The following is a 61,166-nucleotide window of genomic DNA, read 5'->3' as shown; positions in this document are numbered from 1 at the left end:
ACAGAACCTGTCCTCACTGGGACACTCAGGTGTCCATGGCTTCCATGGTCTTACCAACAGGTGAGACATGGCAGCAATGGAAAATATGGAAAACTCCATCTTTTCCTCAAAAAATGAGTTTAAAGCCCTAAAGCAGACCCAACAAGCCTTGGAAGTTATTTGATCAGTCCCCATCACTGAAGCCTCTCCATCAGTTGCAGAATGGGGTTTTTCCATAGAATCATGGAATCTGCTGAGTTGGATCCACAGGAATCGAGCCCCACTCCCAGTCCTGCACAGGACAGCCCCAAAATCCCACCATGTGCCTGAGAGCATTGTCCAAACGTTTCTTGAGCTCTCTTGCAGGCTTGGAGCTGTGACCACTTCCCTGGGGAGCCTGTTCCAGTACCGAATTTGTGATATTTCTTTTAAGCTTGGGAAACTGCTGGGAAGGACCTGGCACATGGAACAAGCCATGTGGCTCCAGGAGATAAATACACACACAATGAGAGCGAGACCCTGATGGTCTGCCTGAAATTCAGCTAAACTGCAGGAGACCTAAGAGTCTGAAATACTTCCTTCTTTGTTCCAGTGGTCCACAGGGATCTTGCAAACAAGAGCAGGATCAAGCAGTGGTATGATTGTTGCAAGATCCAGATGTTACACAGGAGAAGATTGAGGGGAAATTCAGCTATTTGGAGACACTGATTCCTGAAACAAATATCAGTCGTTGGTGATGGAGCAGGGAAAAATAAGTAACCTTAACAGCTACACCCCTGGAAGCCCTCAAGGTGCAGTAGGGCAACTCTCCTTAAAAACTCTCTGATATTGTTTACGAGTTGGACTTGGATGATCCTTGTGTGTCCCTTCCACTTCAGGATATTCTGTGATTATCCCATTTCACTGCTGCCCTTTGGAAATGCAACCTTTGGATGAGACTTTTCCAGGCTCTATTTAATGCAGCTGGACATCACCAAGAGCCACTCCATGAGTACGAAGGTTCTGTCTGCTCAGACCAGAGCTGCTTCCCACCTGAAAAGTGAAGGCAGCTCATAGTGCTGCCAAATTGTTCCCTAAAAATGATATTTTATTGGAGTTCTTCCCTCTGCTGTGAGCCACAGGAACAGGAGGGAAACCACAGCACTCTGAGATCAGAGGGAGTTCAATTTTGGTGTTACACAGATCACACTTCCTCCAGTTGTTAGATGTGTTCAAGTGGCTTCCAAAATCTACAACCTCAGACTCCCATAGCTAAACAGAGTGATATTTGAAGCAGAAAAGTGAAGAAATCTGGGAATTCTGAAGTTCTGAAACCACCCTGCAACTCAAGGAGTAAACCCACAGTGTCACAGTGTTCTAGAGGGAAACACTTGGGCAAAATTCATGCTGAAGTTTGATGACAAATATAATTTAACAGCTGCTTTTTGGGGAAAGTGGAGGTGAAGCCACCTTCCCTCTTCCAGGTGGTTGGAATAGACGAACATTTGGACAATGGACAGGTTGAGGATGGGGAACTGTGTGCTCCAGAGCTGCACAAGAGTGGGAAGCACAACGGAGCCATCTGCAGAGCTCCCTCTCTTTTGACAAACTAATTTATTCTGAAGTGGGGCCTTTCCTCATCCCTTTCTCAGAGGGATGAGGGGGAAAAATGGGAAGCTAATTGCTGATTCCAGAACAATATGTCTGTATGTCTGCTGGGCTCCAGCCTCTGTCAGGTGGCGGCACAGCTGAGATGCAGCATTTGGGCTTTTTCTCCCCTTATTAACTGGGAAAAACAAACCACCAAAGCCCCGACATGAGATCTTCCTACCCCAAATTCTCGCCTGTTTTTTGGGAAAGGGATAACATCCAGGGCTGTAGACTGCCTGAACAGCAGCACAACAAGGATCTTTGTCCTCAACTCTCAAACTGGGCTGTGGAAGCACCTTGCTGAGGTTGTACCTGTTGGTAAAAGGGGTTGTAAAGCCCTGTGGCTGTGGGGAAGCTGGGCCAGGAATCAGCAGGGATTAAGGGATTGTCCCTCATTGCACCCCTCACCTCCAGGTACTGGAGTGGGATAGGCACACACAGCTGAGCCAGCGCTAAAGGGGAAGAAGGAAAAAGAGGATTTCACTGTTAACACAGGGAAAACAGGGAAAAGCATTTTCTGACTGAGTTTCAGGAGTAAAAACTTTATTTGTCGCACAGGAGAATGGGGAAGAGTCCCAGCATCTCACTGCGGGTCAGGCTGGGAGAAGGGTGTTTGCACTGCACACCCCAGAGCACACTCAGAGCTCTCTGACCTTCAGGAACAACTGTGGTGAGTTTTAAAAAGTCACAGGAAATCAAGAGGAAAAACCCCCCAGCAGTGCTGCAAGGACAGAGAAAGGGAACCTGCAGCTCTGGTGGCCATGCTGGCAGGAGGCTGGCCTCACCTCTTTTTAATCCAAATGGGGAGGCAGTGCATCCCTGGGTACACTAGAGCTTCCTGCACAGCCACAAACTGATGGAAAGCTCCCATTCCACCAGCAGCTTGCAAACAGGCATGGAAGCTTAAGCAACAGCCCTAATCCGAGTAAGCTCACACACTAAGAGCAGCAGTGTGGAGGATCCTGCACTGACTGGTTCCTCGGCCGGGCCTCAGGGAAGGACTTGGCTGCAGGGAAGAGCCCAACACATCTGTGAGGGGGAGGATGGCCAGCCGCACCTTCCCAAACAGCCTTGTGGCCACAGATGGGGATAAACCCATCCTTGGGTCTTTATGTGGCCCCTGTCTGGCTGCAGTGACAGGGCTGGGTTAAAAAGTCTTTAATTCAGCACATCTCAGCTGCATCCCATGGGGATCCTTCCTTTTCTAGTCATCTCCCCCACCAAGAAACATCCCCAAATCCAGCTGTGTGATCCCATCCCTTCTGAGGTATCTGCAGAAAAGGTGCTGGTGCTGTACTGGCTTGCTGTCAAAGAGATGGGTTTTGGTGGTCCTCTCCTTTCCTTCCCCCTTCCAGGGTTAACCCAGTAACTGCAAAAGGCCAAATGAATCCCTGGTGGAGCTCCATGGACTGACTTGGAATTCTATTACACCAAAAAAGCAAATTGGCTGTGAGTGTTCAGGTCTGCAGCAAACCAGCTGTGGTTACACAGGCAGCTTCCTCTGAGATTTCTGTTTAAACATCAGCATTTGCTCATTTTTAGCTGGGTGAAATATTCTCCTTTTTCCATCAGAAGAAGCCAGGAGGGATTCAGGCTGGAGGAGAGGGCTCTGCCAGCACAGAGGTGTCATTCAGGATCTCATTACCTACCTGGAAAAATCCAAATTACTGTATTTGTGTCTCAGAGAATCATCTGCAACTTTTTGGTGCCATTGCTGCTACGAAGGTTTAATTCATCATTTATTTTAATTAATTTTAGTTTTAGAAAAGTTCATGCTGTTTCTATCCGATATTGGCTATGAAGCAGCAGTGCCAAGGAAGTTCAGCAAATGAAAGGGGATTGCTGTGTTCTATTTCTTATTTCACCTCTCATCTTAACATTTTAAAGTGCTTTAGTAAGGAATATATAATAGATGTAATACATGTAATTTATTGATGGAGGGAAAAACAGAGGGACAATGAGAATACCTCAGTGGGGACCAGCACAGTCAGGAAATGAGACTGGATTAAATTAAAGCAGAGAATCACAGGACTAAGAGTTAAGAACGTCCCTGAGTGTTATGGTGGATGGAGGTGAATGTGTGTGCTTCAGTACATTGCAAAATCCGGATTAAAAGCAAGGACTCTGCTTTATGAGCTGGGCCATGGCAGGGAGTGACAAACTCACATGCATAGGAAGGATAAATGTCCTGCCTTGTGTTCCCAAGGTAGCCATTCTTTTATGAAGTGTGATTCACAAAACTAGGGAGGCTGAGGGGATCGCAATGCAAAACACATGTCCCAGAAAGTCAGGATGGGAAAGCAAGTAGCAATTATGGGACCATCTGTGCTGTGGGATGGGCTGCGGCAGAACCAGCACTGGTCCTTTGCCCCTCTGTGGGTTGTTGGGCTGGGGCAAACACTTTCAGCTGTGGTCAGCTTGGAAAAATCAGTGGGAACAAACCCATGGCTGCTTGTAGAACTCCTTGCACAGAATTAATACAGGAAAAACCTAATAAGAAATCCCAAAGGCACCACTCAGCCAATCTGCATTTCCAGAGGAAACAGCTGCATCAGCAGGAAATCATCTCTCTTTTGTGTCCCTCAGGTGGGTGGGAGCTCGTGCCAGCACATGGACATGGGGACAGGGACATTCCTCAGTGGGGGAGACGTGTCTGCTTTTCACACTCCTGCCAGCACAGGGACACAGGGACATTCCTATTTTCCTATGTGAAAAGGAAACGTCACTCCTGGATGCTTTTACCCTTTCCTTGTCCCCAGGCTCCCAAAGATGTCCAGCACCCTGAGGCCCATCCAGAGTCCCATTCAGAGATGTTTTCAGCCCCGAGAGTTGTTTTGCATTCCTTACTTTCAGCAGCTGGAGGCAAGATCAGCACAAGGAGGAACTAATATCTCCATGGGCTTTTTGTGGGACATCACGAAAAGCTCCAAAATCTTCATTAATACAATAACAACATTTCAATGTTGGGGGAAAATACACGCACATATCTGTTAATCCTCTGCCTCATCCCAGGGGTTGGAGGGTGAATTTGGGCTCAAACTCACAGTCTGAAGCTGCTGCATCTCCATCCCTTGTTGGCCATACATCAGGCACCCAATGGGAAGGTTTGGAGTTTCCCTGCGCAAATCTCCCTCTTAGGGACATGGTTTAGTGGTGGCCTTGGCAGTGCTGGGGGAACAGTTGGACTCGATGGTCTTAAGGGTCTTTTCCAACCTAAATTATTCCATGTTTCTATGATAATCCTATTAGCATTAACATGGGCAGTGTGGCTAAATCCCCACATTCTGCACAGAAATGGAATCCCTGAGGGGTTGGCTTAAAATAACAAATACTCAGAAAGGGAGAGATGGGAGCAAAGGAGGGTTTGTCTGGTGATGGTGTCTCCTATGGGAAGTAAATCAGGCAGTGCTCAGGGATTTGGAGATGCTGTGGAGAGTCATCTGGGTTGGGGATGGATCTGGAGGATGTGCAATTGGCTGGAGAAAACACTGTGCCCTGGGTGGGCAGCACCTCCTTAATTTCCTTTCCTACATCTTTCCTCACTCTTGTTTGATAGCAGTGAGAGAGAAAAAGGAAAGGAAAAAAGGAAGGGTCAGCCCACCATTTCCTCGAGACTTTGAAACACAAGATGGGTTTTGAGGGATATGGGATGCACAAGGCTGTCAGGGGACGGATTGTCGAGCAAGTGCTGGAGCTGTGGGGAGAGCACAGAAAAACACTGGTGCGGAGACACCGTAGCAGGGGAAGAACAGCCATGCTCACAAAGCTGGAAAACAGGCAGACCCACCACAGCCATCGATGTTGAGGTCCTGTCCACATGTCCAACGGCAGGATCTTCCCATGAGATGAAGTGAGAGATGACAAGGGTGCAGGACAATGGGGGACCTGCTGCAGAGGAAGATGTGGGTCCCATGGCTGCAGCGGGCCACAGCCCTGGGCTCAGCCACAGGCTTATCCCAATGTCCTGGCTGCTGCAGCCCTTGCAAAAGTAGTCATTAACCCAAATATCCTCATTAGATCCTCACGTGAGGACTTGTAGTCCACCAAAGTATTCCTGCAGTGGGAAGATTTCTGCTCTTTTGAGATACAAAGGTGCCTGGAGTAAAGGGAACTTTAATTCAGGAGACCCTGGATGATAGTGATCACTCTTGGCTTCACATTTAATGAGCAGTTTATTCCTCAGAATGTCCATGAAGTGAATGGTGGCACAGCATTGCTCCTGTCCCAGCTCAGAAACCCCCAACAGGTTCACACTCAGCCTGGAAACCGACCAAACGCAAACAAAGTGGGTTGTTCATACTGTTTGGACAGAGCCTTGGATCAAAACCCATTTATTCTGCTATTACTATTCATTATTCCCTCCAGTGGTACCCTGGATGTTTGAGCTGGGATCTTCTTAATCCCGTAAAGCCCAGCTTCTCGTGCCAGAACGGGGAACAAAGTCATAATTCTCCATTCGCAGCCTCCCAAACTGTTGCCATGGGAATGATGCAATGTTCCCAATTCCTGGGGCTGCTCTCCTGCCAGTTCAGGTAGGAGAAGCCACTTTCCCGAGGGAAGAGTGCCCTGGATTGAGTGCTGTGCTTTGACAATTAGCCAGTGAAGTTACGGATCGCTCCATCAAAGTGACAGCTCCGCACTCACAGGGACCTGGTTTCTGAATTGGAAATGAAGCCTTGGGCAAGCCTGGAAGTACCTGGGGGTACCTGGAAGTGCTGGATCTGTACCTTGGGGTCCTCAGGTACTGATAGTCCCTCTGGGTTTGTCCTATTTACAGCCTTCCCCACTACTGCCATCCCCATCCAGGTCCCATCCCGCTGTCCCCAGCTCCTCACCCCCAGTGACACCCCAAAACAGGCTTCCTGCCCAGGAACCCACCCCCGGGGCTCCTCGCAGCCTCGAGTCTGTGCCAGGGCTTAGGCAGGGTCTGGTGGAGACTTCTGAAGTACAAAAATCCCTGGGGGGTGCTGAGGATGCATTTTGATGTGAGGGGCTTGTGTGGTAAGAACTTCCCAAACTTCACCTGAGAGCAGCAGCCCTGATAAATCCTCCTTAATCCATTACTGTGGTCAGAGATTGCCCCAGCCCTGCCTTATCCCCAAAACCAGGGGGAATCAGGGCACTGGTCTCCTCAGAACGCTGGTATGGGCTCCAGCCAGCCCCCATCCCATAAAAGCACTTTTCAGAGCTCATGGGAGGAAAAGTTGCTAAAAAGTGTCACTTACAGTTAAAAGTTCAGTTTGCCTGTGAGAATCCAGAGCTGTACAATCTTTCAAAGCTAAAATGGGGAACAAGGCAGGTCCTGATAGGAGCCTTGTCCAAACCTGTGGAGATAAAACTGGTTAAAAGTCACCCTCTTTCCCCCCACCTGTTTTCTTTCTATAAACCAAATAAAACTGAAGCCTCATACTCTTGGAAATGACTACTCCCTTCCTCCTATCCTTGAGACTTCAAAGCCTAACCTGAAAATTCCATCAGTGCATGTTTACTCCTATGCCTTGCCCTAAATTTGGGTCTGAGTGGATCATCTCTGTACCAAATCTCATTGTGCTGTTCTCTGTCACATTAGAACCTGCGCAGCCCTGGACTGCCCAGATTGGTGCCTCTTCACCCAGCACTGAGGGTTGGTGGTGTCCAGGCAAGTCCTTCCCTGCTGCACAGAGACTGGATTTGGAGAGCTGACCGGTCCCTCTCTTTAAAACAACACCCTTTATCCAGGCAGATTGAATGCAGGGGACCAAACAGGAGGCTGGTGTGGAGGGAAGCTCCTCAGAGCTGTGCCAAGGCTGGAGCTTGGCTGTGCCTTTGGGAGAGAATTTTCCAGCAAGCCATGCAGCACAGTGAGTCTGTGTCCAGCCCAAACAACCTTGTTTCCTTCCCAAAACGTCACACGAGGTCTAAAGCCTTTCTAAAGTCAGGATATGTCTCATTTGTGGTGGCTTCTTCATCCACACATCCAGTTTCCTCAGCAAAGAGGAGAATTCTCTGTGCAAAAAACCCACACTGGCTTTTTATCACCTGGTTATCTGCCAGGTGCTTCAATAGATCTAAAACCCCCCATACTCCAGAAGCTTCCCAGGCATCAAAGCACAGCCAAGCACTAAATAATCCCCTTGGTCTTCCTCTTAACACTTGGGAAGAGGAGTAGGAGTTGATCTCCTCCTCTGCAGGGTAGGATGTCTGATGGCTCAGAAACTGCTGGATCCTAAAGCTCTTCAGCATCGTCAGCGCCAGATCCAGAGGCACAGAGGTCTCTCAATTCCCTCTAACCTCCCTAGCCAGCCCCCTGCCCTCCCTCCTGCTCCTCTATCCCTCTGACTCAGCTCTGTGCAACGATGGAAACTGGGTTAATAGATGAAAGAGGAATTGCTAAAGCAAATATTTTCTTTCCAAAGCTCTCTTCATTAGCTATAAACACAGGGAACTGCTGCGGATAACCAACGTGTTTTAGAGGGTTGTGGCTCTGTGGTGAAAGCAGGCACTGGGGACACATGGATTTCTGATTTTTTCTTAAAACCAGCATTGCTGTAGCACCTCATCCCTACTTTGTAGCCTAGGGCTGGAGAGGGAACTGTGGCACAGTTCCAGCATGGTTCCTTCTTCCCACAAGCACAGCTGGGATGAAGGATATCATTAAATCCTGATAATCCAAATTTGGTGGACAAAGATGTCTTCAGGCACTTTTCAGGGGACACATACCCTTCAAAACCAAACCCCTGGCCAGAAAAATTTTGTGGAAGCAGCAACAGAGCAACAAAACCCAAGAAGCAATAAGCACAAGATGCTCCCCTCACTTTAACATCCACCTAAGAGCAGTAGTGATGTAAAAATCCCCCCAATCTTTGGGAAAAGGGAACAAAAATGTGATTTGAACACCCGAGGGGCATGAAATCCCCAGGAGCTCTCCTGACGTCTCTTGTCCTGAGCCGGAGCTGGCCCACCAACCCGGCTTTGCCGTGATTATAATCCTTAATTTCTGATTTTGCCACCTGCACTATGTTTCATGAAATTTTAAAGCTAATGCTCTGCCAAACTCAAATGGCAGTGGAGCAGATGTTTAAGTGCAGCCAAGGATGAATAAATTATGGGGCTCGTGGCTGTATGGTGAAGGAGGGAGAGGGTGGATGGCTCCAAATAGGGAGATAATTGATTTAAATGACATTGTCCGTTGGAGTCACCTGGGATCAGCTCTTTGGGCACAGGCAGAAGAGATGCAGCAATTAGATACTGGTCTGAGGACAGCAGTGACTTGCTTCCCTGCAGACTGGGCTCAGCCTCTTCTTTTTCGCTGTTCTGTGGCTTTTCTGCCTCTTTATCCCACCTCAATATCAGGCAGGGAGAGGAAAATGAGGCTGATTTTGCTCTTGGTTGACCTGGAGCAGAAATGAACCTGTTTGTGTTATCCAGGGGCTCTGGGAGGGAAGAGAATATGTTGAGCATTTAAAACACCTTTTAATTTCACAGAGAAAGGCTTAATAATCATTGATTGTTGGACACCAAAGCCAGACCCAGAAGCACCAAACTGCATTTTTTAATCACGAGATGGGTCAGAAATGACGGTGACTCAGGAGCCCACAGGATTTTTGCTCTTCTCTGCTACAGACAACCCTGGTGAACTTGGGCAAGTTGCTTAACCCCTTAGCATGGCCCAGTCCTTCTGGTGGGGAAGGTGCTTATCTGGCAGGGGTAAATACATTCCCTTGGCAAACCCATAGCTTCCTTGGAGGCAAGGATTCTCTGGAATCCCAAGATCTTGCTGATCCATGGGACCTCTCTTCCCAAGGGATGCTGTGGCTGGTTCTGCCCTATGCCTTTCCAAGGACCTGAGTTTTGGGGGCTCAGTGCCACCCTTGCCCTTACGAACCACAGCCCAGGGGTGGGACCTGCCTGAAATTGCAGCATTTTTTGCATTTCACCAAAATCAGCTTTTCTGCAACTCAAACCAACCCTGCTGGAGTGTGCTGGCTTTTCAATCATCTGCCTGTCTGTGGCTCCTGATGCCTTCCTGGCATGATCTCCATGCCAGAGCACAGCCTCCCTCCAGTGCACCCCGACCAGGAAGCTAAGGCAAATCAAGCAAAAAGCAGGAGGCAAAGGATTGCTGCCCCTGCTGAGGATTGCTCTGAGAATGTTCACCTCCGGCTGGACCCGGGACTGGCAGCAGAGGAAGGGGGACCCAAGGTGCTGCCAGCAGCAGTTTTGGGGTGCTCAGAGGTGCTGAGGTTCTGACCTGTGTGGAAAGGACACTGGTCAAAAAGGGCTCGATCCTGCCTATGGCTCCGGGGAGACACTGCCACAGAGAAGATAGAGATGGAGGAGGTTTTCTAAGAACAAAAGCAGCCTGTGGAAGCTGCAGGAAGACTTCCAGTTTTCCAAGACAGGCCGAGTAAGAGTACAGGAGTATGGGTGCTCCTGCGTGCTGTGACGCAGCTGCCGCTGTGGGAGAGAAACCAGTACCAAGTCCCAGGCGGATACTGGCTACTCCCGTGGGGACAGTGATCCAAACAAAGGGAGCAATGTCCCATCTCAGCAGGGATGTGAGAGCCAGGGCTGCCCCCAGAGCGGGAGATGGTCTCCATAAAGATCCAGGAAAGACCTTACCAGTCTCAAGTTCTGCACATCCTCATGGTCCCACGAGGAAGCTCTGCGGAGCCGTGTTGGAAACGCTGGCTCTTGGGAACACCAGCCCCAGGCAAGAACGTTCAGCACTGATGCGACACCAGCTCCTTGGGGAAGCAGGGCCTGGGGGAGCTGCACAGAGGCTCCCAGTGCTGGAAGCTTATGCTTGGGCATACCCAAGCAGAAGAAATCATCCCTGGGGATTTCCTGAGCGTGTCTGGTCAGCAGGGATGGGGCCAGGCCATCCCCTCTGTGCAGCTCCCTATCCTCATGCCAGCAGGAGCACCTAGGCACTAAATCACAGTAGGGACCCTGCTGTGCTGCAGAAATAACCATTTGCTTTTCTCCTCTGCATTGGACAGACCAGGCAGCTACCACTCTTTCCTTTCCTTCTGACCAATGCTGGGCTTGTTATCCCTCCAAAGAAGCTCCAAGCTCTGCAATGAGGCGCAGAGAGGACACAGGCTGTGTATTTCCTAATGCCCCTGGCACAGGTTGGCTCACAGGGGGAACATCAATCCAGTACAGCCCCCTTCACCCTGCAGACACCCAGGGCACGTGGATTATTTCCATCCCGCCAACAGCTGCAGGAAAACACACTCACTCCTGCCTCTCTTATGGGAGGCAGCTGCAGCAGAGGGCTGGAAAATCCCCCTCTGGGCAGTCCCAGCTTTGCCACCAGACAGCCCCACACAGGAGGGGGCTGTGTGTGTGCCAAGCCCCTCAGCTCAGAGAGACACCCTTCAGAAATTCCCTCTTCTCTCTCTGCCCTGGCCCACGTGGGGGATGCTCCATGGATGAGCTGAGCAGGATGATTCAGTGCTCATTGTACAGCCCAAAGAGATCAAGGTGCCTCAGCGCATCTGAGTGATCCAAGTGCCACTCTGATCCTCCTGCTGCAGGGCACATCTATCTGACTGTCATTGTCCCTACCAGTGGGGGCTGTGAGCAGAAACTGCAGGATCAGAGAATTCCAGAATTATTTAGGTTGGAAAAGATGTCCAAGATCGTCCAGTTCAACCGGTGACCAATCCCCACCTTGTCAATCAGACCAGAGCACTGAGTGCCAGGTCCAGTTGTTCCTTGAACACCTACAGGGATGGTGACTCCACCACTTCCATGGGCAGCCCATTGCAATGCTGGACAACTCTTTCCATGAAGAAATTCTTCCTGAAATGTACCTTTCCTCCTGCCTGGGGGCAGCAGTAGCCAATGGCAGGATGTCCTGCAGCAGCGCTACTTCAGTTTTGGGTTTGGTGGGGACATCATCTCCTGCCCATTGTGACAGCTCAGCGCTGGAGCGAGCAGGGTGGTTTGGGTAGAGCTTACGCTCTCAACCTCCTCAACCTCTTTAGAGGTTCAGGATCATCCCCTTTCTCCTGGATGCCTTTGGAATGACAGATCCTCAGGCATACGCACACCTCCGGGTCTGCCCGGAGCTCCACGTGCCAAGGGAGAGCCGGCTGCTGTCCCCCCACCGCCAGCTCCCTCCTCCCGCTGGCACTGGGCCGCCTGCCATTTCCCTTTGGCGAGCACGCTGCTCCAGCCTTTTTTTCCCCATTCAGGCTGACAACTGGGCCTCAGCATCAGCTGCTTGTTGCTCAGCATCAGCCTTTCAGCAAACAGCAGGTGCAAGCGGGGCGACCCTGGGCTGCGCTACAGTAATCCCGCAACCCCCCCGGGCCTCCCTCGCACAATATTGTCCCCTCGGCTCAAGAATGTTTTTGTCTCCCCTTCACAGTTGTGAATTCTTGTATAGATTGAAAAGAAATCTCTTTCTAATCTTCCTGCGGGGCCGTGGCTGGGAGGAGCGGGTGCCTCGCTGCGAGGGGAGCGTGGCCGGCACAGCTGTGCGGGAGGAGCGGGCAGCTGACAGGCAGGACGCAGCGACAGAGCGGCCAGGACGCAGGGATCGCGTCCTCTCTGCCTGCATCCGTGACAGCGGATACGTGTGGCTCCGTGGGCTCTCACTCCAGCCTGGTAAAGAAACCGACTCATCACCCACATGTGGGAACGCGGAGGTGACACAGCAGCAGGTCCGTGCTCCAGCAGCGGCGTTGAACCGCAGCGATTGCTGCCGGGAGCCCCGGGGAGGCTGAAGCAAGCGGGAATACACTGAGATTTTGAGTAACACTTCGTGTTGGGCTGCAAGAGGGAGGCAGGAGCAGGAGGGACGCTCGTGAACAGGGATGGAGCATCACCGCAGGGCTTGGCTTCAGCACATCTCTGTACAGGGAAACCAGGACGCGATGACACTTTCGTTATGTGTCACCCTGTACTGAAATTGCTCAAAGCCCAGCACGGGAGGGAAACATCATCCTTCCCACAGATTACCAAAGCCTCCCTTCCCCTCATGGACCAGCTCCACAGGCAGGAAACCACATCCTCTGTCCCACATACACACCAGCACACATGCTCCCCACTGCCCTGAAAGTGGGGTGAGGGTTCCTGCCCTCCTCTGGGACAGGCAGTGGGACAGAGGGGCTCTCCAGGGAGCTGCTGAGAGGGAGCCAGTGGTCCCACAGCAATGCAGTAGGCTGGGGATCCCATCTGGCAGCCCCGGCAGGACTCAGGACATCTTTTTTGGAGGTAAGCCACCGCACCCAGGTCCCTGTGGGGGATCGGGGAGAGCCACTGCTTTGACTGAGGTGCTGTGCAAACATGAGTTCCTCTCCCACATCCTGCACCTCTCGGTGTGGTTTGACCTCTCTTGACAAGACAAGATTTGCTTTAACCACAGCCCAGCCCCATGACGGGGCTGTGGCTCCCTGGGCGGATGGGCTGTAAGCCCAGCTGGCCCCACAGACCCTCCACAGTTTTACCTCGCAGATTTTAACACCATGTCCCTGGTGTGTTCATAAAGCAAACAGCTCCCTCACGCTGTGGGCAGCCCCACAAACACAGTCTCTGTTTAACCTCAAGCTGTGTCCAAAACTGGAAGGAGCCATGGTCTACTCTGCCCTGAGAAGCATGAGGCAGAATACCAGAGATGACCCAGCCCATCTTCCCCACTGTATCTTCTACTTCCCTTGAGTTTCTGGATCAAACACTGGCAGTGCCCCAGCTCAGTGTGAGCCCAGCTTTTCTACCACAAGGTGATCGAGTCCAACCTGTGCCTGATCCCCACCTTGTCACCCAACCCAGAGCACTGAATGCCATTGCCTAGTTATTCCTCACCTCCAGGGATGGGGACTGCAGCACCTCCCTGGACAGTCCCTTCTAATGCCTGACCACTCTCTCTGTAAAGAAACTCCTCTTTATATCCCATCTGAACCCCCCCCAGTGCAGCTTGAGGCTATGCCGTCTCCTCCTGTCACTAACTGAACCTCATTCCAAATCCCACACAGATGAAATAAGATCTTTGTTACCTTGTACTGGGTTTGCATGGCTGGGTTTTGGTAGCCAGGGGACTACAGGGGTGGCTTCTGTAAGAAGCTGCCAGGAGCTTTTCCCACGTTCAGCAGAGCCCATTCCAGGCAGCTCCAAGATGGATGTGCTGCTGGCCAAGGCTGAGCCGATCAGGAATAGTGGTGACACCTCTGGGATAACATATTTAAGAAGGGAAAAAAGTATATTAGGCAGATGGAATTGGGTCCAGAGAAGAGTAGGGTGAGAATATGTGAGAGGAACAGCCCTGCAGACAGTAAGGTCAGTGGAGGAGGAGGGGCAGGAGCTGCCCCTCAATCTTCAGTCTGTGGTACAGAGCATAGTGGAGCAGGTTGTCTGTCCCTTTGCAGCCCATGGAGGGCCATGGGTGTGCAGAGATCCACCTGCAGCCCGTGGAGGACCCCACACTGGAGCAGGAAGATGCCTGAGAGGAGGCTGTGAGCTCATAAGTAGACCTGTGCAGGGACCTGCAGACCCACGGAGAGAGGAGCCCACACTGGAGCAAGTTTCCTGGAAGCACCTGTGAACCCGTGGGGGATCCACCTTGGAGCAGGCTGTGTCTGAAGGACTGACCCTGTGGAAGAATGACCCACGATGCAGCAGTTTGTGGAGAACTGCTGCCCATGGGATGGACTCACACTGGAGAAGTTCATGGAGAGCTGTCTCCTGTGGGAGGGACCCCACACTGGAGCATGGGAAGGACTCCTCTCCCTGAGCAGTAGCAGAAACAACCTGTGATGAACTGACTGTAACCACCACTTCCGTCTCCCTGTGCTGCTGTGGGGGGAGGAGTTAGAGCAGGGAAGGAGGGAAGGGTGGGGGGAAGATGTTTTTAAGGGGTTTTTGCCTCTCTGCAAAAAACAGGTGCTCTGATTTTGTTAGTAATAAATTCAATTAACAACTCTACTTCGAGTCAGTTTTGCCTGACAGTTCTTGGTGAGGGATCTCTCCCAATCCTTATCTCAACCCATGAACTTTTGTTATATTTTCTTTCCCTGTCCAGCTGTGGACGGCAGTGATAGAGAGGCTTTGGTGGGTGCCTGGCACCCAGCCAGGGTCAATCCACTGCATACCTTAATGAATAACTCCCCCTGCTCTTCATGCCTTCTCTGCTCAGTGGCCAGCCAGCTGCAAACAGGGCAGGGATCTTGAAAAACAGGGAAGATGCAGCACATCCAGCCCTGCCACCAGCCAAAGGCTGTCAGGCCAGGACAATTTCCATCACATATCCACAGCAGACACTGTTCGGATCATATCCAGAGGCATAACCCCCTGTGTTTTCCCTGTTAGCTCTGCTGCTCTCCAGAGAAGGCCCAAGGCACAGCCTGCATGATCTCTGTAAATGAATTTCTTCTAAATGAGAATCATGGGGAAAAACTGTGGTTGGGAAGAGGGAGAGATAGGCAGGGAAAGCAACACCATAGTTGTTGCTGCTGCCAGCTTGGATGCGCTTTGGTGGGTACCAGAGCCTGCACCTCCCCTCTGCTAGGACCCCCCCCCAGGAGCACAGGGCACAGCAAAGGCTTATTTTATTAGTATAGTATAAAGATTAACCCCTATTTCACCAAAAAAGCTCTCCCATCCCTTTCCCAAGGCAGTGAGGATTTATGAATCACTCCCTGCCCCTGTCCCGAGATTTGTTAGATATTGATTCATTTTACCTTCAACTCCAAGATGCTGATCAGCCTGGAAAGTGAAGGCATTATTTATTGTGCGTATTAAAACCAGACCTCTCCAGTGCTGAAGGACAGGTTTAAAAATCTCTAGGTTGCTTCCACCTTAGAAAACCTATTTTTACCAATCTGAATCTCACATCATCCTGTTACGGCTCTGACACTCCCTAGAAAAGTTCCTCTGGCACGAATGGATCGTAAGAGTGATCCAGGAATCATTTCATGGTAAAACATAAAAGTCTGGTCACATAACTAAATTCTTACATCTGTGTACAGCAATGCACTGAGTGTTTCTGGTATGAAGTGCACCTCAAGGTTCACTTCCACAGCATTTTCAGATGCAGCTCAGGGCACCTCTGTCCACCCTCTATCCAGAGATTTAGGCTGAAAATTAAACCCTGGGACACTTCCTGGGTGACAGCCACCCAATGAGGCTGAATAAATACGAAGTTTTGGAGGAAAGTGCTACCACCAGGACTTTAGAAGCTCTTTCTGGCTCTTTGTGACTTTTATAAACTCTCAGTGACCTACCTGGCAATTCAGGAAAGTGACCTGTCTTCAATCTGTGACATTTTAAAATTCTGTGTTAGTCTACTGTCACCTGGTACAGACAGATGTCAACTACAACCAAAAAAATACACACAGTCGAAGGTGAATTTTGTTAAAACTGCTGGGAGCTGCCTACATGGCAACTGTTTAATTAACTGTTCAATCACATTTCCAGCAGCTCGTTTTGATTTGTGATTCGCATTTAAAGGCTGGCAGGATGCTGTGCGATTTCCTTTAAAAAGCTGGATAAGCCCCAATTTGCTGGATACAAGATTCACTGAGATCACTCACAAACACATTGCTCAGCTGACCAGAGGTGGAGTGTGAGGACAGGCTTGGCCAAAACAACAACCTTCAGAGGGAACCAAACCCCAAAGAAAGTCAGCTCTGTCTGCCTGCTTCATTCACGGATGTCACAACACAGCTCGGACGTGTTAACTGTCCCCAGACTGATGGATGGTGACAGCTCTGAGGGAATGACTTGGTGGGAGCAGTCAGTCAGTGCAGCAAGGACTCGGGCCTGCACTCAAATAACTCCAGAAGCAGCCGGAATAGGAAAGGAATTCTGCAAATAGGAAAGGAATTCTGCAAAGAAACACATGGGATTTAAGGAAGTTTTAGGAATCAGCACCTAAAACACTGCTTGTGCACAGATGATTTTGAGCATTCATGATAGCAACCCCATGATGTGCTTGGTGTCAAGTTCCCACAATGGAAGGTATTAACCTTCCATTGGAAGGTAACAGCAGGAAGTTTCACCTTCCAATGGCAATACGCTAAATTCTAACTGTTTAACGGCACTCAGGGCTTTTTAGAAAGAACAAAGTTGTTCCCTCATTGTCCATTTTTGGTGGGTTTGGATTGACTTTCTGTGTGCAGGAGTGGCTGCACACCCCTTGCCAGCTTGCCTGGTGGGGGGATGAACCTCTGCTTTGCAAATCTGAGAACCAACAGCACATGAACAGCATGAATCAGGGTGATCACAAAAGAGAAAGAACACTTCTCCTTCCATGTACCCTCTGATTAATTTTGTCCAAGCCCAGTCCAGCAGCCATCTGCTCCCAGAGCAGGCAGAGGGGATTCCAGAAGTGACGATGCTGGAATGGCAGGCAGGAAGAAGCTCAGTTGTGCATTCCAGCCTCGCGGTCAAGGCCTCGTGGTGGTCACGGTGCTGCCTCTGTACTGGTGGCATTACTTGAAGGTGGCGTTGAAGGCCCTGCCGATGATGAGCCTGCGCACCTCGCTGGTGCCCGCCCCGATCTCATAGAGCTTGGCGTCGCGCAGGAAGCGCCCCATGGGGTAGTCATTGATGTAACCGTTCCCACCTGCCACCCAAAACAAGCCACAGGTCACTCCTTGTCCCCAGTTTCAGGGCTGAGGGTGGGACAGCAGAGGGAAATGCTCTTGCACTGTGCTTGGCTCTGTCCAGCCGTCAGTGACTCACCCAGGCACTGGATCCCATCCAGGGCCACCTGCGTCGCACACTCTGCTGAATACAGGATCACTCCGGCACAGTCCTATGGGACAGTCACAATGGGACAGTGAGGAAAGGTGTCACCTGCCCATCTCCAGTCCCTCTGCTGCCCTCACCCTGCCATCACTCTACAGACACCTGCTAAGAACCCTGAACTACTTGATCACAAAGCACAGGGACAGGGAGCTCAAGCAGTGTCCCTGTCACTATAGAACACTCATGGCAGGTCTGTAAAGGCCACATGAAGACAGAAGAAGGAAAAAAAAGTGCACCAGAGAAGCTGGTGTCTCACAAAGGCCCATCAATCCCTCAGGAGACCACTGTGATTTGCTTTGGGATGCAGAGCTCTGTGCTCCCACTGTTAAACACTCAACATCCTCCTCTAATAGAGGTGTGGTGACAGGTGGAGGTGACAACACCTCTAACAACTGCTACAGCACTTACAACAGCCAGGACATCTGTCTGGGCTGCCAATAAACATCTACTGATGCAGCTAAATTTCTTGCCTTGTAAAAGGAGGCTTGCTTTTAATTTGTGAGTGAAAGAAGGTATTTTGGGTGTGAAAAAAAGACCCTTTGGGCTGTGAGGACTCTAATTGTACAGAGGCTCCCCCCAGGTGAGGCTCTGGGACTGGAGGAATTGCCCCAGGACACACAGCCCAGGTAGGAGTAGAGCTCACCTTGGCATTGAAGTGGCCCTGGTCACAGGCTTTGGCCACGTTGTAGACGTACTGCCGGCACGCCATGAGCCGTGTGTACATATCTGCCATCTTGCCCTGCATGAGCTGCACAGCCCAAAGACAAGGGACGTTAATTAACACAAGTGAGGGGGACCAACTGTTCCCCAAAATATCTCAGAGAAACTAGACACAGGAGGAGACATGGGCCCAGCAGACATGAGGGAGCTGGAGGTTCTGCTCATTCACAGACCCCTAGATATCAGCCACAGTCCCTCACCCGCCAACAGTGACCTCAGGGGAGCAGGCTCAGAAGTCTTTCCACCTTCTAACCACATCATAGAATGCCAGGATTTGTTGAGTTGGAAGGGACCTTAAAGTTCATCCAGTTCCATCTCCTTGGCATGCACAGGAACCTTCCATTAGCCCAGGCTGCTCATTATCACATCATGCAGCCCGAGCATAAACACCAGGTGACCTTCTCCATGCAAAGTCCCCGCCAGGACAAAACTCTCAGTCTTCTCAGTTTTAAAGAGAAAAGAGAACAAAAATTCCCAATTCCTTTTCTGCCTTACCTGGAAGTGGCCAATTTTCTGTCCAAATGCTTCTCTGACATGCAGGTATGGAATTGCATGGTCAAGAACAGCTTGCATGAGCCTAAGAAGAGCAGAGGGAAAAGGGAAACTTGAATATATTGATTTAACTATATATATAAAATATATAATTATTATAATATCTATATTTTATATGTATATATTATATAAGTATATATATTATATATATATAATATATTATATGTAATGATTTAACTGAAATAATGATTTAATTTTGGAAGAGTAACCCAAGGCAAAAAGGTTCTCATAGCTAAAGTGATATCCTGCTGTGTTCCTACAGCTCCACTCAAACAAGGCTAAGAACAAAATCCAAAGGTCCCACATTTCTCCCTAGTGCTCATTTGCGACATTCTTGACATTTGGGAAGGTCTGACTTTTTAATTCAGGGGACTGAGACTTGAAGAGCTTTCTCACAAACATAGCCAGGACACTCTGTGCTGCCTCTTATTCTCCAGAGCCCCCCAACTCAAGGAGTACCAGCCAATACCAAAAAAAAAGCACAGGTAAGAACAAGGAGGGGAAAAAGTCCTCCTCCTGCTTTGTGGAAGTTGGTCTTTCCACATGAGGATTAGCCCAGAGAGATCACTCGGGAGGACTAAAGGACTGTGGGGTGCCAATAATTACTGGGGAGCTTAAGGATTGAATAAATGAAGAACAAACCAGCTTGTGACTCTCTGGATAGTGTGTCTAAGGAATTGGTAACACAAATGAGCTGGTTATTCCCTGAGTAATAATGTAGGGATACACAAGCCAGCAACTGGGGACTGAGGCAGATCTCTGGAAATTTTTATATCAAGACCAATCATTTCTCCAAAGCTTGCTCTGGAGGATCAGTGGACACTGGCAGGCAGACTTGCAAACATTCTTTCTGGCCACTGCTTATTCCATCCCTTGCCCCTCACAGGGGGCTCCACAGAGATGCTTTCAATTTGGAAAACCACTGCGTGAGGAGCTGAGAGCTCAAGGATGAGGCAGAGTACACGTGAGTGAGTGGTGGCTGCCGAGAAGGCCCTGAGCACCTCCAGGAGAGTCCAGTCAAACAGCTGTGCTGGTGCTGGAGTTCTATGCTGGTTTTGACTGGGACACCCAGCAGCCACGGGATCCTTGCACCTTGCTTCCTTCCCACATCTGACCCAGCCTCTCCTCTTCTGCTGCCCCAGTAACCCAGCTCTCCATCTGGGATATATCCTACCAAGAGCTGCATCCCAAGGGATCCCCACCAGGCTTGGTGATCACCAAGCACCCTTCTGGCCCTACAACCTGTAAAAGATGACAAACCCTTACCCCAAGGGGCCCCCAGACAGCACGAGCCTCTCCAGGTCCAATCCACTCATCAGAACGTAGACTCCTTTGCTCAGTGTCCCCAAGACATTTTCAGCTGCAAAGAGAAAAGGAAAAGGGATTTATTTATGTGCAAAACTCAGACAAGCTGCTCTCTGAGGGCCTGTGTTCACTGAGGGGAGGAGCAACCTGGGCTAGCAGAAGGTGTCCCTGCCCAGGGCAGGGGGTGGGACTGGATGAGCTTTAAGGTTCCTTCCAGCCTAAATCATCCTGGGATTCTATGAAAAATGACTGAATAGCCTGAACAATTTCCTGGAAAAAAATGTTTCAGCTTCCAAAGCCAAAGATCAGGAGGAGCATTAATGGCCAGAGTGCCAAGTGCGTTAACATCCAACACTGCAGGGATGTGCTTCTCCATGTCATCATCCTCTTTCCACAAGAACATGATGTTCCCTGTGGATGACTCCCGGGACATGATCAGAGCGCTGGGGCACTGGCCTTTATGATTTCAGGGTGGAGGGATCCAAGACAGTTAGAAATGTCAGATTTCAGCTGAAACTCTTCCACTTTAGCTTTTGAAGGTGTCTATGGGGAGCTGCAAATGTACAATCAGGATTTTTATGATTCTGGATAAGACATCTTCTCCATTTGCTCTAGAAAGGCTGGAATTTTTCTATCAACAAAACTTGCCACTGGAATAACAAACATTGCTATTACAGAGGCCTCTGCTGTACTAACTAATAGGGGAAAGGATGTCCATTTTCAGGCCCTGGCTCCAAAAGAACTCAGAAATGTTACAAAAGCCTGTTGGAAAGTCTCCAGTAAAAAAACCTTCAGGGCAAAGTAGCTCACCTCCATACAAGGATGGGAGCTCTATTGGAAACAAGTTTCTTGGGAAGCCTCAGAAAGGCTTTGGAGAAGCAGTGGTTAAGAACTAGGTCCATGAGGGTGAAAGAGCAGTGACCTGACAAGGGATGTGCTCCCTCTCTGCAATCCAGCAGATTGCACTTTTCCAGTTCCACCAGCTCCCTTGGAGGCTGCCAGAGAGCAGATAAGCATCTGCAAAGCCCTCAGGGTCATGGGCTGAACATGTGTGTAATTAGTGATCCAATTTATCTGATCAAGAAGACAGGAAGCCACCATGATTTGAACGAAACTCACCAGGGATCTTGCAGTCTTCAAAGATCAATTCACAGGTATTAGACCCTCTCATTCCCAGCTTATCCAGCTTCTGGGCTGTCCTGAAACCCGGCATTCCCTGCAAAGTCAAGACAGTAAAAATACCTTTCCTGAAACCCGGCATTCCCTGCAAAGTCAAGACAGTAAAAATACCTTTCATGTCTCAGTTCTGACAGACTAAAGAAAATCATGAGAGATCTGTGAAATTCCCCTGACCACAGGAACATGTGCAGGGTGCAAGGAAGGAGATAAAGTGACCTAGGAACAAGACCAAGTCTAAGTGCAAGTGCAGAGAAAACAAATAGACAGAGAAACATACACATAGGAACCCTGTGCATCCATTTTCTAATGCACATAAAGAGCAAATAAATTATTTGGACAGTTGCCAACACAGGCTCTCCTACAGCAAGGGTTGGAAGCTCAGCCAGTAACTGAACTATTCTAATAATGAAGTTATGTCCATCAGAAGGTTTACTGATCTCAGATTTTATTTTATTCAAGGTTCCTTTCCTGCCTGAAAGGCAGAAAGTAGTTTGTCTTTGAGGAAGAGGCTGGCAGTTATGGAAGGAAAACCAGGTGACTTCCATATGAGGCAGTTAGGGTGAAGGATTCTGCTTTAAAACCCTGTGGGAATGACTAAACCTACCCTCTCCACGATGAAGGCGGTTATGCCTCGGGAGGCTGGGACAGCGTTCATGTCAGTTTTAGCATAGACAATGAGAACATCTGCGTCGGGCCCGTTGGTGATCCAGAATTTGTTCCCATTCAAAACAAAGTAGTCTCCTGGAAGCCAAGAGATGAAATCTGTTAGCTCACGACAGCAACACTGGTATTCTCGCTCCATTTATTCCCTAACAGGCTTCCCAGAATCACTTAGGTTGGAAAAGACCTCCAAGATCGTCGAGTCCAATCTTTGGCCCATCATCACTTTGTGAACCAGACCAGAGCACTGAGTGCCATGTCCAAATGTTCCTTGAACACCTCCAGGGATGGGACCTCCAGCACCTCCCTGGGCAGCACAGGACAGGCTTTACCTTTCTTATCTGCCTTCAGCTTCATGGACACAACATCAGAGCCAGCATTTGGCTCGCTCATGGCTAAGGCTCCAATGTGCTCCCCGCTGATTAGCTAGAAGAAAAGACAAGTATTAGCAAAAGATGAAGACCAGCAGCACTGTTTGTGTTCCCTCTTTAGCCCCCCACCTGTTTTCCTGCACTGAACCTCCACAGTTGCTGTTCTCTGCAAGAATGCAAAGAGAGCTCCTGTTCCGGCACAGCCCAAGCAAGGAGCTCCCTTGTGCTGTGCCGAGGGAACAGAACCAAATCCCAGTGGGATGAGAATAGTGACTCAGCTCTGTCTGAGCTAGACAAGCACAGCCCTGCTTGCACAACACATGAGGAAGCTGCCAAGGAACCATGCAGGCAGCCATATGCCTGTCCCCAGCTCCTGCCTGGGCTTTCTGCTGCCCTTTTACACAAACAGGAGCTGGTGAACACAAAAAGCCAATGAGGGGGTGAAAAGGGATGGGAAAGTTCTCTGCAATGCTCTCATAGCCCAGTCCCCCACCCTCACCCCACAACACCCTCCTCCTGTACCTGCTCACACCAGGCTCTGGCAGAGCCGTTACTTCTGCTTCACTGTTTTTTCATCCTGCCCTTTTCTCCTTGCCTTTTTTTTTCCTCCCTGTGTACTTTTGTCCATCTTCTTCTCCTTTTGATCTATACTTTTTTTTTAAAAGCAGACTCAATGCTTAAGATGTGTTCAACTAATTCAATCCATCAGTGCATTGCTACAGAAGTCCTCATGAGGTGCTCAAATCTAGTTAAGCACTTCTAAGTGCTCTGTCAGGAACCAAAACAAGTCAAGCTGAAGTGACATCTCATTGAAAGGCAGAGAATGAAGCATGAAAATACACCTGAGGAAGGAGGACACTTCAGGGTTACACATTTGCAGGCTGCACAGTGCTTTGAGGAAGTGACACTGTACTTTGCACGTCGTTTACATCAAGTTTTTTGTGCTGATAATTTCACTGATAATCTCAGTAACCGGGTTTCAATGTGCTCATTGTTTTTCCATGCATTGAAAAACTGAAATCTATTTAATGCACTTCTGAGTTACAACATCAATGCCCCAAGTGATGACGATATTTCACATGTAGTTAATTAACAGCCAAACCAAGCATTTGGGCAGTGAGAAATGGAGAATATAAAATAGGAAAGCAGTGACTTTCTTTCAGAGATCTCAAAATGATTTGGGAATTTGGAAGAATATTCTCCAGCATCACCTCAAAGCCTCCCTTAGTAACACAGCTCTAGAGAGCTGGGCCGTGCTGCCTGCAGACAAGCACCTGGGCATAGGATGAGGTCAATATGGATTAATAGGACAAAAATTGACAAGCTAGAGAAGGGCAAGGTTGGCAACGTCAGTATTTCCTAAGGTTTGGTCACTGAAATCTGCTGGTGCTTGAGATGCCAACACACTGTGAAAGACATTCATCCTCACAGCCAGAACCCAAATGCTTTCCAGTGTTGCCCCTCCTCCAGCCACGTACCTTGGGCAGGTACTTTTGCTTCTGGGCCTCGTTGCCATTGCGCACGAGCTGGTTGATGCACAGGTTGGAGTGGGCCCCGTAACTGAGCCCCACGGATGCTGATGCACGGGAGATCTCCTCCATCACCAGCACGTGGTCCAGGTATCCCAGGGCAGATCCACCATATTCCACTGGGAAGAACGGAAAAAGCTCATGTTACCCACTACGTGCACAAGATCCTGCAGCTGGGCTCAGTCTCCAATGAGATCCAAGACACTTTGAATGCCGCTGGATTTGACTGTTGCCGTCCCTGAGCTGGGCACTTGTGGCCCCATCCTCTCTGAATTTCAGTTTTCTCATCTTAAAGTCGCAGGGATATTTTGTCTTCAGCATAAACCATACTTGACTTGTATAACATAGTTTATGTGTAGAACATGCACAAGGACACATCTTGAACATGCTACTGACACTACACAATAACGAGTCCTTCTTATCAACCTTAGTATTATCGCAAAGATTAAATCACCAAGTTGCAACCTCCTTAAGGTGAGAACAAAGGAACACAGGCAAGGTTTGTAAAATCCACATATGTTTGCCCCTAAACAAGTGAGGAATCCTCAAGCTGCTCAAAAATGTGGCACTAAGGACTCTTCTAAGCCCACAAACGTGCAGGACACCAGAAATTTGATGAGTGGCCAATTGAGAAGGGGAGTGATCCATAAATGCAATTCATTAGTGACAAGCATGTAGATTTCAAGAGAGGATGAACTGAGACAGAGCAGCACTGGGAGCCCAGCTAGGCACATGGAGTTGAGCCTAAAACTAATAGTAAAGATTAAAGTCACACAGTAGAACAGGGAAAAAGAAGGCAGGTAAAAAGAGAAGGCTGAGAAATGTGTAACGGCCTTGAGGAGCCAACAGCCTATGTAAATATATACACATATACCTAAAAACACATTTATATACACACAAATACAGTAACCTCCCAACCTAAAAGTCTTGCTCTCCAGGTAGGAAGCAAGTGGTTGTACTGCTAAGAGAAGCACTACAACAGGACATGAATGCCAAGAAGCAGCTAGGGAGATAAACTGGGAGCACTTACTCGTCATCAACGTGGAGGCTGCAAGCAAGAGCAACAAGGGTAAGAGCAAATCTCTATGTGTGCTCAGAGTGACCAAAAGGCACAGCTCCAAGGGGCTGCTGTTCCAAATTCCTCAATTTAACACCACAGCCACTGGCATCACACATAGTCTTTCCTCCCATGTCCCTCATTTCAACTCCTGCCTTTATCTGCAGGGCCCTTTATCCTCTGAAATCTCCTCTCTCTACCGCAAACCTCAGTTTAGGCGTTTACTATCAGTATCCTAAAAGATGGGTTTAACAATTTCTCAGGAATGCAAAGACAAGACATTTTTTTATTAACTCCTATTGAATGGCTGGGTTTGGAGCTTTTGCCTCAAGAAAGGCAAGGTAACTGTGAGCAGCACAAATCCAGGATTGCTTTGCACTGCAAGAGGAACAGGAGAATGATCCTGCCAGACACCTCCTCATATAACACAAACCATGGTGTGGTTTCAAACGATGCTGCCCTTTCAAAGCTACTCTTTGTATATGACATGCCCATATCATCATTACATGGGAATCACATATTTACATTTCTTTACTTTGCACTTTATAAAACAAATGGAAAATTACGAACACCACAGTTCTTTTAGTTTTAGGAAGAAAACAAATAGCACTGTTATTCAAAATATTCCCTTAATAGACTTGATGCGCTGGTGCCCAAACATGCCGTTTAATTGTGTACACCCTCCTAAGATTCCACACGATCTTCATATCCTAAATCCCAGTCTCCACCTCCTCCAACAAAAGCAATTTCAATAAAGAAACATGCAACTCCACAATCCAAAATTAGGTGAAAAATCCTGGGCATAGGAGGGTTTGAGAGGTAAACCTTTGAGAAAATCAAGAAGGACAGGACTTGTGAGGAGATGGCTTATTTATAGTGTGGGAAACTGCTGTAAGCCTCAGGCACAACATCAAAGAAGAAAGAAGGTAAGAGTGAGGAAAAACAGGAGCAGCAGTAAATGGGGAAGAGGAGAGAGAAAGCAAGCAGAAATGCAGAGTCTTTCAGCACTGAAAGCAAGGCAGAGGCATTTTTCTGATGCACTGCTATTCAGCTGGATTCTGCAGAGCCTTTGCACAGCCACATCTAGAAAACAGACTTTTCCATGGGGAAAGAAAGGCCCCATCAACTGCTTTTCTCCACTAAGGGCTTCTCCTCATTACCCTGCCTTGGTGCATTCATCCCAACACTTTTCACTAACCTGCGCAAGGCTGAGTAAGATTTCCCCTGATTTTTTTTGACTGTGGTTGGCTGTGGTCAGCTGTCCATTCGTTATCACAGCATTTCAGGGCATTATTTTAGACCCTTTAACTTCTCCCATTATACATGGATGTTTGGTCTGGGATACTTTTATCTCTAGCTCTCCTCCTTCAAAACTTGCTTCATATTAGAAAGGCACAATGTATGTTTGAGCTCCATATGTTACATCTGGAGAAACCATTTCTGAGCAGTGCCTTTAAACTGTGAAAGACACTTTGTCTAACAAGGACAAAGGATTCAAAGTCAGAAGAATAATAACAGTCCGGAAAGAGTTTTTTAAAACACAAAGATAGGACAAAATGGATGTCACATCACAGACAAGGCCGTTGTGAACTGGAAAGTGAGAGTATAAGTGGTCCCTCTTTTGTCTGAGGAATCACCCATCAGAAGGTAAAATGGGAACAGACTTACCAGGGGCTGTGATCCCCAGAACTCCCAGTTCTCCAAGTTTCTTCCAAAAGTCCTATGAATACAGAACAAGCAATCAACCCAAACTGGCAGTCTGGGCATCAGCATAACAAGTTTCCCCAGGAAGCTCACTGGACACATCTGTTCATCTGCGATATATCACGAGAATGAAGCAAACGCATCAATACCTGTTCCTCCCACAGTGCAGCTCCATCCTTGGAACTGAAAAACCACACAGATTTAAGGACACTAGCTCTGCTACACACGGGAGTAGTTTGTGGAATTCAGTGAAAATTCACATGCCTAAATTTAATTCTGGAAGAATACCTCTTAAGATTTAACTCTTTGCCCATTCTAAGGAAAATTTTTGTGAAATAGTATAAAACTATCCACTACCAAAACATGAAGTGGTGCTATGAGCTGGCACTTTAAAACCCTTCCAGTAAATCAGGAGCTGGCAACTAAAGCCAAGGAAGCCTCCTTGGGGGAGATTAAAAAAATGGGAACGTTATAGCCATGACAAAGTGCAGTAGCAAAGGATGCTGTCACCAGGGAAGCCCACACATGTCCTGGTGGGGCCATCTCCCTACTGCTCCCTTCCTCTGCTATGTGATGCACACATAGGTGAGTGCTCCTCATATGGCCTCTGTGTCCAGCAATAATTATCAGGGAATATCTCCAGAGACTTCAAAAAGTATCATACAATAGCTCTGGATGACATCTGGAATGCCAGGCTAAATTTATATACTTCACTTCAAAGCTGCACATACATCCCTGGAAATGTCAGCATCAGAACTCTGGGAAATCCTGGCAGATGTTTAGAGCTTTTTGAGTCTTGTAGAGCTTATAAAAACCAATAGTCAGATCTCTCATTTCCATCAATCAAAGCACCCTGTGGCACAGCATTTGTTTGGTTTATTAGAAAGGCAAGTTTCAGCTCAACAGTCAAACTCCACATTTCAGCATTTGCACACAGTATTTTCACAGCAAATCTGAGAGGAAATTCGTGTCCAAGAAGGGGATTGAGCCAGAAGTATACAAAGCACATGTTGGAGAAGGAGCCTGAACAGAGCCAGGCAGAAATCCCATAAGAATCCAAACGAGACCATTATCAATCTTTATTATTACTATTATCGCTGGGTTCTGCCCCAGCTTGCTGAAAGTTGGTAACAAAAGATAAAACAGGAAATGCAAAAAACGCTTTCGCTGTGGCTTTTAAATTTGAAAAGTTAATGCACATGTTCCTGTGGTGTGGCCTGGGATTGTCTGGACTAATGCAGAGATCAAAGCCCGGAGAGGCTTTCAGATGAAATACTTGCCCGCATGCCTTTGAATTCATTTTCCTGGTCAATCTGTTGGGCCTTTGGAGCCAAATGCTCTTGGCAGAACTTTGTCATGGTCTGTCTAAGCTGGGAAAAGAGGGGAGGAAAAACACATCCGTTACATCTCAGCAATATATTGTCATCTTCTTCCCCTGGATCTTGCCAACATTCCCTCACCAGGCAACTCCAGCATCCCAAACTCAGAAGCACAAGACCATAAGGAAATCCACGGTTCAGGTTACTGGCTGAAATACCACATAAAAGGGTAACTTTTCTAGTCTTTTAAAAAGGAGCTGATGTACTTTAGTCTCTCTCAGCATTTAACCTTAATCGTACCCTGACATGAGAGAATGTTCCTGAACTCCTGCCTGCACTGGGGCTTCAGGCATGTTTTTGGGCAGTAAACTTTGGAAGCTGATGAACTGAGTTTATAATGTGGTAACCCTATCCAGTAGCTGCTTACAGCACCATTTAATTACAGGCAGATACCTGTAATAAGCAGGGATACTAATTAAAACGAGTTTGTGTGTCAAATTGGAACTACATTATCTACCTTACTACCTCCTACAGTGGGAAAATTTGATAGAGCCAGGAGTGTTCATTGATCCAAGTGTTAAAAAACCCAAAACATTTTTCTAAATTTTAAACTCTGAATACTTACATAAATATATTCTACAGAACTCTATACACATACTAACAAAATGTATACAATGTCTTAAATGTTTTTAACAGGAAGATTTAAAAACGTGGTCTGGATCTTATGGTAGAGTTTAATAATCCCATTTTTTTTCTTTTTGGTTCTTTATTCCCACATATTAATTCTGGTGAAGGAACAGTTTTAGAGACTGAAACCCTGAGCTGTTAAACCAGAACCTGTATAAGGCACAGGAGCAACAAACCAAAATATGCCTACACTCCTCTGTCTTTCTCTGAGCCCCAAAAACTAAGCAACCTCTTTTTAACAACTGAGAAGATAGGTTAAATTTCCACAGTCACACAGACCCTGAGTCCCAGTACAACCAAACAAGCTTTCTCCCCATTGCTGGATTTACAGACTTAAAAAAACCCCAAAAGACATTAGATGTTTTTTCACTGTGACAAAGCTGACTGCATTACACTTCAGCAAAGAGTTTAAAATAAATTAGAAGAAGCTTAAAACCATAATAAAAAAAACCCCAAAACCTTAATCAATTAGAGATTGAGGATGGACTCGGACAGGTAACTGTGATACCCTAAGCCAGTTTATAACAGTTATATTGCTTTTAAGTCACAGCTTCACTAATACTGAAGATTATTTCTGATCTTGGTTTTTTAGCTTTTCCACCGGACAGATAGGAACAACAGGAATATTTTACACCTTCTTTTATACTTGCTGAATATAGAAGTACAAAGAAACATCAGTTCGAGCTGATAAGGCCATAAACATTAACACAAATGTGGCAAGGAATAATTCCGTAGCATGAAAGAAGAACAAGTAAGTTTATTTTGTACATCCATATGCTTGTACCATCAGAATTATCTGGAAAGTGAGGCTGTAGCTCCCGTGTTTCACTGGCAGCAGCCTGTGTGGAGCAGCCCTGGGAAGCCACTGCCCTTCACTCCAAGCCCTGGGGCAGAAGAGAATACATCTGGAATGGTCAGCACTTGGCTACTGCTGCACACAGAACACAGCAAAGCTAAGGATCATAGAATCACAGAACATTCTGAGCCGGAAGGGACCCACAAGGATCATCTGTTGGAAATGATGTAACTTTCCTAACCAATTTTTAATTAGCTGTTTAAAATAATTCTAAGTGTGCCCACTTTTAGTCAGCACTATTTAAGTTCCTTTTTCACAGACATTTATGGATACTTTGATCATTAAATCACCGAAACCTTAAGTTTGCTAAACTAATCCTGACAAGCTCCAATAAACAAAGCCTGAAGGAGTTGAAGATTGGACACCTGGGATCTTAAATTTATGGCCCTTCAAAGACATGGTGGAGTAACCAGAAGACACAGAGGAGACCGAAGCCTGGAAAGTTGGAAACTCCCCATTTGAGAAATGATAAAAGGACTAATGAAAGTGGGCCAGACTAGCATGAAGAAGGAGAAATCAATAACTGATAGAGAATAGAATACTAATTAATAAAGAGAATTATGCAACATAGAACCAATGAACATTCATTTCTTTGTCTGCTAAAAATGTGTAAGTGAAAAAGTTTTGTGTCTTGGGTCGATGTGGAAGCTGGAACTTTGTCAGACACACAAACATCTCTTGGTCAAGAATAAAGGAATGCCTTATTCACTAACACTAAAGACAGTGTCAGTCTTATTTTTCCCAGCATTTTCAGAGGTTTTTGGTAACAAGTCCAACTCCCGGCTCTGCACAGGACACCCCAACAATCTCACCTTGTGCCTGAGAGTGTTGTCCAAATGCTCCTTGAGCTCTGGCAGCCATTGTGACCATTCCCTGGGGAGCTGTTCCAGTGTCCGACCACACTCTGGAGGAAGAGCTTTTTCCCAATATCCAGCCTAAACCTCCCCTAACCCAGTTCTTGCTCTTCCCTGGGTTCCTGTCACTGGTCACCAGAGCAGAGATCAGTGCTGCCCCTGCGTTATCCCTTTAGGAAAAGCCGTAAACTACAATGAGTTCTAAGAATTATCCTAAATCTTTAAATGCCCCATTGGGCAGGAGAACAAGCTGCGAGAGCTGCAACACTTCTTTTGGGACGATGTGACACGACCCCACCGAAGTGTTCCTTTGACGATCACGTTTCTGACGATTACTGCCGATCCAACAGGCCCAACGGGGACGCAGGGGCCGTTCGCTTACGCAGTGCCACGTTCCGTGGCGAAGCCGCGGGAAGGGCCGCGTGGGCCCGGGCGGTCACTCCCGCGGGCCGCGCGTCCGGGGCGCCGCGCCCCCGCCCCGCGCGCGCGGATTGGGCGGCTCGCCCCCGCCGCGGCCAATCGGTGCCCGCCCGCCCCGCCACACCCCCGCGCGGCGCTCAGCCCGCCCCGCCCGGCCGTACCTGGCGCTGCTCGGCGCTCAGCCCGTTCACCGTGTCGTCCACCGCCAGCCCCGCGCCGCCGCGCCGCGGCACCGCCAGCGCCCGCCACCGCCGCGCCCCGGCCCCCGCGCGCCCCAGCACCGCCGCCGCCATGGCCGCTCCCCGCCGCAGGCCTGCGCGCAGGCGCGGCTCGGCCCCGGCACGCCCCGCCCCGCCGCCCGCCTCCCGGCGCGGTCGCGGCTGAGCCCGCGTCCTTGCAGCACCTTTAATGAACTAAACCCACGAACACCAGAGACCGCAACAGAGCGGCGAACGCCCGGCACAAGGCTAACCGGCCGTCGCTGCTGCCTCAGCCCCGCGTCTGTCCCTACCCCGCCGGGGAGCAGTGACTAGCTCGAAATAGGCTTGACAAGGGACGACTGAACTAGGGATGAAACAGCAAAAAAACAGTGCATCCTCGTGCCTCACATGGCCAGGAGCTTCCCCAGCCCTTCAAGTATGGCTTTCCATTCCTTAATTTGAGCTTGGATGTAGGACTGCTTCTCCAGGGCATGCTGCTTCTCCTCTTGTGCTGATTTCCACTTGGCCATTGCTGTCTGTGGAGAAGTCAGTGCACACCATGTTTTACTAACACCAGAGTAAGGAACAGCAAAGCCAAGTCCTAAACCAGCTCCAGCTAAAGCATCAGAGCTCTTCCTCCCAAACTAAGTGAAGTGAGATTTCTTTAACCTTGGTTGCTTGTGGAAAATGTAAATTTATCTATGACCAAAATTTAGGAACTCTCCTATAACAGTTATATTTTAGCTCTTGGGCTTCTTATCAAGAATTATAGAACTGTAACTTAATTACTGTTTTGGTCTGTATATAAGTAATTATTGAAGCCACTTGCACACTTCTAGGTTGCCCCAGAGATTAACCCAAGGTCACTGCTCTGCAACAGTTTCCAAGTTAAATCAAATGCTCTGACTTCAAGAACAACAACCAGGCTGGTGGATCCCTCTATTTAAAAGGGGAGTAACAGTTTCCTTAACGTGTGGGTTTATATTAAAAGAGGAATACTGCAGGTTTTCGTCTGGTTCACGTGGAGAAAGGAGGATTGGGAGGAGCAAAAAAACCACCCTGAGTACCTGGCGCTCACTGCCTGGTTGAGTCAGTCTTACCTCAAGCATCTCCTTCTCTTTTGCAACTGTGTGACAGAATAGCTTCAAATCTTCTATGACCTTCTTAGTTAGCGTCTGAAGAGTCAAAAGGAAAATGACTTTTAATATGATGCAAATAAATGTGAGTCTCAGCTGTTTCAGCATCAGAGAGAAGGGTAGGGGCACACAGACCCCTCCAAAGCCCACTTCAAGCTTTTCTTACTGTTGTCTTTTCCTGGCAAGCGCGCGTCTCTTTTTCCTCCTCTATGTTGCTACCTGTAACTAATTCAGGAGGTGCATTAGTGAACCTCTAATACACAGAGTGCTCTGAGAACAAACAGCTTTTCTACAGCAGGAAATACTAAGTTACTTTATCCAGGCCAGGGCCTACTACAGGAAGCAGCTTTTTCTCTTAAATCACAAAAAAAACCCCCAAACCCTGCAATTCCAGCAGTATTCCCTTACCAAGGAATCATGGTTCAAATTTCTTAGGAATAGTCACAACAGAAGAAAAAAAAATATTCTGGAGAAGGAGTACCAGGATGTAAGGGAAGTGCAAACTCCTTACCAGGACCGATGTTTCTCCTTTCTAAAATCATCATGCAAGTCTCCTGGATCTGCTTGAGCTTCTCAACTTCGTGGACCAGCCTTTCATTCTCCTTCTTCAACTCCCTTAACTGTATGGTGCCCTGCCATTAACACAGCTGCAAGTGAGGCAAGTTTCCAAGGAGATTTTCTTCTCCTTAGTAATACTGACAATAACAACTCCATAAGTGCTGCACTTGGCACAAAGAATCAGACCTTGCCTTCTGTCTCTACCAGCACAGCAAATTAGGCTGTTGCAGGTCCTCGCTCCTTCTTGACAGGATTAATACATTTATCACATCCACACATCATAGCAATTACTAGAAAAATTTGGTCATGGAGGAAATCCTTTTAGGCAACTTTATCTTTTCTTGTGCTCCCTCTCATTTATATAAATAATGCACACACTGAGAAGCATATAAACATTGTGAAGGGTGTTTTACATCTTTAAGCCACAGCATGATTCCCTACACAATTCAGATATTACCAAGAAATTGGATAAGCTGATCAATCTCCCAGGTTGAATGTAATTCTCCAAGAGGATCAATAAGCATGTGGATTAGGGTGATCTGGCTGATAGTGTCAGAAGCTTTGGGAACATTTCATAGGAAGCCTCAGAGGCTCTTAAAAAAATCATCCCACAGATTGAGAACGGGAAAATAAAGTGAGATTTCACAGCTGTAGGTTACCAGGAGGGCCTCCTGTACATGACAGAAGTAGTACTAAGCATGTCCTAGAGTTATCTCTGAGACAGGGAATAATGAAGTGCCAGTTCTGAATCTGATTCCACAAAACCAGATCTGTTTGAAACAGAAGTCCCTGAGCAGTCCCAGCTCTTTCAGCCTTTCCTCCAGTCCCTTAACCATCTCTGTGGCCCTTTCTTGAATTCTGTCCAGTATATCCACCTCTCTTTTGTACCAGGAGCCCAGAACCAGTCAAAATATTCCCAGTTTGGCCTCCCCAGAGCTGAGCAGATGGGAAAACAACTTGCAGAAGAATACAAAGACATTCTGACGAAGACAAGAAAACAAGCAAGACAATCCTTAACATGATGCTGTATGGATCAGAAGATGGAAATTACACAATGATTTATTTATTTTTCTCTCCTATCCTTACCTCTGATCTTGCTAGCTGTTGTTTGAGTGTTTCCACCAATTGGTTCTTGTTTTTCAGCTCTGCTTCTAGTTGGAATCTGCTGAGAGGGCTGTGGAGTCAAAGAGCAAAGACTTAGGGGCAAAATACCAGCATTGCACACCTCCTAATTTCACAAATATGCCCTCTTTTAAGCGTTGGCTTTTGCTTCTGACCAACAGATTTAACTAGCAAACTTGGCAGGAAAGCTGCACATGGGTGAGAGCTTGCCACAAGCCTCCATGGGGGAAGACCACGGCACAAGGACAACTAACAGAGATGGCAGGGACGTACCGTCTCGTCGCTGTCTTCTTTGAAACCAGTTCCACTTTCTTGTCAGACTTAGGCAACCTTAAAAGAGAGATAAAATACAATTACCAGAAGATTACTATGTTCTTGCAGATCACCAAGCCTGTTAGCTTGACGCAATCTGCAAAACGAGCCATCTTTAGGACATCTGCCAAATAAAACCATCAATATTTTGCTTTGATTTACCCTTGGTTTGCAGCCTTGAAGACATTGTCCGCTGGAATGTTTGAGGCAAAGTTAAAACTGGGAACCTTGCTGAACTCTTGCTCTGATGTTTTGCTGACACATTTTCTCTTTGAAGGAAAAGTCATTTGCAATTCTGGGGAAAAAAGACAACTGTGAAAACACCACAGCCTAGAAAAGACTCCCTTTAAGGTCTCTTAAGCCTTTAATTTGAGGTAAAGCAGTTATATCTGGCTAGAATGGAGACTTTAAGGTAGAAGTAACTAAGAGCAGTCGTCAAGTTTCACCCAGGATCAAGGGTCCAGAATAAGCCACAAATAGGTCAGATGTACACAGTGTTAAAATATAATTACCAGGCTAGCACTAATGAGAGTTTGAAATGATAATACACAATAAAGAAGGTCTCGACATCAAGCAGACATCGTGTCACAAGGTTGTTGTTCAATACTGGAAGCAAAACAAACACAGCCCACATGAAACTCTGTTAAGACACCTCCGTATTTTGCCGTGAGTGAATAGCTACTAAAATAACAAAGAAAACTAGCTTTTTATATAGAGTTTATTTCTCTTAAATCACGACTGTTTGAGTATACAAAGCTATGTTCACTCAGTGGCTTTAGGAAGTCGCTTTTTCTCCCTCAAGTTAAGTATTTTTCAAATGACACACCCATGAGCACATTTACACTAGAGCAACATGGAGCTTCCACCGATACAGCCCAGCCCCCACGTTTTTAACGCTAAGCCTGGGTGCCTCACGCTTATAAAATGCTATAAAGTGCTGTAAGCAGAATTAAAAGATTTAGAAAAGTAAAAGACTGTGAATGAAGCATCTTTCACATCAATGGGCCGCTGCCTTCAGTCGGTGGAGGGTACACACACCAGGCTGAGCATTAACCTAAGTCCTAAATAAGGACAAAACAGTGGAATAAAACTTCTAATTAGATTTTGGAACAGCCACCACACAGCCAGGCAGCCATGGAGCTCCCTAACGCCGGCGCCCCCCTGTACCCCTCGGCTGAACCCCGCCAGCCGTGCCCCCTGGGTGTCCCTCCGTGCCTCGCACCCACCTGCGAACGGCTCGGGGCGGTGGAGCCGGGCGTACACGGGGATGCGGGAGAGCCGTCCCTCCATGGCGGCCGCGCTCCCCTCACGAGTTCGAACGGAGCCGCGCCGGGACGGTTGGGCGGCTCCGCGCATGCGCGGGGCGCGGGGGCGGCGCTGCCTGCGGGGGCGCGGGCCGGGGTGACGCGCGCGAGCGAGCGAGGATGGAGCGGCGGCGCGGTGCTCGCGCTCCTCCTCGCTCGCGCCCCGTCTCTTTCGCGCCATTTCTGCCTCGCGCCCCCTCCCTCAGGGAAGGCGTTGGTTGCCATGACGAGGCTCCCACCCTCAGGGAAAGGCGGAGCGCAGTTCTTTCCTTCCTTCACTCCTTCCCACTGCCTCACCCTGTGGTTTGGGCACTCGAGGCCCGAAGATCAAGGGGTTTGTGGCCACCTGTGGGGACATGTACGAGTCAGAGTTGTGAGGGTGCCGGTGCTGCCGCTGGTGTGTGAGGTACTAAAATTGCTCTCTAATGCCGCAAGGTGAAATGAGGTATCTGTATAAAATGTTTCCCGACCTAACAGACATTTTTGCAGTGTTGGCTAACATGGTTTTCATAATGGGTGGGAAATCTCTCCTGAGAGCAACGGGAGCAGTTCCGTGAGGAGGGTGCTGCAGTCCCAGCCTGAGGGAGGCCTTGGCTGCCCAAACACCCACCTGAACATCCACTATGACAATTTCGGTATAAAACAATGAAACTGAAACATGAAAAATCCAAACCCATGAAACTGGCATATTTGACGTATTTCAAACACTGATATTAGCTTTAAAAGTCCATGTCCCTAATGGATATCAGGGAGTTGGTGTCTGTCTCCCACAGCACAGGAACAATTCGTGGGTGTCAGAAGAATAAGTATTTTAAAGATATCTATTTCCCTTTGGAAAATATATTAAGCACTTAAAAGATTAATAACCACAGTGTTCATGGTGAAAATGAAGCATCATACAGATTTTAGAAAAGTTTGTTATAAGCATTTATTGTATGTCAACTTGTAGAGAGAATGTTTTATTTCTCAACAAATAAGGGCAAAGAAATGCTTGTTTTCCTGTTGGTTTCTGGTAGAGGAGGAAAAAACCCTAAAATTCAAGATTCACCAGATACGTGAATTTTAAAAAGTTACATGTTTGCGGGGAATGCCTTGAGTGGAAACATGCTGTGAAGAGGACACAACAAGGCACCTGAGTTGGGGGAGATGAGGACTCTTTCCTCAAGGGGGAAATTCACACTGAAAGTCTTTGGCAGTATTAGAATTCCTTCAGATAAAACAAACTGAAGTTGTTACTGGAAATTGATTTGGGCTGGATTCTGCAGCCTCTCCCATGGTTGGGAAGAGGCTGTGTCAACTCGGAAGTCTTGACAGGACTTCTAATAATATCTTTTTTATAATATTTAAATAATATTTTGATGGGATCTGTGGACCTGGGCTTTGCATAAAGTAGAAAATGAAAAACTTTAATTTTTGTTATTAACAGTACACTTCCCTTGATAGCTAGATTTTCAGTAGTTCAGCTTTGGGGTTTTTTTTTTTTAAATTTTTTTTTGTTGTTTTTTACATGAGCTCTCCTTCTCTGTCGTTAAATACCTGGGGAGCTTCACTTCATTATTTCTCTCAAGAAAACAAAACCTAATCACCTTGTAGGAAATGACAAACCAGGTTTACTTGGTAAGTCCTGTGAACAGATGTGAACATGGCACCAGACAGAAGTCAAAGGGCTTGTAGTCCAACAAGATGGCTCTCAGTCCTCTCGGTGGCATCAGATATGCTGGTTCTGTGAAAACACACGTTTTGTATGGCTGAAATACTAAGAAATAGTCTCAGCTCTAGGAGAGGTGGGAGGAAAAAATTGATATTTACAGCTCTAAGGACATTCAGGCTTCCCCTTCCCCTAGCAGCAGCTTTGCTTTCTGCAAGGTCTCAGCTGTTGTAACCGGAACTTTGTGCACTGGATCGTTTGATCCAAACATCAGGCATGTCTGGCTGGCTGTTAGGTAGCACGACCGGCCCTTCGTTTCCCAATCCAAACCGATTTTTCCATGAAGAGCTGTTCTGCTGTGATGCAGCTGGAGACACATCAAAGACAGTCTCCCTCAGGTCCAGCCGCAGGGTATCTCTCTTCCCGTTCAGGTAACCTCGCTCTGCGTTACCGTAGGAGTCAGACAGCTCTAAGGCATCGGGACAGGAACTGGTTGATTCAGCGAGCTTCAGGCCTTGCTCGAAATCACTGATCGATGTCTCGCTGGAGATGTTGAGCATATCAAAAGAGCTGCCAAGAGAACAAAGGCATCTGTGAATTTTGTAGATGTCAGCAGCAGGGAGAGGGCTGTGGTCTGAGGTATAATCTGACTGCTGCTGGGCAGTGTCACTGGAGCACTGGGATTTATTGAGCTGCCCTTCTTCTTTCATGCCAGTTGGCTGGATGTGGTCCAGCCCAGACCCATCCCATGCCTTCAGACCATACTTTTGACAGCGACAATCTCGGCAGAGTCTCTCCCTGTGAATTTCTGTTTCTGAGGTGCTGTGCTTGTAAGGAGAGGAAGTTTGCAAGGCGGGACACTGGCACAGGCCGACCTGCTGGTCTCCAAGGGTCTCCTGCAGATTCTGTCTCTCTCTTTCCAGGGAGGGGTGCGTTCCCACTCGAGGGCATCTGTTGTCTTCAACTTGTATGTCTTCAGAGAGCACAGAGGGCTGGTTGGACAGCTTGCTTGTGGAAGTGCTGTTGTCAAAGCTGTCGCTGAGTTTCCTGGACAAGGGCTGGAGCTCGTATTGCTCGTTTGCAGTGTTGGACTCCTGGACCTTCCGCAACCGGTTTTGCTTCTCACTGCCCCCACAGGCAAAGTTTCCGTTCGGCCCGGAGTCATCAGAGTAGTCTTTCATGGTATGGGCACAAGGCCAAAGGATCTGCCCGCAGTTCTTCTCCGGGCCGAAGAAGCAGCAGAGTGACTGGAAGAAGAAGCTGGCAAACCCACAGCTGATACAATTGATCATCATGATGAATATCCCCAGCTTCCTGTACGCCAGGACCGTGGCAGGCAACATAATGACCCCTGCAGAGAAGAGAGCAGAAGCTGCCATGGCTGTGGCACAGCTCATCTGCTTCAGGGAAAAGGCCACTCGGCTCAGGCGGTCGGAATGGGGGCACAGGTGATAGGAGATGCAGTAGTTGACGGTGAAGTCAACAGAGAGACCTACTGCAGCTGAAATGAAGAGAGACTCCACTGCATTGAGCTGCCACTCCAAGAGGACCAAAAGGCCAGTGGTTACCAGGACGGTGCCTGCAATGGCAGTAACAGAGAAAATGCTAAGCAGAACGTTCCAGGTCGTGAGCAGCAGCACCACGAAGGAAATGGCTATGGAGAGCCCCATGACCACCATGGTTTCTGTGCTGAGACTGTGCTGGAGGTTGTACAGCTGTAATTTACTGGTAAACCACCCATTCTGAAGCCCCACGGGGGCAGTTTTCATTTCCTCTGTTATCCAGAGGCTGATTTCCTCATAGAATTGTTTGACTTTGCTGTAGTTGAAGCTGTAGTGATAAATAGTTTGAAACTGCAGCACTAAGGCAGTGAGATTTCCCTCCCCATCAAACCTGAGGCCCAGATCGTACGTTTCTGCCCCTTCCCTGCCCTCCTCCAGGAGCATCATTTTGATGCAGTGCAGGAAGACTTCACTTCTGTAAGGGAAGGAGAACTGGTTACAGCAAAGGTTGAAGCTGTGGTCTCGCTGGGAGCACTGGCGACTGTCCATCCACCTGAGGAACTCCTCCATGAAGCACACCGTAGATTTCTGCTCTGCATCAGGGTAATAGAAAGTTTTGTTCTTCACTTTTTGGCAGAATTCGAGGAGCCACTTCTGGGCATCAGGATTTTGGATGGTGAAGGTGGTGTCTATCACTAGGGTGCCATTGCTTTTTGGATTGAAATGGTCCCCGTTATCCACGGGCAGAATGCCCCAGACAATCGTGACAGGCATACGCTGCCCTTCTCCATGCTCCAGCCTCTCAAACATGAACTGGTGGCAGTACTCGGAATCGTACCTCTCAAAGGGGTGGCTCAGCCTGAACACTTGGACCGACGATGTCTCCAGAGTCGGGAGTTTGAGTTTCGGGTTGGAACAGGAAATGTAGGCACCTCCGATGGCTAAGGCAGCAAACCAGCAGATCCAGATGTACCGAAACTTGATGACCCCACAAGGCAGAAGCTTTTCAAAGAGCAGCTTGGAAGTTTCAGACAGTGTGTTCTGGAGAGCCTGGAGGACGTAATGGACGGAGAGAGCGACTCTCTTGTGGCTGCTGTTGTTCCAGTAGGCTTCCGGCTTGTAAACGCAGGTTGTTGCGATGTAGCGCTCATACAGCACGGCCGAAGAGGGCAGCCAGGTCATCATGAAAACCAGATTCACCAGCACCGAGGTGCCCATGTAGACGGCGAAGCAGCGGATAGCTGTGATGTTGCTGATGTAGCTGGCGTAGAAGGCAGCACCCGTCGTGAAGCACGAGGCCAGCATGAGATACGCAAAATGGTGCATGGTTTGACTCACCCACTGAGCAAGCCCGGCAGAAGGGTTCTGGCCCTTGCTGAGGTTCCACAGGTCGAAGAAGACAAAACTGTGGTTGGCACAAATGCCGCTGAGAATGATGACTGCTGTCAGGTTTACGAAAGGGAAATAGGTGAATCTAAAGGCCACCTTGTACAAGAAGTAGGAGATCATCAAAGAACTGACAACAGCGAGGAGGACCATCAAGGTAATAAATACTGAGCGTAAATAAAAAGAAATGCTTAGAAAAATAGCTAATATTGCCAGCACTGGATACTTAGTATCAAGTAAAAGGTAGTGCTGGAATAGTTTCTGTTTAAGGCCCAGGTCCATTCCAGTGATAGACGTGTAGTTATCAAACAGATCCCAGGTTTCAAGGTTGTCTAAGTAGATCCCCATCATAGATGCACCTTTTCTTGTAGGCAGGAAAAGCAAGCTGTATTTGAGAGAGGGCACTTGGTACTCCATTGTCTGGGGACTGAGAAAGTCCCTGTCAACCAAGAAGTGAAGCAGTTGGTAGATGGCATTGAAGCGGGTACATTTTTCTGGGACTTGAGCACACTGAGAGTGTTTCTGTCTGACAGCCTCGGGGCCTATGCAGGATGGTGTGAGGACACCTCGGTGGTAGTCTGGAGCACAGGCACGGAGCAGGGCCAGGGTGTGGGAGATGTCTCCTTGGGTTATCTCCAGGCACGAAGACCTGTTGTACAGGACAGCGATGTAGTTCCCCACGGACCAGCTCGGGCAGCATTCGTTGGCTTCAGTGCGCTGGCACAGGTCTCTAAAATGCACGTGTGAGCGTATCTGAAAAACATGAGAGGGCATCAGGTCAGACCCTCTCTTGCAGCCCCAGTGTTCCTTACTCGCTGCAGTAATTCTCCTGTCCTGTCCTGTCCTGTCCTGTCCTGTCCTGTCCTCTTCTCTCCTTTTCCCCTTTCCTCTTTACCCAAGGTGTACCACTCATCGCCATCCATCCTCCCAGTGACAAATCCCAAACACCAAAGCTATGGAAAGTTGGTAGCCTTTTGCAAAAATTAAACCCTGTCCATTATTATATTTTATAACCACAGATTTGAAAATTTGGCTCCTATGGCAAATGTAGCTCATCCAATTAAACTTCCCACTTGTAAAGCTTGCCACCAATCTCCAAGCTGGTAGCTCCATTTCCATAATTATGTTCTGCTGCCCAAAATCCTCATCAGATTCTGATGGACACATTTAGCTTCTAGACCAGCTCCTGTTCAGTGTCCTTTATTCTTGTTTAATTTGCAGCTGGCAGGTGGGATCATCCCTGTATTGCCAAGTAGGTGAAATGCTTTGGAATCCTCCAGGTAAAACCTGTTGCATAGCTTACATTGTTTTTTGTCTGGCATCCTCTCAGCAAGACATCAAAGATTGCAGCAGACAGAAAAGAGACAGCCTGTACTTGTGTTCTTCCTGCCATCACTGACCTTGTCTTGTTCCATTTGACACATAGACTGAATTGCTTGCAAGTTCCATAAGCTCCCAGCAGTTGTGGACATAAATACCAGCTGGGAATAGCTCTTTTCTGAAATAAAGAAGAAGAAGAAAAAAATCATAAAAGGATTAGGTAATGAAGATGAAGCAGCCAGGCTGTTTGGAGTAGAGTCTCCACAGAAAAAAGAAATATGTATCTCTGTCCATAGGACTGCTCTGGAGGACTCCCTGGAGGGAAGCAGGTCACAAGACAGTGGTGAGCATGTGCTTTGTGTGACCTTACCCCTGCTCCTTGAAACTGGTCAGCAGCATCATGGCATTTTGAAAATCAAATATCAGCTTGCCTTTAGCGACTGCTGGCATCTGGTTCTGCACCCCTGGAACAAGGGAGGAGCTCGAGCTCAGCCAAAAAGCCCCAAGGACCTGCGGGTTTGGTGTGTGACTTGTTTCAGAGGTGGATAGAAGGCAGGGAAGAGAATAAAAATATCTGCATGTTGTTCGTCTTCTTTCTACTTACTAGTGTCCATTTTGGGACAAATTTGGGGGGTGTTGGAGCTTTCTGTTTTTCTCTCCAGATTTTACTGCCATTTACATTTTTCAAGAAGAAAAGAAGGAACAGAGAGGGAGTGGGAGCAGACAAGGGAGAGGGAGCAGACAGCGAGTGGGGCATATGCTGTTTTTCCAGAGTATTCACTTTTGATATGGGTAAATGGTGAAAACATTAGTCCTTTAATGTGTGCTTTCAAGGTATATTTCTAAAGGGAAAACAAGAAGTATGGCAAAGAGTTAAGAAGGAGAAACAACTCTTCAGAATTTCTGAACCAGCCTTTTCTGACCACTGAGGTATGAAGTGCTGGGAGGGCACTGTCAGAGCTCTCACAGGTGGAATTGTACACACTTCTTGCTTAGAGCAAATTCAGAGTATTCCCTGTGTCCTAAACTCTGACAGTTCTGCCAACTGAGTTCTGGGTGTGCAGTATTTACTGCCCCATCGAGATTTCACTCACCTGGGGGACCACAGAAGAATCCATCTGCTCCATAGATGGTTTCCACCATTCTCCGTGTCCTTGCTGCTTGTTCTCCCTGAGCAGCCTTCTGTCCTCTGCCAATGCCAAGGTCATCATAGCTAGCAAGAGGGCAGATTATTGTTAATAATACTGTTAACTATTATTATTAACAAGAGAGCGTCTGGCTGAGAATTACATTCACTGACAAGGCTCTGGTGCCACACACAGCAATAGGCAGCCCAAATCCATTGCAGGCACACAGACTTCAAACTCTCCAATGCCTCAGCTGCTTTTAAGCATAGGATGTATGTTGAAATTCACATAGATATTTTTGAATATTGAATATGTGACTTTACAACCAACATGTTCCTCAAATCCCCCAAACCAAGCTCAAATACCTTTTCTTCTTGGCATAGGGAGAAAGGGAAAGGGTCTTCTTGTAGCCTGTATGGCTCTCGACATTCCTCCACACAATGAGCTTCCTGCCAATGTCAGTGTCCCGTGGCTCAAAACCCTGCACCAAGGAAAAGGGCTTTGTCACAGCTCCACTTCTGCTCAGCTGTCCTTAGGCCTCCTCTGACACATGGAAACTGTATGAGACTATTACTGCATCTTGGAGAGATGCACGAATTGAACTTTCCCTTGAACTACTGCATCCCAGAAATGAGAGAAAAAATATGTCTCCTTCCCTTTTCCCTTTCCCTTTCCCTTCTCATCAACAATGGCTACAATTCTCTCTCCCTGATCACCTAAGAATCTCTCCTCCTTCTCAAGTGTAATAGGCCCTTACAGAAATGGGACTAATTTTCCTTTTTGCAGACAAACTCTAGTGTATTCTTATTTTTTCAAGATTCCTCCATTAACAAGAGGCAGGGATGACTTTAGGGATTGTGGCATTCCACATGGAAAACATTCCATGTGCATAGTGCTCAGAACAGGGCATGCTCTCCACATCAAGAGCCTCATGCACAGACTGTAGGAGCAAAAGCCAGCTCTTCTATCCAGTCTCTGCTGAGCCTAGCTATTCCCTGTGGGCAATCTCAGCCTTCCAGCCTTGGAAGGGGAGCAAAGGGAGCAATCCCAGTTTGTGCTGGCAGTGTCTCCACACCAGAGCGAAGGCACTGGTGGGAGTGCACAGCATGGCTGAGGGATGTGTTCTCCCTGTGTGTCAGGGGCAGCTGTGCAGGACTGGTACATTCTGCTTATCTTGGAGGGATGATATCACTGGTTGGGCATGGATTTACGTTCCTATTGATACATCAACTGTAGGGACTTACCATTAGGGGTTCTGAAAAGTCAGGCAGATTCCCAACCAGCAGCCCAGCCATGGTGCAGATCACTGCTGCCACGGAGCACAGCACCAGCATGGCCAGCGGCCACTCTGTGATCAGCTGGGAGTAACTGCAGGCAACAGGAAGAGAAAAATGCAGCTGGTGAGATGCTTCTGCTCTGAGCACAAAACCTGCTGTAGAGCCAATGAGGTGTGAGTAACAGGAAGGAAAAAATCAGGGTCTCTGGTTTGAGCACTTATTTATTGTGAGGCTTGGAGGCTCTAGTGCAGCTATTAATGAACATAGTACACCTCTAACTGGATGTTTGCAGGCAGCTCTAATTAACTCGGGTAATTACATTTTGCCTCCCTGCATTTTCCAGCTTTTTCAATCAGAAATAATAAAAACCAGACTCTTGTGTCCTCGGGCAAAATGAAGCTTTAAACATTTAAATTCAAAGATTGCATTTAGAAAGAGCCTCTTCATTTCCCTCACATTGAGCTATGTCAGCTGGTGGCTGCAACAGTTTGGGCTGCAGATTTCCAGACTGTGGACCCTGAGAAATCTTCAGGTTATTCTGAAGAGTCCCTGAAGGTAACTGACCAGAGCAAGCCCACTGTCACTGGTCTAAATTCACACGTATTCACTAGAATACATATAATTTTCATGACATTTCACAGAATTTTGATGACATTTCTATACCATCAAAATCCTTCCAGGGAAGCAGCTTACTCTGGCCAAAGTATTATTTGCCAGTTACTTTTGTTCTTAAAGAGCTGGTGTAAAATTTTCTATCCAAGTTCTGTTTTTCCTTTGGAACAAACTGTCTCCCATGTAGGATGATCTATGAAAGTTACTCTCCCACATTTTTTACCAGTGCAGGTTTTACTGTGTCAAGATTTTTGTCTTCCTCAGAAACATCAGTTGAGATATAAGATAGCAGAATGGGTTCCTGCTCTGGTTTGGAAGGTTCTAGGTAGTTCTTTTGTGTTCTGCTGTATTTCTGAAATATAAGAAATTCTTTGTTCAAAAATAGTTGACAAGTATCTGTGAAGGGAAGTGAAATATTTATGAACTTTATTTGAGATGGAATGTTTCTGCTTGCCTGCTCTTTTGCCCCTTTTGCCTGGGACTCCACTGCAGCTATTTCATCATTAGAAACCATCACAAACACTTCAAACACCTTTTCACATAACTTTTGATTTTTTTTTTCTTTTTTTTTTTCAATTTACAACTGCCTTATCAAGTTTGTTTTCATAGACAAAGTCTTTCCTATGAAAATGAACAAAACTGCTCTTTACCTAATTTCTGGAGGATGTTTTGGGTATTTCCATGTCAAATTACCAGAAAAAAAAAAGAACAAAAAAAAAAAAAGGTGCTTACCCAAACCATCCAGAAGTAATAGTTTACAAAAGTCAACTTTAAGTACAAGTAGAAAGCAATCAAATTACTTTAATTTTGATAAATGTATTTAAAATTCTCTGTCTGTTGAAAAGATAAGTTTATTTCCTGGATGAGCTCTTTTTGTTATTGCTCCTCGGATAAAACAAGCTGGATTAATCTTACACACATATGTACACACACACACACACACACACACACAGAGAATTATGTTATATATATATAAAGCTACTGTATAGGTTAGAGCCAGGCACTTGCCCAAGAACAGCTACTGAGACAGTGTTGCTATTCATTAATGCAGGTTAAATTGATCTCACAAGCAAATGGAGAATTTTTCCAAAGAGTGGCAAGCCCCAGGAGCGCTGACCTCGCCTCTGGAGCCGGGCCTGCTGGGATGTCACCAGCAGTAACACTCTGCTTCTCCTAATAGCAGGAGAGGAGAGCACTGATCACAGGGTACAAGGACAGGAAGCTTTTGCTGTTAAACATACCTTTTTGGCATCCTGAAAGCTTTATCATGTCTGCAGACAGAAAGGAAAAAAGATGTGTTAATTTATTATTTTCCTGGGAAGCCCAGTGCTGGGCTGATCCCTGAGCAGGTTAACCCTTGCAGGGCTATAAGCACCAAGGTGAGCCAGTGCTGACACAGTTCTGGCACTGTGTGAATTAGTTTAATGAATAACAGAGCCTTTTCCTCTCCCATTTTAACCAAACAGGATGGGATGCCATGTAGTCACTCCTCCTTTTGCCCCTCTCAGAAAACCCCGCAGAGAGTACTGGACATTAGCAATGCAGTCCCATAGAAATCCCATTGCATATCTCATCCATTAAAATCTATCTGGTTTAAGTGCTTTTCCTGCACTTCTTAAAGGGTTCCTTGACAAAAGCAAACCTCTTTATTAAATCTCATGAGTTGGGCTAGCAACAACTGTAGATAGTTTTTACTTCCTGTTTAGCTTAGCAAGGATTTTCCCCAGAAGGTGACTCTTACTTGTTTCCTTCGCCCCTCCAAAGACAGTGTCTTTTCAGGCTATAGGAGCAGAATGCCAGTGGAGCTGCTAAAAATATTTTATCAGGATTTTCTTCACAGAGGAGCATTTGTCACTCCACTTGAAGGGCTCTGGGGGGGGGGGGGGGGGGAAATAAAGAAGCCTTCCCCAGGGGATCCAAAGTTTGTTAATGAATCCCTGAGGACAAGCCTTTCACTGGCATCCTGAAAAAAAAGCTGCATCTTGGTGGGTCAGATATCTGCAGGACCTTTTGTTCTGCTCTCTCCGTGCTGAAACATCCGCTTGAAACACGCCTCAGTCTGGCACAGCCTTGGCTTGGACCAGCTTCCAGAGAACTGCTCCCACCTCCTTCTGCAGCTGTGCCAAGCTCCACTCAACCAGTGCTCCCAACTCCTCTCACCCTCCTACACTCCTGCTTAAACTGGGAGAAGGTCCTGCTGCACTCCAATATCTGTGTTGGGCAGATGGCCCCCACTCCATGCAGCAGCCAACTGGTGACCTTGAGGAAGCTCATCCTTCCTAGCTTTGTTATGAGTGGGAGAAATGGAAAAGCAATGGAGGAGAGTTCCCCATGGCAGAGTCACTCTTGGTGGCTCATGTAATAAATGATTCTGTGTTTTGCTCGTCATGCTAATGCTCTGTAGATTCAGGACAGAGAGGAGCAGAGCAAAAGCCTCCCCAGATTATCAAAGCAAGGTCTCTCTCTGGCAATGCACTGCCCATCCTGTGCTAATTCCCTCACAATAGCTCCTCAAGCAGATTTGCTTGGATTAAAAACCTCATTCTGGCATTATTATGTTATCACTTTTCTGACTGCTGGTGCTGCACACTCTGCCAGGGATTTGCAATCCAGCTGTGCTTCCTACTTAAATGACCTGTTACAGAGGATGTGGTTGGCAATTCTGTTGATAGCATATGAGTGAAAAAGGGTCCCTGCTCCTTTGACTGCAGTTCCTCTACACTGAAAACAAAAGCAAATTAAATCCTCTGTAAATGGCTGGAAAAAGAGACTGTAAAGGGCTTTTGTGCCTAACGCTGAAATGTGGGCAAGGAAGGAATCCTGTGCCATCTTTTATTAGGATTCAGTGGCTACGGCTGCAGCAGTGAAGGGATCATGATCTCTTGTGCCAAGAGTGGACTCTAAAAGGCACTCTCAGGAGGAAGGATGGTGCTGGCTGGAAGGAGCAGAGGTTGTAGTTCAGGCTGTTGTTATCCAGGCACTCTGTACACAAATGAATTCTGTCATGGACAACAAAGAATTCATACCCTGGTTGCTGCCCAACCTGGAAAGCCAAATAATGTTCCCCCCTTTTGTATCTCTCACTGCTCAGCTGTAGCCAGTGCTTACCCTCTGCTGCCACTCCCTTCCAGCACTGGCAGCAGCTTCTGTGGGGGCAGGAAAAGAATGAACTCTGCTGCCATCACTGAGAATTCTGCCAAGATAAAGGACTGGCAGCTGAGTGGCTTGGAGTGCAAAGGGAGAAAATACAAAGGTAAAGGAAGATGGGCATATTTACAGCTGCGTGACCTGGGAGTGGCTGAGTGACCTTGGCTTTAGCCAGCCAGTCCCTTGAGAAGGAAATCCCACCTCTCCCTGGCATGGGAATGGCAGCTCTCTGTATGCCCACACAGAGGTAGAGAGCAAACTGGATTCCTCCGTGCAGTTTGGGGCAGCTGGTGCCCTGAGCTGGAGAGCAAACCCATGCTTCATGCATCCCAGCTCACACCCTGCTCATCCCTCCCACTTGCCCCTATCAAGTCTGGAAGATGCTCTTTTGAGATGCCTTTCACGTGCCTCTTACCTGACTGTCACAACATGATGTTGCACTGGCTGCCGCTGCCCGGGGGACCACTGCTTCCAGGGCATTTCTGAGGCCTTGTGGTGGGAAGCTGGCACAGAATCACCACTGGAAAGGTGGGAACACAGCACAGGCCTCTCGCCATGCCCAGGGAGCGAGGGCAGGCCGTAGCTGCCTTGGGACTCCTCCTGGTTGCAGGGGTAATATGGGTGGTGCTGCTGTGAGTCCTGGGAGCTTGATGGCACCTGGCCGTTGGACTGGGTGGAGACTGGTCCAAGTGTGTGGCTGGAGGAGGGCAGGTTGTCTTCCCCCAGCCCGGGGGATGTAGGAATGGGGCAGTGATGGACTGGGCAGATTTTTTCCCAGGAAGTGCCACTGTAGCTGAGCTCAGCGTTCCCAATCTCTGGCATGGCAAGACAGGTCTGACAAGGTCCTGCATTTTGTTTTTCCCTATGAGAGAAATGAAGGGAAAGGTAAAACAGGGGAGAGGTTGAAAGGCTGTGCTGAGGAGTCACATCCTGAGAACTGGAGATGCTCACAGACCTCCCACGTAACACAAATGTCAAACCTCACCCACTGTGTCCTGTACCAGGAGTCAGCTTAAGGGCTGAATAGATTATGCTTTTTATAAAGACATCAGTGACTCACTCAGGGATCCCAAGTGATGGGGGATCCTGTAATCCATCCTTTGTGTGTGTTGCTCCAAAAGTTTGAAAAATTGGGTAATAGCCCACCCAAAAATTCTCCCAAGATATTTCACTGTGGAGGGGGGTCCTAACTCAGGACCCAGAGAGATTACAGAGGCCTGGGCAAACAGAAACCAATGGAATCTGCATGTCTAGAAGCCACTCAATTATCTGCACTCCTTGGGAGGATTAATTAGTGTGATTGCTCTGCAGAAGGACTGGCACTGCTCCATGTTGGGTCAGCAGGAGAGTGAGTCATCCCTGGCACTGACACAGCTGAGCAGTGAACCTGAGGGCTGTGATGTGTAACAGGGTCTTCAGCCTCCAGCCTGGCACATTCCCTAATGGCTCCCACATCCTGCATGCTCCACTGGGCTCTTCAGGAACTTTTTAGACACACATCTCCCAAGGATGACAGCAACAGATTTTATTGGTCTTACCTTGTAGGAAGGGGATGGACTGGGATCTCTATAGATCCTTTGAAAGTTTACTGTCCTCTGGCTGCCGAATTTACTGAGACAAAACATTTGCAGACTCCAGTTCCCAAGTAATGAGGTGTCTGCAGGATACACTTTCTCTTCTCCAAGGAATTAAAAACATTATTTCATTCCTATAGTTCTTGATTTATGGAGCCCGAGAGGTTTTGCTAGCTTGGAGAAAGTTTGAATAATACTTTGAGGGACTGCTTTGTCTGTGTGACACCAAAAACCCCTTCACACACAATAGACTGAGGTCCTTCAGACCCCAAAATGCTTTAGGAATTGCTGTCCCAAGAGATGCAAACACCAGCAGTTTCTGGTCCTTGTTCAGAGCACGTGCCACAGTCTCTTACAGCTGAATTATGTGTCTTGCTGCAGTGCCTGGCGTCCAGGATTAAACAGGACGAACAGTTCAGACCAGCCAAAATCACAAAGTGTCTCAAAGAATTATGAATGTTGGAGGAAGACTGCAGTGAGATCAACTTTAGCCTGAGGCACCTGGTGTGATGTGGGAAAAAATTAAGATAACAAGTTGGGGAAGGGATGTTTTTTAAAATTTTGTAGTGTCTCTCTCATTTATTTTTCTCACAGCCATAGAAAAAGGCAGAATTTTAGTGATTACACATCTCTGGAATTGCACCCAAAGTTAACTGGCATGAGATTATCAAAGACAAAAGAATCTGGAGAATACTATTAGCTCAGTATTGCTTGAAAATTGCTATTTTTTCCAGAAAGCAGGACATATTGGCCTTGGCAGTCTGTGCTGTGTACTTTCCAACATCAGTTGAGTTTATCAACACTGATAAACTATATTTCATGATTGTACAAAATGGGCTTATTTCATTAAAATCATTACATCAGAGTAGTGTTTGTGGTAACAGTTACACCAGTGCCGATGTGGACACTCATGCCACAGGCATCACACTCAACTTCAGCTTGCACACTGTACCAGTCCAAGGACAAGTAACAGAGAAATCTTGACTCATTAAGCAGCATCCAATGCTATGTTTAGTTTCTAAGCCTAAAGAAGGCTGCAGCCTTTACAGACACAGATAGCACATTCCTGGGTCCTGACTTCAGAAGCCATAATTGATGTGCAAATGCAAAGTAACTGGAAAGAAGTCAGTGTTTGTGCTGAAGCCGGTGCCAGAAAGCAGCAGACAGGTGTGTGCACACCTCAGTGAGATAAGGTTGAGATAAAGTTGTCCCCAGCAGTTCCAGTGCTCATTTGCCTCTGAGCTGCAAGGCAAGGTACTAGTAACACTTGAGCTGGTTCAATGCAGCAAGAGGGAGAGCAGCTGGCAAAGCAGAAGCTCCTGAACTGTGACAATGATATCCCAGTCACCCAAAGAACTTGTCAAATAACATCAACAATAAGCTTGAAGTCCTTGCTGTCCTGTCCCAGGTGGATTAGTGACAGGATTACCTGGCCTTTCAAGTGTGTGATTTGTATTAGAGCTCTGTGTAAAGGTAGTTCACAACAAGAGACTCCACACTTGTCATATATGAGATTACAAATGCAGTGCCAGCAAAGCTGCTCAGGAGATGCAATCTGAACTCTTGTCTGGAGTTCTTACAGCCTCATCAGAGTCGTCCCTGCACAGGAAGGGATTCAGGCGCAGCACAGGGCAGGAGCGCTGCAGACAGACCAAGGGAAGATTAGGGTCTGTGGCAGTCAATAAATAAAATTACATCTTTAATTAGTCGTTGCACTTCTCTACTAATCATAGAGGCAACCTTAGGGGAAGATGCTAAACCACCACATCCCCTACAGTGCTAGTGAGCTGCAGGGGCAGAGGTTATTTGGGACAGGACCTGGAGGGTCCCTCAAGCCATGCTTTCAAGCCTGAGGTGTAAATCATCTTGCTCTTCCCATGTGTCCAGTGATTTGGTTGTGGTTTGTAGCTTTGTACTGCAGGGAATTTTCATCAGAGAGCTGAGGTCATGGTAGTGTTATGCTTTGACAAGGTCTAGACCTTTTCTCACTCCCTTTTTGTTACATCTAAGTTACTCTTTTTCCTCAGCCTTGATCCTGTTGTTTTCCCTAATTTTTGCACACTTTAAATAGGTGATGCTCTCCTGCAGTGCATAATAATTTATAAAGACACTGCCATACTGACATCTTGTGTTTTGGTGTTCCTACACCTGTACTGTATTTCTGATCTTTTTTTTCAAAGGAAAAGCAAATTGTCATCCCTTTAAACTGCTGGATCTGCACAGTAATCTGGGACCAGAGGCTTTTCATGACTTAATTAGCCTGTCTGCCTCATCTGAGGGTGAATATGTGACACTGGACAGAACAAAAGGGCTTTTACAAAATACACTTTGAACATGGTCAGGGAGAGGCAGGAGACCATGCAATGAAAAATTCTTCCTCCGCAAACCCCTCGGCTACAAAACCTCCTGGAGGGGAAAGCAGATGCCAAACTCTTGGATATCGCAGATTGCCTCCGGGTTTTCTGCACATACGTTGGTAGCGTTGAGTCTAATATTTCACATGAAATCACACTCTCCTTGTTTACCATCTTTGCTGTGAAATGCTGTCAAGTTCTGCTCTTCCTCCGTGTGTCGTCTCCTAACTCAATCCCTGGCCTCCTCAGTGACTTCAGATTCTGGAATAACTTTGGCAAGTTTGGATCATTCACTCGTGACTTCTCTTCATTATCTTCTTTTCAGACTAAACAATTACAGCTCTGTCAATCACCCTCCGGATATGAGTTCCATTATGCTCATCCGTCTCCAACTCCATGACGATGTGACCTTGGTTATCCACAATCTCCAGGGAAACCTGGAGCTTGCAAATAATGATCGGTTCGGATAATCACTGCTGGCAGCTCAGCAGAGTTCAAGTCTCCACTTGCTGCTTTCCCAATTAGCTGTAGTGCTGCTGAGCTTAACCTTTGGTCTGCTGAGGTCTGCACCAGACATGTAGGCTGGTCCTTCTTTGCCTGAAACCATGTCACTATTACTTTTCTGGGCCCTCAAGACCCTGAACTATGCTAGAAAACTGTTTCTGGGGATTTCTGATGTCTGTTTGCTGTCAGGCATGAGGAGAAGAGGGCAGAGCACCACACTGGACTCTGCTTGCCTTGCTGACACTGACAAAGACTTATTTTTAACATTCATTCCCACTCTGGGCTGTGTCAGATATTTGATTTCTTTGGGATTAAGTGAGCAGAAATGATGTCTCTGCTGCAGAAAAGCCTACAGAGGCAGCTGGCAGCCTCCATTTTCTTCTCCAGGCTCAGCTGGATGTAACCAGAGAGATGCTGGGAAAGGAGAAAAGAAGGGGTGTAAGGGAAGGGATGGACTAGGGTTAACTGCTCCTGTTACCCACAGCAGTGAGCTGTGCTGCTCTCGCTGTTTGCTTCCCTGTCTCTTGCCCTGAGATGTCTAGACAGAACAATAATCCAATTTATGGACCTGCCCGAGTCACTCTGAGTGCAGCAGTGCTTCTCTGAGATGAGTACCAGGGCACAAACAGGGTGCTCATACTGATGAGTACCACGGCACCTACCTTGTGTGGGGGAACCAGCAAAAGGACTGCAGCCTCTTCCCACAAGAAAACAGGAAAAAGAGGGTCAGGATTTCTAAGGAGACAGCTTTCTGCCATTCCAGGTCTGCAGGGATGTGGAGCAGTGGTGGGATAGAGGGTCTGTGGTCCATCCCCCTGGCGCAGAGTATCTCCCTCTTCCAGAGACCAGCATCCTTTTGCCCCACACAGGATGGCTGCAGGACCTGGCTTTAGGCTTTACCTTCTCACTTGGCCCCAGCAAAGTTTACTGGAAACATGCCATGTTTGCTGCCTGCTCCCAGCACATTCCCCTGGGGATGGTTTAATTCTGCAGCACACAGAGCTGAGCTGGGATGGAGGAAGCTTTGCAGGCAGGGAAATAGTAGCCTTCCTTTTCCTAAGCCACTACAGTTTTTGGCACTCCCTGGTCTTGTTTCCCCCCCCCCAAGCCACGAAGTAGGAGAGCACATGTGGTTCTGAGAGGGAAATGGGCCAAAAATATTCAGCCTTTTGCAGGAATGGCTCCTTTCTCGGTCTGCCTAATTCCACCCTTGTCCCCAAGCCCATTTCTATAAGCACTGCTTTTTTTTTTTTTAGTAGATCATCCCCCCCTTTGCATACTAAAGAGAGGATCAAGAAAGAAGCACTTTGCATATGAAAGATGGGAAACACCTACTGAGTGAATGGAGCTGTCTGATGCCTGACTCAAACTACAACTTCTCCTGTTGACAGAGGAATCTTAAGGAGGAATAAAAACAAGGAGAAAAATGGCAGAAGTCTGTACCTTGCCTACAACTGGAGCCCTTTTTCATCAGGAACCTTTGCTCAATTAGCCATTAGGTGCTACAAAATTTCATTAATTAAAAAAAAAAAAGAAGCTAGTTTTATTTTCTTTTCCCTGTTTTTTTCTTCCTCTAGCAAAGTTTTGTTTGCATATCAGCTGTACAAGTGTTCCCAAATGAAAAAGAAATATGAATTCTTTCTGGATTAAATCCATGTGCTATAGGTCAGCTCCCATCTAGACTAATAGCTTTTTCCTGGAGAGCCGTAAATGACTTTTTAAGAATGTGCTTTTATAATGGAATTTAAATTTCTCTTTGAACGTACCACCAGCAAAACTGCGGTGGAGCTCTTGAGAAAAATAGCTTTTTGCCTTGTATTTTCTACGGAGATAAGAGTGCCCTTTCCCTGGGATTAGGGGAGGGTTCATTGCATTTCACTGTCACCTTGTTATCTAGCTCCCTGTCTCCCTGACAGGGAGAGACAGGCACTCCTGAGCAATCCATCTCCTCCTTTGGCTGCGGCAAATCCTTGTGGAGTGAACAATTCCTGTGGAGTTCTTTTGTTTTGCTTTTTCAGTCTAGCAGCAGGATCGTGCATACCCTTGAGAAGACCTACAGTCTTTTTGTTAGTGAGACTCCTGAGTATGTTAAATCATCATGAAAAATTAATGAGACTGCAAAACTCTGCTTCCCACATAGTCTGCCAGGAAAAGTTTTGTTTTATAATCCTTTTCATTGACTTGTAAGAACAGCCTTATCTTTACCCCAGGCAGCTGCTGCTGCTGCTGTGGGTACAGGTGTGTGTGCTGGACATGGAGGGCTCAAGGTTCCCACCCAGCCTTCAGTGCCAGAACAGCTGTCTGCATTGGGAAAATCATGTTTGCTAAGCCTCATTTTGAAGAAAAAAAGGAGTGAAATGAAAAGGGAAAGGAAAAGAAAATCCCCACCTTGGTGTTCCAGACTGAAAGAGGCCAGGAGGAAGATGGTGTTTTCTAACATCCGTGTTTTTTTGCTGATGAGGTGAGCATTGATGATGAAGAGCCTTGGCTAGGGCAGAGGGTGGGGACCACAGAGCTAAAACTGAGTGAGCAGCATGGGTGAAGTTCGAAATACACCTGTGTCAGGTGGCTTAACTCTGTAACTTACCTCTCACAGGCTGCAGTGTTCGTTTCAAGACCTGTCTGAATGGCGAAGGAGTACTCAGACAAGCAAAGAAGATGGCTCCAGTGACAGCTCGGCCCCAAGGAATGTGCAAGGTCTAAACTAGGGCTGGACTGTGTGAGAGTCACTGAACACCCACAGGCACGGCAGCCTCTGGCCGAGGACATCAGAGCTGTCTAATGAGCAGTGAGTGCCCTGTCAGTGCCCCCGGGCGGGTGGGGCTCTCTCAGCCTGAATATCCTGTACCAGACAGAAATGAAACCCTTGGGCTTTCAAAAGGGATTTGTGTGCTGCTGACCTCGGGGTGTGCTCTGGTCAAACAGAATCTGAAGAGCTCAGGTCTGTTGCCCTGGTCTAACAAGTGCCAGTGTGCTCGTGAATACGGGATGGCTCCTTGCCCATGATTATGGGCTGTTGATGTTTCCAGAAAATGTTGACGATTGTGGCTGCCAACTTGGCTTAAGACACCAGGTAAGAGAGCATATGGCACAGGAGGACATGATGAGGGATGCGGGGGTTTATGGAGATCTTCGGAGTGAAACCCATGTTTGCCCACAGCTGAGTGCAATAAGGTTATGTCTGAAACACACTGAGCTTACCAACAATAGCTCTCCCGTTGCTGCAGAAGAGGGAGCACACCATGTTGCAGGATAGAAACCTGCTCGGGAGACCAAACCGGGAAGCCCCCCGGCACAACTGGCTCTGCATGGTGTTCCTGGCCCCGGGGTAGGAGCAACCAGGGCCTCGGTTGGGCAGCGCACATCGCCAGAGCCCGAATCGCGGGTGGGCAGCTGGGCAGGCAGTGAGGGATTCTGTCTGCACCCCCGGTAGGACGACGGGACACACTTCGGCGGGACTGAGGGGCCCTGGTGCTAGGAAAACCCGGTGACACCGACCACTTCCACACACAGAGCCGCGGGTGGCGGCAGTTCGGCAGTTCCCACCCGCCGGGGCTCCGCGCCCCTGTCCCGACCCCGCAGCTCCTACCTGGGCGAGGCGGGGTCGCGACCGCGGCGCGTCCCCTCGGGCCGCGGCTCCCGGGGCGCCGGGGAGGGCGCGGCCTCCATGGCCGGCGGCGGCGGGCGCTGTCCGTGCCCGCGGTGCTGAACGCTCCGGAGCGGCGGCGGCGGCGGCGGTAGCACCCGGCGCGCCCCAGCGCGTCCCGGCTCTGCCCGACCCTGCTCTGCCCGGCTCGGCGTGGCGCGGCTCTGCTCGGCTCTGCCCGGCTCGGCGCTGCTTTGCCCGGCTCGGCTCGGCTCGGCGCGGCTCTGCCCGGCTGGGCTCTGCCCGGCTCGGCGCGGCGCTTGCGCGGCCGCGGAGGCGGAGGCGGGCCCGGCGCGGGGCGGGCACGGGGGCGCAGCCGCCAGCACGGGGAGCGCTGCGGGAGGAACTGTAAGCCCCGGGGCCAGCCTGGCTGTCGGGGATGGGGCTGAGCGTGTGGGTGCGGAACAGGAGCTCGGGGCACCGGGCATCCTTTGGGTGACAAGTCCCTCATCCCCGCAGTTGTGCTCCTACTTGGCCCGGGCTGGGAATGCTCCCAGAATCGCTCCTGGCCCTGTGTGGCAGGTGCAGGGCAGCGTTTTGAAATGTTGGTTCTTAGCAGCATTAAATAAGTAAATGATTTTATGAAGTAGATGGTAGGTTTGAAACAACTGAGTTGAAAGCATGGAGAACACAGGGAGGTCAGGCATGTCCACCTCCTTGCAGGATCCATCTGTCCTTGTCTACTGATACCATGACATTGCTCTGAGGTGGGTGGTAGCTACATGTGTCCCTTTGTGCATGGGGATAGCTTCCCACAGAGCTTGTGGAAGGTGGCTGCTCCTTCTGTAGCTGCTCTCATACCAATGACCATGCCATTAGCTTGTGTAGGAAGGGCTTGGGGCTTTCTCATATCTGCGTGTATGGCCATGGGAGTGGCAGCGACCTTCTCCTCTCCCTTGTCATCATCCTTTGTCTGGCTGTGGGGATGGTTTTGACCTTCTTCCTTGTGGCCATGTCTGTGGACCTCACAGTGGCCGTGACCTTCTTTCTCATGAGGGTGGCATCCTCTTTGCTTCACACATACAGAACAGCTGAAGCAAAAAGGGGGAGTATTAGAGCAGAGAGTATCCTATAACTCCCACTAATCCTCTAGCTGCTTAGAGTAAGTCCTTCCTGCCTTAATGACTTAAATGCCTGAGGCAGTTTAAAGAACAAAAAGCTTTTCCTAATGCCAAGGTGGGTGACTCTCTCCCACCGAAGACTGACACCTCTCCAAATCCAGCAGGAGGGAGTTTCGAGGACAGGCTACTGGCAGCACCACTGGCCCAGCGTGGCGCTCCCTGCTGGGCTGGGCCACGGGGAACCAGCCTGCTCTTCTGAGCCTTAGCCACAGAAATGTCACTTGCCTGGTAGGATCAGATCCACTGCAAGGAGCAGCTCTAGAGCAGCTTGTATTGTGTCGCCCAGCAGGAAAGACTGAAACCTAGTATCTGCTGAAAAGATTGGCTGGCATTAATGTGGTGACAAGGACATGGGTGATACTTCCTTTTCATTCTTCCCAATGCAAAATAATAATTCTTGCAACAGTAATGATAATAACAGAGCCATGGGAGCTGCAAGGATAGTGGGAATCAGCTGGATTACAAACATCCCACTGCTTCTGACAGACAGGCACATCTTACAGCTTTAGTTTGGCTCAGCCCGAGGTGTGAACTCCTTGTCTGGGAAGTGGGGGTGATCACGCTTCCTAACTCCCACAGCTTGGCAGCTCCTCTGTACTGCTGCAAGGTATTCAACACACGGATTAATTATTTTTCATTGCCCTTAGCCAGGGGCTACAGCAGGGCTTGTGGTCCCAGCTGGCTGCAAAGCACTGCCTGAGTCAGGCAGCAGGGCTACCTGCGTCCCTCCTGAGGCTGCCGCTGCATGGCCAGGGCTGGGAAGGACCGGCTGTGGTGGCCAAACTCTGGGAATCCAGTTGTCCCTTACTTCAAAACCTGCTTGGCTCTTGCGCCTGCAGTGCAGCAGAGGAGAAGCTGCCTCTTCCATCAGCTGGAAGCTGATGCTCTCCTTAATGCATTGTGTCATTTGGAATATTGCCACTCTGTGACCTCTGTGTGCTTGGCCAGTTTGAGACTGGTGGGGCAGATCTCAGTGTCATTCTAGGGGAGGCATGTGCTGATCACAGTATTTCCTCTCCTTACAGAAACAACCCAAGGGTGAGCAGGAAGGACAAGCTAATGGGGCTCCCAGACTATTTTAGAAACATAAATGCTTCCCACAAGACAATTCCATCAAGATGAGACCATCCTTCATTCAGAGGAACTTTCTTTCACAGTGCCTGGCAAACCATGATGGGTGAGTCAGCAGGATGGAAGCCAAGTGGTCCAGATCAGTCTCTGGACTGGGATGCATCCCTGCCTCTCTTTCTGCATGCAATGCTACCTTGCATCTCACGGAAACCATGCTCAAAGCTGACAGCTTGCAGTGGTGACACCACTATGATGTTTTGGACAGTGCAAAACCACCCATGTCATGAGTTTCATGGACACCCAAGCCCTTGAAGTCACCATGGCCAAAGCAAGGCTGGGTATCACTGCGCAGCTGCCTCGGATTGCAGCAGACTGCTGGTTTCCAGGCAATGTGCAACGGCTCGTGGATCTGCAGCCAGCTTATGAACCCTGGTCTGTCACTGCTCACTGGAGCAATGAAAGAGCCAGGGTATTTCTGCTGCTTGAAGCCAGTGACAGTGTGCCAGACACCTCCTGTGCTGGAAGATTTCCATGGGTACAGCAGCAGTCCTGGCTGCTCCTGCTGCATAAACCTCCCATTGTCTCGGCCACTGAAATTGCTTCCTTAGCCAGAGAACAGCTCTCTGGCAAGGGCAGTGCTGCATTAGCCAACTGAGCCCCAGTCACTTCCCTGTGCAGAGCTTATTTTACAGGTGAATGTAGCTGCCCACCCTCTGCAACTTCAGGAGGGGTTAAATTAGAGACATAAAGTGCTTTAGTCATGGCTTGAGTGCCAGGGCCTGAGTCAGAGGTGTTAGTATGAATGTTTACATTTTACACCAAGCCATTGTTGCTGGGTGCCTGAAGAGAAGGGCCCAGATGGATGTTGGGTCTCCTCTACACAGCCAGTTTGATTTGCTGCTGTCCCAGCAGCACAGCATAAGCAATTTCATTGTGCACAGAAGGACATGTGTCTCTGCAGATGTTTGCACTTCACAGAGCCCACCTTTTTCCTCCGGTTCCTGGCCCATGATGACCTTTTTCTGGTTCATAGGTGCAACAAAATTTTGAATTTTTACGAGTATAACTCCCTAAAAGAATAAGATTTAGTGCCTATTTGTTCAGTGCCATTTGTGACCACTCTGTACTGGGATGGGCTTGGAGGAGCCATCACCTTCCAAAATTTGTGCACTTGTCTGTGTCAATAAGAAGCATCCTCACCAGTATGCACCAGTTTAAGGCATGAAGTTGAAACGGGCTCAGGAATCAGGCTCACAGGCCGTTTTTGTCAGTCGTTATTTCTGCCCAGGGTGTGTGCTGGAGCATGACCCACATGCAGCACAGCACAGAGAGATCCCTGCAGGGCCCTTCTCTCTTTCTCAGGGTTCTGCAAGGCTCCTGCAGTTCTGGAAACCTGTGAATAGCTGTTGACCCAAGACCAAGTCTGAGAAGGTTGCAGGCATATGGCAGTTATGTTTCTGGGCTCCGGTACATTGCAAACTGAAGCAAATAAGAGATGTGCTGAATTTGCAGTGTGTTTGAAGAGGCAGGAGGCCCATGGAGACCCAATTCAGCTTTGTCTTGGCAGGGGAAGTCTCACTGTAGCAATATTGTCCCATTTTCCCCGGTGCTGTGTGCTAGGAGCGCAGCCACATTCGCTCTGAAGCTGCCCATATGTTCACACCATTTCCCAGCGTGACTGACAGCGAGCCAGTTCCCTCCGAGCATCCCGAGATATCCCAGAGTAATTCATCCCTTGCACATAAATATTCTTCCTATGAGGATTTGGAACATAAATTCTCAGCCTGCGGAAGGCCAGAGAAGGTGCTGGGATATGCGACACCTTGACTAACTGTGCCTGTTACAATACCTTCACAGCCTAAACAAGGTCCAAATGGCACCAGTACCAGCGAGTCAGTGTCATCCAGAGATGGCACAGTTGACATTTTGGAGAGGAAGTTGGCCGAAATGGCTCATTTCAGGAGGATCAGAGCCTCGGGGGGATGAAAACCAGTTCTTTAGCCTCAAGAGCAGATACATGAGTGGAGTGGAAAGGTTCCACTTTTCATATTGTTTAAATGTTTCTGCTTTTTTTTTGGTTAGTAACTGAGCTTCAGAAATGCTCCAAGAATTTCAGCTGGTGCTTCCAGAAAAAAGGCATTTTTAGGTGTTCCAAACCTTTCTCATCAAAAGGTTTCAATAATAACAGGGCAAAGGAAGAGTGTTTTTAATCAATTACTTCTGAAGGTACTGAATGGAACAAAATATTCTAGGGAGAAAGGAAATGGAACTTTTCCTTTTTACTAACCCAGTTCTAAACCCTGTATTGTAGCCCACCCTAATCCCATGTGTTTGGACTGCACAGTGTCCCCAGGCCTGAGCAACATCTCAGCCCTGCTGCAGGATCAAGTCAGAAGGGCCAGCAAAATATCTACATTCCCAAGGGAGAATCACCTGGCTCAGGAGCTCGCTCAGGGACCCAAAATGGATGCCCAGAGAAAGGTATCACCCTCTTGAATGATGATTTCCATCCTGCTGGGGCAGGGATTATTTGCACTTCCAGAAACTTTCTGCCATTTGAATGAAGCACTCAGCAGCCAGGCATAGCCCCAGCAAGTCTGCACGTGCTTCATGTGATGCCTAAGATTTTTAGCATTTTATATTTTTCATATATTTGTAGCTTTGTAGATTGCTAAAGCATGGCTGTAGCTTCTAGTGTTTTTCCTATCTTTCCTCCCTACATTTAGGAACAATAAGCTAACCTTATAAACCTAAATATTGTGTAGTCTTCTTCCAAGAAGAGAACCAACTACAAGGACGCTCTGTTTTCTGACCAGAATCTGGACCAGACATAACACAAGTGGGGCAAAAGAAAGCTCTGGACTACTTCCAGTGGGGACCCCAGGAATTATTACCTAACCAACTAACCTTTTAATTGGACAGTATATGATAAGTATACTAATTGACTAACCTTATAAAAATTGTAGAATTACTATACCACATGTGATTTTTGCCATATTGTGTACCTGAAAGCTTTCAAGGTTTGCTTTTATATTCACTCTAACGTTGTTGGAAAGATATATATTTTTTCCAGGCATCACATGCACCTCCACCCCTTCCCTCCACCCAAGTAGTAATTATTGTTGAACTGGTCCTTTAATATTTAATTGCCACTTTGACTCCCCTTTTCATCTCCTCCCCTCCCAGGTGTCTCTGAGCCTTGTGCAGGCTGGTCCTTCCTGTGTTTGTCCTCCCAATCAGCTGCACATTGTGACCTTCCGCACAAGAAAAGCCAGTCTTGCCGCTGAGCCCAGTCCGAATCCATGCAGCATCTGTGCGAAGTGGCGCCGCTGGAGCCCATGGAGAGTCTTCAGTCCAGTCCAGACCCTGGAGCCAAGGTTGGTCTCTGGAGCTTGCTTTTGAGTTCTGCTGGCAAAGGGAAATGAGATGGTTTGTTAGGCTTTAATGGAGTTTGGCTGGGATGAGAGGCACCGAATTTGCCACTTGTTTCTTCTTGCATCAGACTCAAAAGTGGGTCACTACCACTCGTGTAGCCTCAAAGCAGCCATACCTGGAATAATTTTGACTTTTTGGTGTTCACAAAGGGCACGTGACTATGTCAAGGGCAAGCTGGCTCCTGGCTGCTCCTGTGCAGCTTGTGAACCCACGCCACTGGGCTGTCTGTGTCCTCCTAGATCTGGGCTGAA

The 61,166-nt window shown here is 48.0% G+C and overlaps 3 protein-coding genes across 4 annotated transcripts; all 3 read right to left on the bottom strand.

Moving 5' to 3' along the window:
- Positions 1–15,275: 15,275 nt before the first annotated feature.
- IVD (isovaleryl-CoA dehydrogenase) lies at positions 15,276–30,855 on the bottom strand. 2 transcript variants are annotated; one of them, XR_014226471.1, is made up of 13 exons: positions 30,721–30,855; positions 27,704–27,793; positions 26,388–26,439; positions 23,612–23,781; positions 22,095–22,188; positions 21,707–21,843; positions 21,043–21,139; positions 19,885–19,978; positions 18,562–18,643; positions 17,990–18,094; positions 17,281–17,353; positions 16,853–17,161; positions 15,276–16,421 (listed from the first exon to the last, which is right to left on the bottom strand). XR_014226471.1 is itself a non-coding variant. In XM_082283156.1 (12 exons), the coding sequence occupies exons 1-12, from the start codon at positions 30,850–30,852 to the stop codon at positions 17,028–17,030; spliced, it is 1,260 nt and encodes a 419-aa protein (XP_082139282.1). In that variant the 5' UTR covers positions 30,853–30,855; the 3' UTR covers positions 15,280–17,027. The 2 variants fall into 2 exon arrangements, 1 of the variants encoding a protein (XP_082139282.1); XM_082283156.1 differs by having other exon boundaries at positions 15,280–17,161.
- A 308-nt stretch (positions 30,856–31,163) lies between these two features.
- Positions 31,164–35,177, bottom strand: KNSTRN (kinetochore localized astrin (SPAG5) binding protein; the record flags this gene model as incomplete). Its single annotated transcript, XM_082284456.1, has 8 exons — positions 31,164–31,295; positions 31,860–31,934; positions 32,062–32,114; positions 32,407–32,527; positions 33,540–33,627; positions 33,849–33,905; positions 34,050–34,182; positions 35,114–35,177. 8 exons carry the CDS (start codon positions 35,175–35,177, stop codon positions 31,164–31,166), a joined length of 723 nt encoding a protein of 240 aa, XP_082140582.1.
- A 1,883-nt stretch (positions 35,178–37,060) lies between these two features.
- On the bottom strand, positions 37,061–55,311 carry DISP2 (dispatched RND transporter family member 2; the record flags this gene model as incomplete). Its single annotated transcript, XM_082283077.1, has 8 exons — positions 37,061–40,480; positions 41,128–41,225; positions 42,142–42,260; positions 42,540–42,655; positions 43,419–43,542; positions 45,305–45,334; positions 47,626–48,072; positions 55,232–55,311. 8 exons carry the CDS (start codon positions 55,309–55,311, stop codon positions 37,061–37,063), a joined length of 4,434 nt encoding a protein of 1,477 aa, XP_082139203.1.
- Between the last annotated feature and the right edge of the window lie 5,855 nt (positions 55,312–61,166).

Source organism: Coloeus monedula (assembly GCF_965178545.1).
Source record: "Coloeus monedula genome assembly, chromosome: 6".
NCBI lineage: Eukaryota > Metazoa > Chordata > Aves > Passeriformes > Corvidae > Coloeus > Coloeus monedula.
This window is presented reverse-complemented; position numbering and strand designations above follow the sequence as displayed.

Bases quoted from the DNA above. Each gene is read 5' to 3' on its own strand.
- IVD (XM_082283156.1), bottom strand. From the start codon at position 30,852: ATGGCGGCGGCGGTGCTGGGGCGCGCGGGGGCCGGGGCGCGGCGGTGG. The intron at 19,979-21,042 runs GTGAGTTTCGTT...TTCTCTTTGCAG, and splicing joins TGAAGACTGCAAGATCCCTG to CTGAAAATGTCTTGGGGACA. The intron at 17,354-17,989 runs GTGAGCTCTACT...ACTGTCCCATAG, and splicing joins AGGGCCACTTCAATGCCAAG to GACTGTGCCGGAGTGATCCT.